General features: G+C 42.4%; 1 long non-coding RNA gene across 2 annotated transcripts; it reads right to left on the bottom strand.

The window, feature by feature from the left end:
* Window positions 1-40,886: 40,886 nt before the first annotated feature.
* Window positions 40,887-65,327, bottom strand: LOC123022280. Of its 2 annotated transcripts, XR_006414505.1 has the most exons (5): window positions 65,188-65,327; window positions 63,861-64,056; window positions 51,882-51,959; window positions 42,026-42,141; window positions 40,887-41,172 (listed from the first exon to the last, which is right to left on the bottom strand). It is a non-coding gene; the product is annotated as an uncharacterized LOC123022280 (long non-coding RNA). The 2 variants fall into 2 exon arrangements; XR_006414506.1 differs by lacking the exons at window positions 40,887-41,172; window positions 42,026-42,141 and adding an exon at window positions 48,893-49,020.
* Between the last annotated feature and the right edge of the window lie 6,762 nt (window positions 65,328-72,089).

Below are 72,089 nucleotides of genomic sequence, written 5' to 3'. Positions count from 1 at the left end.
ATCCAAGCTGAAGTCAGTGGTGAGATTTATAAACTTTCCATAAATAATGCATATGCAGAGTAACATTAAACACCAAATGATACAAAATCTTTATAGAGTCTCCAGATTCCCTTCTTGGTTTACTGCCTAAAAACAAACTTTATAGTGACACTAACTATTTCCCCTTGAAATGTTTACTAGAAAGTGCTATCTCATAATACAGAACAAGAAAAACTTGTCCAGCCAGAATGACTTTGCAACGGAACTTAGGAAAAGGGAAGGACCTGCTCTTAATTTTGCAGCTCAGAACAGGTTTGCTGGTAAGCAGAGAACATTAAAAAGACCCAAGTAACTGAAACGAGGTGCACATATAGAAATGCAGCGTAAACTATACTGCTGGGCACATTAATATAATACATCTGCCTTGCAGGCTATTACAGCTGGTATTAGAGAACACGTGTTGCAAATGAACATGCCAAACTATAAGTTGATTTTAAAATGTTGTTTTTCAACTCCAAGGGGACCTAATGCAAATTTTATCACTATCCTAAGGGATATATGATCTTAAACCCTTTCCGCCGGCTTCTGTTGTGCTCCAGACTGGGGCTCCAATTTATATTGCCAACAAGCAATCAATGTAACATGTTGTTTAAATGGTATTCAATTAGCCCCTTCCACTCATAGAATGATTTCTACAAGTGGAAGGGGCACGGGTCAGATCCTTCTCCACCAGCAGCCTTCCAAGTACCTTCAAAATCTCTTCTGGAGAGTTAGGAGACTCTCTGGGTCCTGAAGGGTAAGTGGAACAACTTACTGTGAAAACAGAGGCCTGCTCATACCACTTTAGATTTCACCCACAAGAGTCCTGCATTAGGTATTTGGATGTTTTCACTCTATCATCTGGATCATGATCTATATTGCTACTTCCAAAGCAAGCAATGTATCATTTTTGGCATCTCCTGTGCTGAGAATCACGTGTCACTTCTCTAGAAACCATGCTTGAAATCCAGATTTATGAGCTCCATATTTTCAGCCCCTGAAGTCACCTATCAGACTTGGCTCCCTAAACGTGTTTTTCAAGACCAACCCTTTCAAAGCCTTTAGCTATTTTGGTTTGGACAGTAAATAAGAATTCAGAATGGCTTTGGCAAAATGTGGCCTTCAATGTACTTGTGCAGATGTAAGGGTGACAGTCGGTGTGGTATCGTGCTTGGAGCGTTGCACTGGCATCCAGAAGATCCAAGTTCTAGTCTCTACTTGGCCATGAAACTCACTGGGTGACTTTGGGACAGTCTCTGACTCTCCACCTGACCTACTTCACAGGTTTGTTGTTGGGAGAATACAATGGAGAAGAGGAAGACCATTCAGTAGAATCACCTCTATCTTCCTATCTGGAACCAGCAGATTATTATTGTACTGGCAACAGTCAGAGATTACAACAAATCATGATTTGTTGTGTTGAGAATATGCCATAACGAGTGTGCAACCCATGTGTGCTCCTCTCTCATTCCATCACTTCACATAGGAGGTTGAGAGACGGGAAGCTTCTCTTCCTGGTCTGAAACAAAGGATGGATTCCCATATAATCAGACTAAAACCACACATTCTGCATTCCAGGTTTTTGAAATCCCAAATTCTTTCTGTTCTGCATATAATATGTGAATTCTAGAAACTTCCATTCATCCCTGGAATAAACTAAAAATAACAAAGGAGGATATTGAACCATGTTTTTATCTGGGTTTGAAATCCTGGTTTGTCAACAGACTATGATTAGTACAAGCCATAGTTCCCTCTGCTCAGGCAGAAGTGAAAACTACAGTTTCTTTCATACTCTGAACAGAAACTTCACATTTCCTTGCCTTACTCTTCAAATAGGGAAGAAGGGGGGGGGGGGAGTTCAAAAGCCCAATACATATGAGGCATGACTGCAGCTATTGTTATCTGGAGCAAATAAATGCAGCTCCCTTGACAATAACTGAAGAGGACTGTGACCAGGTGGAGCTTGAGAAACTGTTCTAGCATTGAAGCACATGCTTCACCTCAGAAGACAGATGAGGGAATCCATATTTTAAAGCTTTCACATCACCTAGCTACTGCACACAGATAGCCGTGCTAGGTTTCTGTACGCAACTCAAACATCTTTGTCCTTCTACCTTGACCTCGCCTTTATAATAGGTACTTACCACTTCCCCTAAATAGGAGGTGGGCATCTTGTTGCCTTCCAGATGTTTGGTCCACAGTTCCCTTTTGCTGTAGCCAGAAGAGCCAGTGCGGTGTAGTGGTTAAGAGCGCGGAACTGGGACTCAGACGATCTGGGTTCAAGTCCCCACTCAGCCATGGAGCCAACTGGGTGACTTTGGGCCAGTCACAGGCTCTCAGCCCAACCTACCTCACAGGGTTGTTGTTGTGGGAATAAGATGGAGGAGGAGAATGATGTAAGCTGCCTTGAGCCCTTTGTAGGAAAAGGCAGGATATAAATTGCAAAATGAATAAATACATCCATTTTTAAATAAATAAATAAATAAATAAATAAAGTCAGTGGTGAGATCTCATGGCTAATTATGGTGAGAGATGGTGGATCATCAGATGAAGGATGATGGGTGTTGTAGGCCAAAGCATCTGGAGGGCTATAAATTGCCTATCCTTGCTCTAAAGGAATAGGCCAGATAGTCATTTGTTTCTTTCATGAAAGGATGGATCATTATAGTTATCACAATACTTCATCATTTTTTTAAAAAAATTACCCATGAAATATTTCTTGTGCACACAGGAACACATCACTAGCTTATTGAGAAATGATAAAGTATTTGAGGGAAAATCCATTCTTTTTTGAAGCCCATGTACATTTCCAGATAAGCACAGGCTAGCAGCAGAAGGACTTGAAACTTTCAAGTTGATTAAGATTTCTTGTAGGGAACCAAAGTTATTCTTAATATTCTATTTAAGGCCTTGTCCGATTTGGGGGTGGGGGGGAGGGGAAATCAGAAAATCTAAAGCACTTCCCATTGATTGTAAGTGGGTTGCAGGGGGAATAGACAGACATTTATTATTCACTTTGTAGCTAAGGGTGCTCCAAGGAAAGCCCCCTTTAAGGGATGATTACAGCTAACGAGTGGAATTTTATCTTATGTTTTCAAAGGATCTTAAATTTATGGCCATGGAAAAAGTCCAGCTGAGTGACTCTTCCTCAGCCATGCATATTCAGCACATCTGGGGAAAACAGCAAGCAGATATATAAATATAGATTTATAGATCACACACACACACCGTGGAAGTACAAAGGAAAGGCCGAAGTGCTTCACAATAGAGCACTTAGCAAATGTGCATCCCAGGCCCCAAAGGCTGGGACCACCACAGGCCCCTGCAGCTCCAGCCCGGGAGGAGAGTGAAGCTGGATCTCCTCCCAGATATGTCTGACGGCACAGCATCCCTAGAACAGGGCCGTGGCCAAGGGCAGGCGTTGCTCAGCCTCTGTTCAGGGCAGCCCGGTGTGGACCCCTCCGGGAAGAACTGGCCTGAGCTGCCCTTCCACTTGTTTGCTTGCCAGCGTCTCGCCCAGCCAGAGTCACCAGCGGTGGTGGGCAGGGGAGCAGGGGCTGCCAAGGCCAACTCCCTCCCCGCTCTCTGCCTGCCCAGCAAGCCTGGGGGAGCGATGCTGAGAAACAGCAGAGCAGCGCAAGTGGCTGGCGGCAGTGGTGGGGAGAGGATGGACGCCGTGTGGGGCGGGACCTGTGGAGGGTGTCTTGCCCAAGGGTTAGGGTCTTGCCCCCCTCCCCAAAACATGGAGCTGGGACTGACTTAAGACTTGGATACTCAAAGCACTCTCCCCAAAAGTGGAGAGGTTCTTTCATTCAAAACAAAACAAAAAACCAAACCCATGCTCTCTTGAGATCTAATATTTGAAAGGCTGCTATTTGACTTTAATCATATTTTCTTGCTGTTGTTATGATCCAACCTTGCAAGGCATGTTTTGCCTTGAAAGGCAGTTTAAAGACCCTGGTTAGAGTGCTGGGCTGGGGGTCTCTGGGTTCAAGTTCTCCATTCAGCTAACAAGCTCACTGAGTGACTTAGGACCAGTCATAACTCTCAGCCTAGCCTACCTCACAGGAGTGTTGTGAGGGGAAAGGGAGAGGCGGAGGATTATGTAAGCCCCCTTGGGTTCCTTTCAGGAAAAACCAGGAAATAGGAATATAATTAGAAGTAATACCATAAAAATATTTTCAAATAAACCAAACTGAATGTTTCAGTATTTATAAAAACAGCAAGAAGGCTACCTAGAAGTTAACAGTCATCTTGAAATAATGATTAATACAAGACATAAATGAAGTCCATTATTTTTCAAATATTTCTTTTTTTAAGGATCCTAAAGTGTAAAGAGAATTTAATTGGAAAGAATGTTTGATCTGACTTATATGTGAAGGCACGACCTTCTAGAATGGACTTATTTCCCCATGCATCCATTCCATATACTAACATTTGCATATCCTTTCACATATTTCCAGCAAACTGGGATCTATTGTATGAATGATTGAGGCTTTGGCATACAAAGAGTAATCAGTAGCTTGCACTTCTTCATTAACTTTTATAGAAGGAACAGTTCTGGGAATATGAAAAGTCTGAGCTGTTTGAGCTGTTAAAGATGTGAAACCCATGAAGGTGAGCTGGAGAGGTAGCAGTCCTAATGAAGCATTAACGTGGCAGAATGCACAAGGATTCAGCTCGAGGCTTTTCAGAGCAAAGCACTCGAGGTGCTGAGCCTGGGTGAATGTTGCTGGTGTCGTGTATATCAAGTCACCCCTGACTTATGGCAAGCCTGCGAATGAAAGCCCACCAAAATGTGCATGACAGCCCTGCTTAGCTGTTCTGATTTCAAGGCTGAGTCTTCCGTCACAGAGTCCATCCATCTCACTTTTGGCCTTCCTTTCCTTCTGCCTGAGACTTTCCCTAGCCTAATTGTCTCCTCTAGGGAGTTTGCCTTTTCATGATGTGCCCAAAGTATGGTGACCTAGGTTTTGTCATTTTTGCTTCCAAGTCAAGCTCTGGCTTGATTTGACCCAGGACCCACTTGATTGTCTTTCTGTCAGTCCAGGATTTTCACGAACCTCTTCTCCACTGCCATGTTTTGACCATCAGATATTTTAACTCACTCTGTGTGCAGATGGTGGGGTGGAGGGGGAGACACACGGCATTGTGCGTGTGTGTTGCACTGGATATATAAAATTTAATGAATTTAGGTAACATTTTGTAAACTGACGTGAAATCTCACCCATCCCTGCTTTTGGGACAACTGTGCCCCAAATTCGGATTCACCTGTTGATGTTGATAAAAGTCTAGAGGAGAGAGAGCACCAGATCATCTCCAGAAGCAGCAATTGCCCGGGATTTGGAGGTGGAAGGGTGAATAGATCTGTGTCTATGAAGTCCTGTTGAATCTCCAACATGTAATAGGAGGCCCACTTGGTTCAGCAGTTTTAATACACAGATCAATTTTGCATTACCTTCTTCTGGCTGTGAGTGCTCATCGAGGGAAGCTATAAAACATTTATGGGCCCAAGGATGCAAATTGAAGAAAGAGTGAATCTTCAGTCTGTGGACAGGCCCATAGTTGAAACGGGTTTGTCAAATGAGGTTGTGGCAAGCATTTGCTATGCCTCAAACTCTATAAAAAATTCATTTTCATTTCCTTTTACAGAGCTTCACCTATCTTATGACTATGTGGGATTCAACGTGTGTGTGCGTACGCATGTGTGTGTGTGTATGTGTGTGTGTGTGTGTGTATATAAAGAGTTGCATTAATTAAATTTTCTATATTTTGAAAGAATGAATGTATGAAGATTTGCCATAAATTAATACAGCAAGACAAGGATAACATTATCTATACCAGATTCAAATATAAGTGTTAACGCTAGTGGAAATTGATTGAATTAAGGCTGTGCTAATAGGGAGGGGAAAAGTCACATTTGGAAATAATATGAGGAAGTTCCATTTTATGGCTGGGAGCATGCCATTTCAGAAAGAATTATGGTGTTCAAATGACCCCCCACTTTTCTTTTTTTAATTGCATATAATTTGAAAACTAGTACTTATGGAGAAGGCCATATTAAATCTCTTTTTGCTGCTGTGCTACTTTTCTAAAAGAAAGGAGGTTTTTCTCCCCTTTCTTTTAGAAAAAGCTTTCTAAAATAAAACTGTATTACATTAACAATCTGCATGCACTGATTCCTCTTGGGATAGGAAGGAGCTAAACACAACATTGCAAAAGTTTCATCTGGCAGATTATATGGATTCCAAGCATTCCTCAAGGCAGGAAATCTCATTTCCAACTAGCCACAAATATTCTCTTAAAAACAGATACACGCATCACACAAACTGGACCACCCCACACCTGAGTGTTTGCAAGGAGCAAAGGGTTCAAAACAAGCATCGCTCCTGTGGTGATAGGCAGCAGGAAACTTGTTCCACATCTCCCACCACATGAGATGAACGTCCTCCCTCCAAACGAAGGAGCCGACATTTATGGTTTAAGCTATGCCATTCTCATTAAGCAATTCCACCATGGAAGCGGGTCCTCATATTGCATCAAGAGGAATGAGCAAAGCAGAACGAGAAGTCTGGAAATAGAGCAACAGCTCAGTGAGAACATCATGAGTTTGCCATCCAGACTCCCAGTAGGTCAGACAATGTACATACATGAAACCGGGGTCCACAGATGGAGTTGCCAGGTTGCTGGTGGCAATCATAAATGTAATCTTGGCAACTAGCAGGGCAGAGGAGGGGTGGGTCGCAATAAAAAAGCCATGCCAGCACCCACATATCTCCACAGCTAATTGCTAATTCCTGAAACGACCTCGTTTTTCTTCATGAAAAGCAGTGATCAGGGTTCTGTGACACGTATTTGCCTAAAACATGTCCACCAGAAAGAGGGGCAAAGGGAGGAAGGATGGTGGACTATCTGGATGCTGTTCTGGACTAAATAATTCTCCTACTTTAGAAGACCACAGGAAAGTTGATCAATTCAGTTTCAATTCGCATATAATTCAGATAGTTCATATATTTATACAATTGTATGAACACATTCAATTTATACTTAAAATATATCTATCCATGAAAGCTGTTTAGGGTTACTAACAACATCCAGTGCTTTTGTTCAGAGGTGACTTTATAAATGTATCCAGTGCAAACAGATAATGAGAAATTATATCATTATAATGGAAAAGAAGTATCCAGAAAAACAGAAAGGTGATGATGGTAGTGGAAGAAGTCTTGGTTTTTTGATCACAAGTCTTCAGTAGGGGTGGAGAAGAATTTTGTTCTATTTGCATTTTGAAAAGTGCCTTGTTTGTTTGTTTGTTTGTTTGCGTTTTCCAAATTGATATATGAACTGGAATACAGTTGTCTTTTGGTATTTCACACATTTCAGTATTTTGTGATGCAGCTCTCCAAACAAAAAGGGCATACATATACACCTGTTTAGCGGGAACGTGCATACACAAATGTAGCAATTAGTGAGGCGGGAAAAACATACAATAAAGCATTATTTAAGGGGAAAGCATGTATTAGGCAAAACTGTGTACAAAAATATATGAGTAGAAATGAAAAGGAAAGAAGCATTTGCATTGTTTGAGAGGACTTTTCAAGCCACCAAGTAATGTGGAAATGGCATTCAGTTCATGTGGAATGAATGGAAGATTGGAAAAAAGAAAGATGGAGAGAAACCAGCAGTGATAGATTCATCCCTCCCTTCACTTCCACAAGTATGGTGCGTACTTACAGATCCCTATGTTGAACTATGGCCTGCTACAGTGCGCCATTTTGTCCCTGCTGCTGTACAACATTTCTATGCAGCTGTCAGGAATGGTCTTTAAAAGATATGTGGCAAGGTATCCTCCACTTGCAGATGACACCCAGCTCTATTTCTCAGAAACAGCAGAGTCAGGAGAGGCTATGGGCTTTCTGAACTGGTGCCTGGAGGCAATTATAGCTTGGACGAGGACTAATAGGCTGGTGCTGAGACAGCAGAGGCCCCGTGAGTGCCTGATTTCCAGGCTTGGGAACTGGGGGTTTACCTACCAGGGATGGGTTTGCTCTCCCTCTAAAAGAGCAGGCCCATCGATTGAAAGTGCTCCTAGAGCCATCATTGCCACTGGAAGACCGCGGTATATCAGTAGCTCAGAGCATCCCTTAAAGGCCTAAATGGCTTGTGGCCAGGGTATCTAAGGGAGTGCCTTTTCCTGTATGGACCTACCCATCCCCTTCTGGACCCTTCTGAAGGAGTCTCCTCCCCAGGAAATAAGGAGGGTGGCAACTAGAGGGGCCTTCTCAGGAGTGGCAGCCCGACTTTGGAATGAGTTCCCCAGAGACATTTGCCTGGTGCCTTCCTTACAGTCTTTTAGGTGCCAGGTGAAAAACTTTTCTTTATTTTGATAGTGTTTTAATTGTTAATTTGCTTTAAGTAGCATTTAAACAATGGGGTATGCCTTTTATGAAATTATTAGTTCTGTTAAGTGGATACATCTTTAATTAATTTATTATTTTATTGTTTTAATGTTTTAGTGTAATTGTGCTTTGTGTTTTTTTATATTTTATTACATGGTTTTATTGTTGTAACCTGCCTAGGGAGCCGTACAGCTAATGGGGCAGGTTAGAAATCTAATTAAAAAATCAATAAATAAAATAATAAAGGAATGACACGCAAAAGGGTATCACTGCTTCAAGTGATACCCTGGAAATAGCAGGACTGGTGTGGGAGAGGGAGAGATGAAGGTGGAAATTAGTCCTTGAAAGGTATAGCATGATTTCTGGAGGTGTTTGCCCAAATTCAGGCTGTAAAATATATTTTCAGCCTCTACATTGGCTTCCTTCCATATGTTTTCTATTGGACTCCTAATGTCACATTTCTGCTGGGGTTTGTAAGTGATATATTAAAGCAGCCAATGCAGCAGGAGAAAAAGAAAGAAAGCAGGAAGGAAGGACGGAAGGAAGAAACACAGATGGACAAACCCCTAGTAATTTCACTTATTATTTCTATTAAATCTATGTACATTGTTTGCTAGTTACTCCAAGATTTATGAACCTTCACACTTCACTTTTAATTAACAGAATCCTGAAGCCATTGAAGCATGGCCCTAGCACTTAATGGTGCAGAAGATGAATATTTGCAAAAGCAGCCTGCTTAAGACGGAAGAAGCCCCAGTACCAAATTCAAATGCTGTCTCCCCAAGAGAGGAACAGAGTATATCTATAAGGTCATATTCAAAACAATCCAGGGCTGAACAAGTGGGCTACTTTTTTTCCGAACACAGACACACGCGCAGTGTAGAAGAGTATTCCTAGAACATGACTCAGCTTTTACTTTAGAGTCTGACTTGCTTCACTTTATCGTTGTTAATCAGATTAGCAAAATAATGTGGCACATTTTCAGCAGTGTTGACAGATGCTGGATTGGGAAGGGACGGAAAAATGAAAACACTTCACACAAAAACATCGCCTAGAGTTAGCTGTCCTTGAGCTGCCTCCTCCCAAGTCAAGGGCATGATCAAGATTTGCTCTTGATTCTGTAAAAAAAACCCCACACTCACACAGCCCTTTTCCTGATATTAGATAACAGGTGCTATAACACCAGAGCTGCTGGCTTGCGACTTGGGGATTGAATCCAATACCAGTGGAACAAATACTGTGGCAGAATGGAAACTCCGAACAGATCCACTTCTTGCAGCCCCAGCTACACCCTCCCAACCTGATCTGAAAAAACCTGGGCTACAGGGAGGAGGAAAGGATGGAAAATCTGGGAGCAAGGGGCAGGATCCGATGACCTCCTCAGCCCCTTCCAACTCTAGTCTTCTATGATTCTTTGAAAGTCCTCTTCAGCCACTGGTGTCCATTCAGCTGGCAAAAATAACAATGTTGGCTCCTGTGCTAGAGGTGGGTCTCTGTGTGACCCATTATTTATTTATTTATTCATTTAAAACATTTTTATGCCGCCCCCATCGCAACAAAGCCTCGGGGCAGCTCACAACAAGAACAAAATATACAAATATAACAAATTATACAATAAAAATATTAAAACCATTAAAGCAGATGAGACTGCAGCAGCTTCTTCTGCCTGATCTCTCTCTCTTCCTATATACCCTTCTCCCTCACCAGCAGAGCCAAGAAGAAATCCAGGTGTGCCATAGAGCAGGTGCAGAAGAAGCAGGTGGAATCTTGAAAAGAATGAACATAAGAACAGCCATGCTGGATCAGACCAGTGGTCCATCCGGTCCATTCACATGGCAGCAGACCAGCTGCTCCAGATTCTCTCCAGCCAGAGGGGTGCAAGAGTTCCACCTGCCCAGGCTCCTCAGCAACTGGTGTGCCCAGTCCTGATGGAGCTAGGCTTGAGTTCTAGAAAAGGCCTTGAAAATAGGAGACCAGCACATGAGTAATAAATTCAAGTGATAGAGATTTCCCCTCCCTATTCTGTATGCACATGAAGTTGCTAATGTGACAGATCTTCCACATACAGCCTTACATGGTACCATCTCAAGGGACGGTATCATGCAATTCTTCTACACAAGCAGATTCTTCCTTACCATTCTCTAACTAATAATAAAAGTAATTATCTATTTATTGCTCCCTTTTTAGTCGAGATCCATACAGGTAAACAGCCTTTTTCCCATTTTTAGAAATTTTATTATTATTTTACTAGCAGTAAAGTTTTTAAAAAGGGAAAGAAATAAGAAAAGGTAAGAATACAAAAAAGGCAGAAAAATACCAAGGCTTCTTAAACAAATCTTACATAGAATACCAAGTACTTTAGAATCGAACAGTTACTATACTTTCTACTCAATCACATTTTTAAAACATAGTTAAGATTCATTGCAAATTCTTCCAATCTCTAACAATTTTCTCAAAAATTCCATTCCCTTTATACCTACATTTTCCCATTGTTATTACCCCATTTAAGAGAGTTATATGTAATATGATTTCCATTTATCGCTAATTTCTTTGGCTGGTTATTTTCCTGCATAGTTAATTAGTCTTACCATTACTGCTTAGTCAACTAGTTTCTTTTTCCAGTCTTCCATGATTAAGTTTTCGGTATAGGTAACATCTTATTGAGCGGATTTGGTATAAGCCAATAATTCATGTTGGCCTGGCTACTTGGGCAGCTGATGGTGGCGGGTGGAGGTACAATGCTGTGGGAAAGAAAGCACAGCCTGGCTTGTTCCCCCTTGGCTGGCCTGCTTCTCTCAGGTGTAGAAGTCGCTGCATGTGAGGTGAGCAGAAAGGAGACATCTTGGTCTCAGGCAGCAAGCCAGGGTGAGTGGGCTGTAGGTTTTGGATATGAGATCATATTCCTTCTGAACTGTGAACCTGAATTGCTTGACCCACTGGGAAGGACAATGGGGTGGAGTGCAAGATTCCCCCTATACTTATAGTAGATGTAGTACACCATTCACCCCATGAGAAGTGTGAGATTCCACCAAAGGAAAAGGGCCCGGCAACATTCAGATAATATCAGATGTGGTCCTTATCACTACATGATTTTGGTGAAAAGTCTAACTGAAAGTACAGCCTACCCCAATGGATTGTTGGATGAATGGACTTTATAGAGATTGTGAAACATTCTGAAGCCCACTATAACAGATTAAAGAATATCACATTTTAAATATGAGGAAATAAAGACAAGTAAACCTGGCATTAGCTTTTCATGCTTCTGCCTGCTGAAGCCAGCTCTTCCAATCATTGCAGATTTTATTTATTAAATCCTAATTATTAATATCATACTGACACAATGTTTGAATTGTGATGATCCCACCAAAAATGGAATAGAAGAAAATGAGTGCCAAGGTACTCATATCGGATGTACTAAAAATATTTAATTATAATACAGTAAGCTCCATTTGATTGGCACACAGCCCAGTGGAAAGAGCAACCTGCCAATTAAGCAATGATCCCCAATTATCACAGGCTCATAGGAGAATATCGTTCTAGAAAAAGTTCCCTTTCATTCCATGAATTACTTTTAAATATCTATTGTGGGAAGCGCTACAATATGTGTAAGTTTTTTTCAAAAAATCTATGAAGGCAAAGATTAACTGACTCTGCTACTATAATGGAAGACAAAAGCTGCTGGAAGTGAACAAAGGACCAGCCAACAGAATTGTATTTTATTATAATGCAACAAATGTTGTATTGTGCAGATCAGACTCTGAGAGGGGGCATGAGGGAGCCATCCAGACTTAGCATGTTCACCGTTCAGGAGACCAAATGTTCAAATGGTTAGATTAGTATGAAAATCTTAGATATAAGATTTTCATTGAGGCCCAGAAGCAAGTGTTGAAAGGCACTGGGTTGTTTTCTTTTAGTCCCAGCAGGGCACCCTGCTTAGTTTCCTGGAATCAGCCGTAGCCAAGTGCATAGAGCACAAATTAATTTCAGGGGAAGCACATGTGTAATTCTCTTCCATTCAAAACAGTGAGATTTAAAAGCACTTATGTTTGCCTAGATTGTACACACACACACTCTCTCTCTCTCTCTCTCTCTCTCTGTCTCATTCACAAAAATCATTATTGTTTCATTGCTTTTATACCCCACCTGCTTTCTCTTGCAAGGAACCCAAGGCAGCTTACATAATTCTCCTCCATTCCATTTTATCCTCACAATAACACCTCTGTGAGGTAGGTTAGATTGAGAGTCAATGAATGGCCCAATGTTCCTCAGTGAGCTTGATGGTTAAGCAAGGTCTAAAACCTGAATCTCCCAGGTCCCCATTCCAACACTCTACCAGACCACATTCTCTCTCTCTCTCTCTCCTTCTGTGTGTATATATATGAGAGACAGAGAGAGAGTGAGCGAGCGAGCGAGCAACCTAAGGTGTCTGCTTGGACACTAATGGCAGATCCTTTTGAACATCACTTTAAAACTCTGAAGGATGAAGGCATGATTTTAATTCTCTACTGCCCTCTTTGAAAATCATATTGCAGCAATGTACAAGATTAAAAACAAAATGCAGAATAATTGAAGCACAGCAGTGACCCTCATCCGCTGCTGAAGTGAATCCTGAAAATCTTCAGCATCCACCTGACTTGCATCAGTTTTATGTTGAGACAGGAAGTGGCTTCCTCTGAAGTGTCACCGAGTGAGCATCTGTGGCAGACCTGGGAGGGCCTCCGCTGCTGAGCAGTACAAGCTCAGGACCATCAGACATCCATCTGAAGGTCAGAATATCGCCAACGTACCTAGAACCATATGCATGTGGTGTGGTCTATTATTTTTCCCTGCTTGGGGTGTCAACAAGTGGGGATAGGAGATGTTGTGTGAATCCTGAAATGAAAACAGGAGGGGTTGCTTGCCTTCCTCTCCATTCTTCTGACATGGTGGTGATGTGCCAGCAAAGGTCTGGGTGCTGCCTCCATCTTCCTCTGAGTGCCTGAGTCAGTATGTCTTCACTTGTAAGTCAGGTTGATTTTAATGGAAGAAGTAAAAGCATATGTGGTTTTGTCCGTTTGAAACCTGGGAGACTAAAAAGGGCCTAGTTGGACTGGCTCATGCTCACAGTGATTCATAGCGTTCCCTACCATTTGCAATTTTCTTGCTCCTCCAAGGCTAATGCGGCATCTCTCTTGGGTCATACCCAAAGGTAAGTTCCAGAGCACTAAGACGAAGCATGCCCTCTTAAAAAACTGCTTTCATTCTGAATTATGCAAGTTTAAGTGCAAACAGAACTAATGAATTTTATTTAATGCTGGCTACCCCCAAATGTCATGTGACAGACAAAAATAATGCAAGGAAATATTGAAGAAACCCATTTAATAAGAAATAGTATATTAAAATGTCACGGTTGCACATCACTAAAGAGCATTTGGAGAAGGGCTGTGTTTTTCCCACCTACAGTAAGCAACTGCTTATTTCATGGTTAAAAGTGGCACATTTCACGGCACACGACCAAACAGGCACATGGCACACGACCAAGGGAGACAGGTGAAAATTAAGCAAACCACTTACTCATGTACCAAAATGAGACTAGAGACACTGACTATGTATAATGAACATCAACAATATAATGTTATTACCAGGACCATGTACAATAAGGCAGATATTATCTCCAAAAATGTGTAAAATCACAAGACTGCTGCAGTGCTGTCCAGTGTGACGTGTAATGCAACTTCCTTAGAAGCCTCTCACGGAAGAAGCACTTGGATCATTCAGACCCCTGTGCTAAATGCAGCAGAATAATTTGCTAAATGCAACCCCTCTTCTCAAATGTGCACACACACAGTGGTGCACTGCTTATTGGCCTAGGTTGCCGCCCTTGGTGCCATGAAAAAATGGCTCAGCGACAGTACGCACCAGAACTAGCATGGTTCCCCTTGTCAGGTCTACGCCAGCACTGGGGCTCTGGAGGCCAACTTTACAATGGGAGAGGCAAAGTAATGAAGGAGAAGGCTGTCGATGGCTATTCACCCAGATGGTATATGTTGCTTTCTGCATCAGACAGAGTACACTTCCTATCCAATTACACCTGAATCTGTGGTTAGCGTTAATGATGGTTTGTCCAAACAAACCATCTTGAAACTGGCTTGTAATCATGGCTTGTTCAAATAAATCATAGTTTTAACTGCCATTCCCATTTCAGATGTAACAGCAAACCATCGTGTTCCCTGGGAAGACATCACTGGGAAGGATATTCCCATGTATAAGACTGAATGAAATTAAATCATATAATATTTATGAGTATATATGGGTTGGTTGGTTGGTTGGTTTTCCCTGTGTCCTTTTGAAAATAGTTCAGTATGTCAGTGTACCATGAAATGAACTATATTGTGTTCTACAAATCAAGGCACGTATATAACTGGCAGATTGCCAGGACTCACTAAGATAGCATATCACCTTCCCTTTGATGAGAAGATTTGGTTGGAGCAATGGCCGGTATCATGTCCCACTTTCAACACCACCATACAGTGCCATGAGCTCATCTCTCAAGCTGATGAGAAAGAACTGTAGCTGTGAAGAAGGGAAAGGCAGAGCACCAGCAGCAGCTGGGGCAAGACAAGCCAGACCTAAAATGTGAGAGGGTGCTAGCAGGAAGATGGGTAGGTAGATGAAGGGAAGAAGGAAAGGGGCAAGACAGGGATGAAGCCAGATTGGTGGAGCAGAGAAGACCCAACAGAGGGAGTGGAAGGGAATGCCTTAGAAAGCAGAAATTATAAGGTAGATGTAAGCACCTTTGCAGAGGGGTCTGAGAAGGCCTCCTTCCTTCCCGAGTAGGGCAGCCACTTATGAATCACCAAAGAAAGGAAATACATCACTCAAAAAGGACAAAAGAGGACAGTGTTCTGTATAACATGTGTGAATTTCTATAGATTTATGGACACAAATGTAGAAATAATCATTTGGATTTCAATACAGTATACCTGACCATACTGTGAAAGACTGACTCCAGCTCCAGACACATGTGCCTCTCTGTTCAGGCTGTTGTCCAGATGCGAACTGCTGATGGGGAACTGTACTTATGGTTCATTGACAGGATAGCCCTTCAAATAGAAGATGCCTTACAAGAGAGGACAGTCCTCCAGTGTCCCTAGGAGGACAGGACGATCTTCTAACAGAGGGCAGTGGAAAGCCTCCTTCTTAGACTTCAGGGGCTCCTAGGACTATGGGAATGGAGACTCAGCCCACCTTCATCTAGCAGAGGCTGGGAGGTTTGATCTTGCAGGGAAATAGCACCTTTGGCTCTTCCATCAACACCATTTCCATTAGACCTGACCTTCCCATCCAAGAAACCATGGAGGCACCTGCATCTAACTTGTCCTAAGAGCTGCCTTCCTTGGGCAAGTTTGCATTGTCCTGAAGGAGATGATACAGAGAAGGAATAGATGAAATGGAGGCCAAGGGCCAGTGGAATTTGGGCATCTGACTTCTCAAAGGGGAAACCTGAGGTAGAAGCTAAAGAAGGCCAAGATAGCTGAGGGAAGGGGCAATAAGGATGAAGGACACTAAACAAACCAGAAATGAGGAAGATGTAATTTCCTTTCAAGATAGACAGCATGAAAGATTACCTGCTGGTTCTCCAGTGACAGAACTTGTGAAAGCAAGCGGAAAAAAATAGACATCCCTTTACCAAAGGTCCCATATGGTGGGAGAGGGCAGGCATCCACCCCTAATAATGCATACTTAATGCACTATTTATTTACCGACATTAAAGGTCCTGGGGCAGGGCTGTGTTAACTTGTTCAAGAATCAGCTTCCATTCCTAACATCAGAATACATAAATAGATTAAATTAATGCAGGGCTGACTGCAGATATTCTTGACCATTGTATAACCTTTCCACAGACCATTGGAATAGACCTCAGAGGCCATCAGTGGTACCTAAGGCACAGTCTGACGACCTCTGCTTTACACTAAACAGGACCAATGAGTCACAGGCAGGAGAGACAAGCTGCAGCCTGGAATCGCCCAAGGCAAAGTTCTTTACATTTTCAACCACCTAGGAACTTCTGTGCTTAAACACAGTCATTGTAAGACAGAGCTTGCCTTCAGCCCATTCTCCTTCAAGCAGAGCTAGTGACAGGATCTGCATTAAAAAATTATGTAGGGCAAGCAGCATTTGTGTAAAGAGGATATGAACATAATGAAAAGACCTCATGCCGGGAGAACAAAATGCCAGGGCTTTTAAATAAAGAGATACTTTCAGGGAATGAGAAGTAATGCTACAGAGGTGGGGCAGGGGAGATAGGAACTGTAGTTAGACTGGAATGGATGCCTTTGGGACTTCTGCTCTCTAGAGCTGACGGACATCGACATTTTGATGATGCTTTTGAGCCGTGCTGGACATCCTTCATTGTGGCTGCGGCAGTCTGACAGCCACATGCAGCCTCTTCTTTCTCCTGTACCTCAGTTACAGCTGGGGAGGGTAGATAAAATTGCACAGCTGGAGAATTTTATCCAGAGCAACAGTCTTCTGTGATGAGAGCCATTTCCTGAAGAATATAGAGTAACAGGCCTCCAAAGTACTATATGGTGATACCCCTTTCCACACAGACAACTTTGCTAAAGAACCACATGCATCTGTATCCATCGAGGGCTGAGCTGTAGGCAATGGTCAGTGATGAAAGATAGTCACCATTACTTTTTTTCATCCATGGATGCAGAAGGTACTTGGAAAAGAAATGCAGGAGGAATGCAAGGGACACTCTAACAGCAATAGACTGTGCAAAGATGCAAGAGGTGTTTTCCCTACTAGGCCAACTGCACCCATTCCTAAGGGTGTCTCCTCTGATCATGGTCTTGCACACCTTCCTTGCCACCTGTTTGGGCTGCTATAATGTGCTTGAAGTGGGGCTGCCTTTGGGCCTTTTATTCACCCAGAAGGCTCCACGACGCATGGCAGCTTCCATTTTGCATCGCAGCAAAGGGTTGCCATGGCTTGCCAGTTTGTGTGTAGTCAACAAGGTGGGTTGTTGACATGGTTAACAAGCCACCCACAACCCTAAAACAAGTCATGCTTCAGGAGCCGTTGTCAGGGTTTGGCATCCCCAGTTGAGGAAAGCTAGGTTGTCTCCCTCTTTGCCCTCCTTCAGCCAGCAAACAAATACCTTTTTATTCAAGCAATTCTTTGGCACATAAACTGGTCTGTTGGGTTCGGTGCTGTTTATAACAATGGCCAAATAGATGCTTCTGGGGAGATTAGCAGCAGGGCATTAAGTACAACTCTTTCCCAATCATTCAGCCTTTGTATCAGAGAAACAGCAGCATTGAACATCAAGGTTGTATTTAGCTACTGCTGTGAATGGCCACTGATAAATCTATTCCTCATTTACAAAACTCTTCTCTTTTCTGCCATCTATGCAACTGGCCATCAGCATCTTTTGTGACAGCGAATCCTGGCACGATCGGGATGATATGTAGCTAATGCCCCTCCACCAATGAGAAGCCTCCAACAGGGGGAAATGGTCTCTCCCCCACCCCCTTGCCTCCAGATATTCTTCAGAGGGCTGGGGACTCCTCTGGAGCTGATTTGAGAGGGCCAGTGAAAGCCTCAGGGGCAGGAGGCACCACACCTTTCGACTTCTGCACACAGAAGCTTTCCATCAGCAGGTCACTAGCTGAATTTCATTTAGTTACCTCAAGCCCAATTCTCTACATGTTTTGTGAGCGTGACAAACACTGTCAAAGACTGCTGAATGTTCATGGGAATAGAGTGACAAGCTAAAAGAGCAGTGAGCTTTTTTTAGAAGCAAAGTCACAAAACGAAACTATTGAAATCCAGGGCTAACATGGAACACATTTCAGTAGTCAATACGAGACATTTAACACTGTATATTCAGCATTCTGAGAAGAAGCACTAATGATGCAACTCCTTTTTAATGTTCCAGTTTCAGAAAGAGTGTTCCCCAAAAAGTCAACATCCAGATATCAGCATGCCTTCTTTCCAGCTATCACAAACAGTGGAACAAAGAAGTCTAGAATATCCACATATGATTTGGGAATTAGCCACAGTCCACTTCCCTTTCTCAGATGGAAAAAAATAGTTTTAGTTGGGTTAGGGTCTACAGCGGACAGTATTTAGCAATATCCAGATTTGGTACAACAGGTTTAACTCTGATGCTACGTAGCAAAACAAGGGATGGATGAAGCAGGTTCCACTGCTTTAGGGTGCAATGCAGGATCCCTCCAAATGGCCTCCATGCTCCCCCAACTTCACAAAGCAGTTCGATGGCCAATTTCAACCATCAAACAGAGGCACTTGCTCCCAGGATACATCATATCTTGGCACAGTGCCACTCTCTTCCTCTCCCTACCCCTGGAATCGGACCTCATAGAAGCAGCTTGCATGGTTCTTTCCGAGAGCAGATCCCCAACTCTGAGATTGCAGCTGTCTTCCAGCTTCAGAGCTGGAAATCAAAAGAACTGTCTAGCCCTGTAGAGATTGTGCCCACATCTCTAGAAATGTTGCATTCCATATCAGAAAGAGCCTGAAGGTGACCAAGAAGAAGGGGCGGGGTGCTGGAACACATTACTGGAATGCTAAGCTTAATGCCAAGATTAGCCAAGTGGCTGGTGAGAATCAGACCGCCTCTGGTTTAGGGAGAGACTGAAGAACAAGAAATGTTAAAGGGGTGTGTGAGAGAGTTCACCAACCCAATAGTTTGTCTTCAAGCCAGATGAGTGGACCGATTCGTTAATATCCAGTTTCCACCATCTGGCTCACACCTTCCTGTAGGTGGAGTCAGCCCCTTTGGAGGGGAAGGGAAGAGGGTGATACAGCTTGGAATCATCTCTTGACCTGGGCAAGAACTAACTTCACCATTTAGAGGGGTCACTACAATGACAGAAGCTACTCATTAGCCACTTTATTATTACTTACTCTTACAACCGAACTGGCTAGCCTAGCTCAGTAAAGGCCTATATTTTATAAAGCTTTTTCCGCAATCCACTGGACAGGAAAAAGCAGGGAGATGTGCTCACGACAAGGCCATATGCGAACCAACCTGAGTACAACTTTGTGTTCAGCTTGGTTTCACTATTCTTATTTAGCTCCTTGCAATGATGATGATGATGATGATGGCCCAGTTATTGTTTTTGACTTACATAATTAGTAAGGCATTTGCTTATTAGGACACATAGCTTTGGAGACCTGAGACATGGCGGTCCTGGACTCTGAAAGTTCTTGATCAATTGTTTTAGCTTGAAGGTTTGTAACAGTATCCAGGCATGCTGGAAACCATGGGAACTATGCTTCCCACGGTTCCACACTCCTGGTTGCTGTTGTGCATGCTCTCAGCCTCACGTAAAACCTAAACTCAGCTACTGGCTGCCAAATTAATCCATTTCAGTGGTGTCATTCCTTTAAGAGGGAGGTCTATCCATCTCTGCTTTTCTTTATCTTGGAAATGCCTCCCCATCACCCTTACCTGTTTTACACTCCACATAAGAATTTATGTGTGGAAGAATAACGGGGCACCTCACTTTTGGGTCCAAGTGTAACACACACTGGCAAGTCATATTTACTAGATAGACGTAGACTGCGGTATTTTAACAATATCTGCATACATGAAAATGTCATTGTTTATGTAACATCTCTAAAACAAGAGTGCGATGATAAGGGAGGATTTGAAATAAGCCATGTGTAAAATGTAAAGAATGGGATCAACTTGGCATTTGAGAAGAAGCCCACAGAACTAAAATATCTACAAGAGAATGTATTTTAAAAAATGAAATCATATGTCTCGGGCAGACAAATGTATACATTTTCTTGATTGCTGATTATCTACTGCATTGACCTTCTTTGTTGGCATCAAATTACCTGATACATGTCATGAAAATCTGAAAAGTACATTTATCTGGCTGCTAGTTAATGGGAGGAAAAGCAGAAAATGAAAACTTACTGTACCAGGATGAAGTGTTGTGCTCTGTGCAAAGCAATGGAGTATTTGCTTAATTTGGAAATTCATATTCCCAAAAAGGGCTGGCATGTCCCTGGTGGTTCTTGGACTTGTGACTCGACCAGAGTCCACCCAGAGGAGGGCATTCAGTGTGGGAGTCCTAGTTCAGTGGGACTTGGAGTCTCCGAGGTCAAGCAGGCACTAAAGTTGTAAATCCTGAAAACATCTGAATTCAAGAATGCCTTCCTTGACTGGCTAGCCATGATTTTTCAGCAGTATCCCATTTTAATATAGTGTTTCATTCTATTTATCTGTTTTATCATTTTATTGTTCACTCTGGAAGCTGCTTAGATGTGGAGGAGCATACAGATGTTGTAAATAAATGAAATAAATATATTTACTCAAAGTAAAAGATTGAAGTAGGATAATGCAGTGTGTTCATTTGCCTGAACCATTTTTATGTGCCCAGTTATCATCTAAAACCATTAATCACATACTGCACAGAGCTTCTTACAATCTCACTGAACTGGGAATGATTGCCCACACTGCTCCAGTCCACTGGTGAACTGGCCCACAAAGGGCAAACCAGTTACATAGTTATAATCTTGCATTTCTCATCTCTAAAACATAGTTCCAGTGCAGGGAATCTGTAAATCAAGGAATTGCTGTGTTGAAGGTATGTAAAAATGTGTATTTTAAATATATCTTCAACTTTATATTTGCATACATGAATTCTATAATTGTAATACAAAACCCCATCCAAGGTACATTTTGCATGTACCTGCAGCCTGATCTTCTTCATGTGGCATTGAAAGCCTTTCTCTGGGTGCTGCCACTTGTAGAATTTCAGTGACAACCCAGGAAAGGGTATTTTATTGTCATCGTGCCTGGTTTCTGCAGACATATTTGCCCGGAGACTCGACTGCTGGCTTTCCAGTGTCAGGTTAAACCAATCCTCTTCTCCCAGACATATGATGGATGAGTTACTTTGCTGCTTTGCTCTGGCCGTTTGAAGGTTCCGAGCTGCTACTGCCAATGCCCGGCGTTGCTGCTGAGTTCTTTCCCCCATGTGTATGGTCCCTTTTGCTGCTGCTGTCCTTGGTCTTGAATGTTGTGCATTTTATTATTCCTATCCCTTTCCTGGAGAAATTTTCAAACAGCTTCTTGTGTGGGGTGGAGGTGGGGGGTATCATGAGGAGCAGCAATGCTGCAGCTCCTTCTCCTTCTCCTTCTCTCCTTCTCCTCACTCTCAATCTCTCTCACGTGTGTGTGATGCTACAAATAACTGTGGCTGCAACTGACCCATATCAGCTGCACAAAGTTGCCAACCTGCCTCTCTGAGAGTGGCTTCCTGCCTGCCCTCCAGTTCCAGGGACTGTCCCAGAGCAGTCCAGGCGGGCAGGCAGCCTCCCTTAAGACACTGCCTGCTTGATTTCTCACCTTGGAAGATCTTCCCAAGGTTCCACTTTGAGGAAAGATCCCTCCAAGTGTAGCATTCAGGCCTGGGAGGCGGCTCTCCTGATCTCTTGCTGGGGCTGCAGAAGGCAGCAGCAAGCACCCTCCAACCTCAGGCAGTGGGACATCTTGCAACACTGCAAAGCTTGGTCCACGTTGCATTTTGGGTGTGTGGCCGCATCCTTGTTCATGCCTCAGCCTTTCCTTGTGCTCTGGCTTTGATGTCTCACTCGCTTCTGCACCCTGCCTTCTGGTTTGGTCTCACGACAAATGATGTAGACACTGGGCTGGTTGTAAGCAGGTTTAGGTCTCATCCATCCCTGGATGGGAGACTGTATGTTTCCGGATGAGAGGCAGATAAGTAGAATAAAATCATAACTACATTGCTCTATAGAGTTGACTGATTCCAAGGCCTGGATGACTGAGAAGCTCCTGGCTCCTAGTCCTCAGCTCCTGACTAAATGGAGAGCATAGTCTGTGGTCACTGTAGCTTTCACAGGCCACTAAGAGTCCTGTAAATCATTAGTGAGATCATTACTATAATGCCCTGAAGCAACAATGGTAATTATCAGAAATGCACACTTGCTCCCCCACAAAGGGATGCACATTCTTGCCTGAGCAAGTTCATAAGGGCTGGGAGGCGCAACCCGCCTGGGCGTGGGAAAAGACCACTGCTGCATAGCCCTGGCATTGCAATGTCTGTGAGTGTGACCAGCACTGCTATCAAGGAGGGCTGAAGCAGAATCTTGATGGCAAAGCAACAAGCCTCATGAGAAGTAGAACAGCCGGACAAGCATGCACAGCCGCTCTGTGTATAAAATCGCCATCCCTGCCTGGCTAAAACGAGAGCCCAGCTCAGATGCACCTCCCATCAGATGTGGGGCAGTCCCTAGAGAAGGGAAAGGGAAACCTCCAGCTCAGCTCAGCCACAAGCTTCTTTTGCTGCTATCTCTGACCATCCATCTCTGATTTATCAGAGATAAAGACATTTTAAAATGCAAGTTAGCTTTAAATGCCCTGCACAGAGCTGAGCTATGCTTTGCAAGCATGAGTACTGTGCTGAGCTGAGCCAGCACAGCTGCCAGCTGTGCTGCCGCGGGTCAAGCGCGGTGGTGGGGGGGCCTGTGACAGAGCAGGGATCCAGAGACTCGAGCTGCTTTTTGCATACTGGCCAGAAAAATGTCCAAATCGGTAAGGATTACATCTCTCCTTGCCTCTGCCCCTTCCCTGTATCCCCACCCACTGCTGGCCTGTGGGACCAGAGACCCTTCCCAACTTGAAATTCAGCCCCTTGGTGAAAAACGGTTTGCCATCCCTGCCTCAGAAGAAAGGAAGCTCCTTCCACAGGTGCCAAAGTGTTATGCTGTGTCTCTTACAAGAGGCCCCAATCATGAGAATGATTTTGGAAAAAGGACCAGGTCTTCAAGATAAGGGCCATATCTTAAAATAAAGACCTTTCCCTTCATGTTCTGAGGAGTCTGTTCTCCATTTTCCAGTACCAGAGATGTAACAGGTTAGGAAGCAGGGATGAGCCATCTCTGTGTCTATGCATGTCTCTGGAAGTTGCTGCTTGGAGTGGCCCTCTTTAATCCCCTCCTTTGGGGTCTCATGCATCCTTTTTCCTTCACCATTTTTGGCAACAGCATTATTGGCATTTTTGTAAGCTCCTATCCATGCTTCTTCTAAATTGTCCAGATTTAGCACATTCTTCTTCTGACAATCAACTGCTTTGAATTTGAAGTGATGAACTGCCTCCAGGGTTTGTTCTTTGTTTTAAAGAAGGGTGGGCTATAAATGTTTGGCATCTCTCGTTCAATAACAGCCCTTGGGATACTGAAGAAAGAGAGTCCTTAATCCCAGCACCCAAAACCACACATGGCCACACCTTTTCTCCCTAAGCTTTCTCTCTTCCATCCAGCTGGATCATCAGTCACTTCCCAGTGTCTGCACACCTGTGTCCTACCTCCCCAAGTCTCAGTGAAAGGGCATAATCCCCTGAAGCAGGTGGAAAGGAGGCCAAGCAACTGCCAGGATGCTGCAAGATGCTGGTGGAGTGTATGTTCTCCCGCCCCCAAGGTCATTCTGCAACATTCTGCATGGTTGGCACAGTCCTTTCCATGCTGACTGCAAGAGCAGTGGGAGGGTGCCGCACACTGGGAATCCCAGCTCCAACCTTGGAGCACAATTCCACGTTTGGAGCTGGGGCTCCAAAAATTCCTATTTATCCCGAAATTCCTGGCTATCTGTCTCGAAGCCATTGGATAGTACTGCCTGACCTTTTTTAATAGGAGGAGCTGTGGAGACTTGCCTCTTTTGCCCACTCTTGAGAGTTTCTTTGAAATTAATTCAGCCCTTGGGCTAAAAGTTGTTAAACATTCTTGCTGTGTAGATTAAACAGCCCTGACCTTGTTTTGAAATTTGAAACAATTTTGAAATTGTTTTCAATGTGTCTCCCAGGGTGAAGTTTCTCCCACCTCCCTTTTCATCCTCTAAACTGTGTAACTAAACTTGATGACAACCTGATGCACTCCATATGTTTTCGTTGAGAGCTTCCATTGGCTCCAACCAGCATGGTCAGTGGATAAGGAAGATAGACATTGTAGTTCAAAGCACTTAGAGAGCTCCAGGTTGGGGAAGACTGCTCTTTGAGATGCTATTTCGGTATTCTGCACACTTGAGTTTCAGATAAAAGATGGCAGGTGTTACATTGTGCAAAATACAAAGAAAATATACTCCAGCTATGTCATTCATGAACTTGAGAAGGAAATAATGCCATGGAAGGCAGCCAGCAAAAGGGCAAATATATCAGGAAAAGGCGTGGGTGGTGGACACCAGACAGCTCATAATTAAGCAAAAAGATGAATAAAACCAGCCTGCATTTTATCAAAGTTATCCACTTATTCCATCAATTTCAATAAGACTCTTTGCTGTAGCAATATGATCTGTCAGCCTGGTATTCCAATCACTGACTGATGGATTGCAGGAGGATTAATGTTGGGGTCATAATGAAGGAAAGACGCTACCAGTCCTTTTGATATCTATTAATCTTGGAAGAAATGATAAATGCCTTGCAGCAAAATAAATTTTAAAAAGAGCAATATATGAAACATTTTCAATTACTTCTAAAAAGTATTTTGTGTTTTCTTTTGTGTATTTGAGGTGTGTGTGGGGAGGTAAAGTTTAGCACTCTGGACAGTTAACAGTCTAATGCTAAAGAGCATCTTACAGAAAACTTGTCTTGGGCTAAGAAGTACATAGGCAGCCAGTGCAATCAGGCCAGAATTGGTGTTATATGATCAGACCTTATGATTGCGGTTATTATTCTGATGCTATGTTTTGCTCAAGCTGCAGCTTCCAAAAAGTTTTCAAGGGCAGCCCTTTGTAGAGTGCATTGCAGTAGTCCAGTTTAGAGATTACTGGAGTGTAGAACACAGATAGCAAGCTATCTCTGTCTAGACAGGGACATAGCTGAGCTATCAGCTGAACCAGGAAGAAAGCACTCCAAGCCACTGAAGCCACCTAGGCCTCAAGTGACACTGACGGCACCAGGTGCTCTTCCAAACTAAGAACCTGCTTCTTTAAGGGGAGTGCGACTGCATCTAGAAGTTGGATTCCTTCCATCCGGTCAGAAGAGCCACCCACCAACAGCAGAATCCACTGATCCAGGAAAAGTTCCTTTTTTGGATTATATGGTTTATCTGAACTGGCCCTTTGCCTTGCTGACCTATAATAAAAGTCCTTAGCTAAGGAACTACAGAAACTCACTATAATCAAGTACATAGTTCTTTCAGTGTCACACATATTACAACATCAGAATCAGTGAGTTTATTTGATGGTTTTCTTTATATCAAAATTCTTTCCCACCCTTTAAGTGCCTCTGTACTACTCACATTACCATAACAATTAGTTCATTACAGCAACTTCAAGGCTTGATTTCATTTTATGAAACACAGAGAACAAGCTCACAACAAAGATTTTAAATGACACATTCACATGATGGTATTGCCATATAAGCCATTCTTCATTTCAGAACCAGTTTACATTTCTGATGTGAATTAAGCGGTAAATCTTGAGCAATTAGTATTGATTCCGAACCTGGATTTAGATGTGGCCATTAGGGATGGACCTAATTAAACCTGTTTGTACAGGAAGAAACTCTGTTATGTGTTGGTTCAAAGAAGCAAGCTTTCCAAACACTGCACTATCTAGTTAAGTTGCACCTCACGATAATCTTTGTTGGTGTCTCTCGATTTCTCATTTGGCTCATCATGAACTGCAGGAATTTTTCCCATGTAAAGACCAGTAGGCATGACTAGGATTGTGGTGTAGGGCAATCAGAAGGACTTGTATGACAATCTGAGCCATTCTGAGATTGCCATTGGCCAGAATATAATCAAACTGTGGACACTGGAAAGTCTCCCATTCCCACTTGCATTTGATACTGACGGGGCATGCGATGGTCTCATGGCTAACTCCCCTCCTACCACGTCTTCTGTTGGAATGCTGCCATTCCAGACTTTCTTCTGCCCCACTTTGACTAGCTGGCCGGTCCCCAGAGCTGTTGGGCTGAGATGGGGGGCCGTACAATGTTGCAAATGACAGGCCACGCTCAGAGCCCACTGCTCATCTATTTGAGTCACCAGCAGGAGATCTGTGGGAAGCTCTTGTGTTAAAAAACAAAATGAAATGAAATAACTCAGGGACTGCTGGTATTCTGTGACATTGTTTTTGATTTTCACCATTCCCCCTGACAGGAAGATAAAGGGTAGCCACAGGAGACCTGTCAAATTTCTAGATCCATCCATTTTCGAACCAGTAGAATTAAGCAGTCCAGTGAAGCTGCTCAGGAAGCTGAGAAACATAACCTTTGGCTATAATGACTAGTGACTCTCCCACACCCGTACTTAAAGTTTTTCTACATGTGTGAGCTGCAAATGATCATTTCAATGTTATTGATGCCGCTATATCTTATTATATCTTTTTATTACAGGTAAGAATAAAAACAAATTTAGAATCATTCAATAAATAATCTAGAATCAATCAAAAAATCAGATCATTCAATACTTTGCAGGAAATCTGCATCTAGAAGCAGATTTCCTGTAAAACATGGCATGTGAACCATGCCTTAAATTATGCACTTTTGAGACTTATGAGAAAGTTAAGCATGTGCTAACATTTCCCCCTTTTAAACCAGCAGGATTATAGTTGGCTTGTGTCTGGCTTGTGCCTGGACTGGGCTTTGTGTTTTCATTTTTTGGTGTTTATTTTGCTTGACACATATGGTGTATTCTCATGAACACATCAGTGGATGCTTCCCATATGAAAAGACTTCCTGGTGCTGTCCTCTACTTGTTTCAGGCAACACTGAGGATACTATGTGCATAAACATACACAATTGATAGACAAGGGGTCATAGCACATAGCTAATTCATGGGATTGACAAAGATGTAGTGATGGGTACATGTCTTAACATCACTGGCTACTAATTCCAGTGGGTACATGCTAACTCCAGTATCAAAGGCAGTACAGGTAGTCCCTGGGTTAAGAACTAGTTCCATTCCTGGGAACATTCTTAAGTAGAATTTGAATTTGTGTGGGATCACATGATTAAGTCAAATGTTTGTCTTCATATACATATATATTTTAACTTTTTATTCATAGAAAGAGTTAAGAAACACTTCCATATTCACTAGAACATATTCAACACAATACAGCATTGGAATAATGATAATAATACAGTAACAATAAAGTAATAATAAAGTAACTAGTGGTACTGAAGAGCAAGAGAGAATCTGTATGCATGCGCATTGATTTTATTGTAAAAATCAATTAAAAGAAACAGTTCTTAAAACAGTTTGGAACATTCTTAAGCTAAGATGGAGATAAACCTGGTGCTAGAGAGTCAGGGTTTGATCGTGCTGCTGGAAGGGGATGGCTACTGGAGTCTAGGGTCCAGCCACTACAGAATGAAAAACCATGAATACTGTATCTCTAGGGAACTACAGGGCCACTGAGAGATGCAGAGCCAAACATGTCATGTAGTTCCCTAGAGATAGCTGTGAATATCACCAGGGAAAAGCCATGACTATCTCTAGGGAACTATGTGGCCATTGATTATGCATTGCCAGACATAACGTGTCATTCCCTAAAGACAATCACAGCTTTTCTCTAGAGGTATTCATGAAGAGTTTATGGCAGTCTGCACAGTCGTAAGTATGGGTTGTTCATAACCTGAATGTTCATAACCTGGGGACTACCTATATCTTGATTGCTGGAAACATGAGTTCTATTGTACTCATAACCTTCATGTGGGCTTCCCACGAGAAACTGATTGGTCACTGTATGAGCAGAATGCCAGCCTAGAGAGACTGTTGGGTCTAATCCAGCATGGGTGTCCTTCGAAATTTGATACATGAGTCAACAGGCACTCCAAAGCATACCTACTGAAAAGCAGAAGAGAAGCAGGAGGCAACAGAAGAAACAAATGGGTTTAGTGCAGAAACACATTGAGAAGCCAGAGCAGGTCATAGTTCAGTCCATGTGTAGCACAGCAAATAAAAAAAAAAGACCTATGAACTAGTATGTCTCTGGTTTAAATACCATGCACTCACTAGTTGAGCTTGGGTGAATGACTCTCACTCTGCCCTCAGGCCCACATCAGCAAGGTGATGGTTTACAATACTGACATCTTATAGAGTTGTTGTGAGGATATGGACAAAATACGTAGAAAACATGGAAATGCTATACAGAACTTAAATATAATTCAATTTATTCCTTGCCCATGCAGCTGCAGCCAAAATCATGCTGCCCACACATAAGAGAGGGATCAACACACTTGGGGTAACCCAAAGTCTGCAGATGCCCAAAAAAGTTTTGCAAAGCAAATTCATACGAGGGAACCCCTCCCTGCTCCAACAGCTTCAAGGGATCTTGATTAACTGAGTTGTGGGGAGACACCTTGGCAAGCAAGTGAGAGAGGGAATGGAATGATTTGAAAAGGAGAAAGAGACTCATAGATTTAAAAAGTATTGACAGCCTCTAATTGTTTGGATAGGCCACTGCCTGCTTCACACTGAGTAACTATTTTTAAAGATGCTCTGGGATAGAGGCGAGAGCAGCTGATAGAAATCAATGGACAATGAAATATTTTAATGTCACTAGCTCAGGCACACATGTATACAATATACGCTCCCAGAACAAACAAAATGTAGGAGGAAAAACAACTGAATTCTCTCTTGCACGCGTACACACACACGGCTCAGCAAAGCCTGATGGCTGAAGTGTTGACTGATTTTTGGAGGAAAAGTAGGAAAGCAGAGATGGGGGGTAGGGAGGAATAGAATAAAGTAGAATGGTTGGGATCATGTACAGGAGCCGACCATGCTGTAATAATTTGTTGCAGGGCTCCACCTGTCAGTACTATTAAAAGAGCATGAGAGTGAATCACGGAAAACAATATTGCATCAGTGAAAACGTCAAAACACTATTGCTTCTAAAAATGACACCTGTTGAGCTAATAACTTGAAACTGGGCAACCATGATTTGGAAGCATCACCACAGGTACAGAAAGTTTAAAAATTGTAGAAGACCGACACATTTTTACATCAATGGCGTATCACGTTAAAAAAAAAACAAAACACTGATGAAAATTCCTAATGTAATTTATTCAGGCTTGTCAAGGTGTGCCTTTCATTCATTTAGTGAAATTTGGATTGGATTTAGGTTGTTTGGCCTCATGAAAGCCTATGGCAGCAACTGTTGGCAAACCTGTATCAGGCGTGCTCAATTTCATTCTGAAGCCACAACCCTGGCATCGCTCTGCTATTTTCAAAGTGTTTCTCTATTACACAAAAAAACCTGCTATATTATCTGTGCAGACCCTATTCTTTTCCCTATGGAAGGTGACCTCACAAGATTGGCCTACATGTTACTAGGGAATCTAGCATTATGATTTCCATCCTTTCCGCCTGCCATGGCCCCAATCTGAATCAGCCCCACTCAATCACTTTTCTTGTTGCCCTCTATATGTCTGCAAAGAAGATCATCCTCTGCTATGGAAATTCTGCTTGGGGTTTCAGAATCTTGATGCTTAACATAAGTCAAGAAACCATCTTGAGACTTCGGTAGTAAGCAGCATATAAATGGAAGTATACATAATAATAAAATAAACAGTGCGGTTCTCCAATAAGCATTGGAGATGTAATAAGGAGATGAAGACTGTGTGGATACTACCGACTGAGACAGGCATGAGGTCCCTTTCAGGACTGAGGGAGCCACCCTGCCTGACAGAGTGATCACTGATGGAGAGAAACTGAAAGACTATGCTGGCATCCTGTACATGCTCACTCAGAGGTAAGCTTTGTAAACATACTGAGACAGAGCTATTGCTTTCTATATATCTGCCCAGTTTGTGTTTTGCTTCGCTTTGTTTCAGAATCCTAATGATTATTAAAAAAAAGAAAAGAAACAGGGAAACTCAATGATTTTAAAAAAACCACTGCCAGTTTTAGACCAGAATCAAGGCTAACTCATATTGGCTCCAACTCCACAAGGAAATTGCCAGCAAAAGCAACAAACAGGCATGGATTAACACAAGACAATTCCTTGACCAATTTAGCAATTCCTTGGGTGCTTTGCAAGGCCATTCTGGACCAGGACAATGGGCAAGCATCTTTGCAGAAACGGCTAATGGCTACAGGTTGGAAGAGGCCCTGAGCATGCATTTCATCTTCAGAATGGCAATTCATGTTTGATTGGCAGAACTTCTGAATAAATATCTTAATTTTCATATTTACAATCCCCCCCATGTGGATCTCCAACTTTATGAAGACTTTCAGGTCATCATTCTCTGTATAGAATTTTATGCATTTCATTTTAAAATGCAAGAACAATTCAGAAGGAAACCATCTGAAAAACTGTCACATTGACTGCATGCAAACATTTGTGTAGCATGATCTCAGGTACCAGAACTCTGAAAGCTCATCCCCAGAAGATTACATGCCCTTATCCTCAGAAGAGACTCCTTGGTTATCTGCTCAAATAGAGGATTCAATTATATAAGGCTATAAGGCTTCCATCTCTGCAAGACCTGGTTCTCCAGGAAGACCTCCAGAGCTCGCCTACTGTGTCCTAAGGAAGTTGCCTTGCTGTCCTTGGATTCTGAGAACTAGCCACAAAGACACCAGGACATCACAGCCAAAGCCATATTGCTGCAACCCGAAGCTGCTACAGATTGGAGGGCCTTTAAGGGGAAAGACCTTAGTCAATGCGGAAATGAGGCTAACCTGCCTAGACAAAGTCAAACCCTTATTTAAGGCCCAATCCCCTTTCTGCTTCAAGCTAATCTGGTTTCCAGTCACAACACTTCTCAGAGCTTTCTGCAATGCTGTTGCATTCCTGCCTCCCTGGGGAATATTATTTGTCCAAGACTTGGTAAAGACTGGATCCTGACTGCAATCCATAAGAAAGATGGAGAACATATAGGTTGTACCTTTTGCCAGTGGAATGCATTATTCCTTCCTGCCAGTGTTCTTCCGCTAGAAGAATGACGTTCCCAAGGGCACCTGGTTAGTTATTGTGGGAAACAGGATACTGGACTTTGGTCTGATCCAGCAGTGTGTTTCTTCTGTTCCTGCCTCATAGTTAATATTCCTTGGTGTCTACTCTATGCCTTCACTGGGAAGGACATTATTGTGGAGCTGATAATACCTTGAACGCCTCATGCAGAGACACAGTTTAACACTTTTATCAATGGTGCCGACCCCCTCTGTTGTAACTTAGGCTACTACAGAGTTACATTAACATGACTGAAAATGTGCTAAACCATGCCCACTATAAGTGCTAAAGAATGTACTGAATCATGCAACTTAAATGGGTTTTTTACAGCTCTTACAGTCTATTTTTAGTCCAGGAAGACCTTTTAGTCAGATGGTGTGAAGTAGAGGCAGCAGCACATGTAGACAACACAACGAAACAATCCCTGTTTGTTCTTTACCACACAACCATGCAGTTGGCTAGTAAAACACTGATCATCCAACAACAACAAATCACGAGGAAGTCACCAAAATTCCAGCTCTGTACAGGTTTCAAATTACCCTTGGCCATGCTTCATTTCTTAGATTATGTTATGGACTCATTTGCATGTCATTCTATTCTTCTGCAAGAAGGGCATTTTTCCATAGCAACCCCCTCAGAGCTGAAGGAGTTGTCATGGACTAGATTCACGATTCTGCCTGTTTGTAGTTCAGAGTCTTAAGCCAGAAAAGAGCTAGATCTGACTAGGCTTGGTTGTAATAAAGTCATTGTTCCTTCATCTAGGATTGCCCTGGGATCTTTTAAAGAAATTGGGTGGGCATTTGTGGCCCGCCGACTCCCATCAGCACAGCCTATGGTGTACACTGATGGGAGCTGCGAGAACGGGACCTGCAGACAAAACACTGAGCTATGGTTCCTTCCCTGCGGGTGTAGCATATGCTTCCCATCAGTGAAACCAGTTGCCTTCATGAGACTAGAGATCCTTCCACAAGTACGAGAATGGGTTCAATGCAAAATGGAAAGAAGATCTGTAGCAGGTGTGAAAAAGGACAATGGAATAACAGATGTTGAAAAGGAAATCCATGAGCCATTTACTAGGTATTTTTTTTCAAACTTATATTAAAAAACAATAACTTCAGAAGATGGAATGGAGCAGTATATAAAAGAAACATGTCCTGAGAAATTCATCCCTGAGAAGAGGAAAATACTGAATGATGCCATAGCTATTCAAGAACTATCACAAGCTATTGGATTTTTTTTTTTTTGAAGATAAAGCACCTGGTCCTGATGAATTTACTGCTATGTATTACAAGTGCTTAGAGGAAAAGTTAACATTACCACTCCAACAAATAATGAATGAAACTAAAGAAGAGAAACTATTACTGCCAACATGGCAGGAAGTTCATATAACATGAATACATAAAGAAGGTAATGATCCCATGTTACCCACATTCTATTTCATTATTAAATGTGGATTACAAACTTTTTACTTCAGTAAATGGTCCAGATACTTCAGCTGATACAGAACAGAGATGCCAGGGTGCTGACGGGGACCGGTAGTTATTCTCACATAACGCCGGTCCTCTACCAGCTACACTGGCTTCTGGTTGGAAATCCGGGCCCAATTCAAGGTGATGGTTTTAACCTATAAATCCCTGAACAGCTTGGGACCAAGATACCTAAAGGAACGGCACTTCCCTTATAAGCCTTCACGCCCCTTAAGATCTGCTGGTGGAGCTCTGCTCCAGAGAGGTGCACCTGGCACTGAGTTTATATTCTTTTTGGCGCCAGGTCAAAACCTTTTCATTTAATTGCTATTTTAAAAACTAAAATTTTATTGTTTTGAACAATTGCTTTGATTTTGTCTTTATGTAAACTTTTATTGAATTATGTCATTTATAAATGTGATTTTATTGTATTTCAATTTTATGTATTGTGAGCTGTCCTGAGATGCTGAGGCATAAGGGATGGCATACAAAAGTTTTAAATAAAGGAATAAAGGCAGAGAGACTAAGAAAATGTATAGAAAAAAGAGATTCACACAGACCAGACTGGATTTGTTCCAAAAAGATTTATGAAACATTTGTTTTACGATTGATGCAATTGAATTGGTCAGGAAGAATGCTAAATTTATCTTTTTAAATGTGGAGAAAGCTTTTGATAACATGTCTTGGCCCTTCTTAATGAAAACAATACTTAGACTGTGGTTCAAGCTTTATGAATTGGATTCAAGAAATTTATACCAAACAACATGCTAAGATTTTAATTAATGGTGTATTAACTGACAGATTTCAAATGGATAAGGGAAAACACTAAGGGTGTCCTTTATCACCTATTTTATTTATTCTTGTACTGGAAATTTTAGCAAAATAAAAAATAGATACAAAAATTAAAGCCTTAAAAGCAGATATGGAAGAATATAAAATGAAATGTTGTGCTGATGATAGAGCCTTGGCCATTCTAAATCCACATCAGTCTAATCAGTATGTAATATAGCAAACTGAAAAAATGGCCTTTATTCAGGCTATTAGAGTAATAAGAAAAAATATACTAAAATTTGCAACAAAACAGGAAGAAAAAATATAAAAAAGATTTCAGGATGTGAAATAACTTTAAACCCAGTTAAATATTTAGGGAAAAATATAATGGGACATCATGATACCCTGTTTCAAGACAATTCTCAAATAACATGAATGAAGATCCAAAAAGATCTACTAAAGTGGACTAAACTAAAAGTATCATGGTTGGGAAGAATTTCCATTGTAAAAATGAATGCACTACCTAAATTGAATTTTATATTCCAGATGATGCCAATTCCTATACCAGGAAAAAACTTTCCAAGAGTGGCAAAGACAATTAAATACCTTTATTTGGAATGGCAAAAAGCCGAGCATTAGATTGAAATTGCTTCAGGACAAAAGGAGAGAGGAGGCCTTGCAGTACCCAATTTAAACCTATATGACTATGCAGGTGGCCTGGTTTGTATTGCAGGCTGGATTATAAATGCTAATGATTGGCTACTGAAGTTAGAAATAGCAGATCTTGAAGATAGCATACGCAACCTCTTATGGGTTAAAGAGCCAGTTAAAAAGACCTTGATATCAAATAATAATAATGCAGTAAGAGATGGTCTTATAAAAATGTGGTATTCCATGAGAAAAAAAATCCTCCAATCTCTCTGTTGTCCCCAGTTGAAGCATACATAGAAACATAGAAACAGAGCAAGTCAGAAGGGGTATCCCAGGCTATCTAGTCTGACCCCCGGCTCCAGCCGGCTCCGCTCATGACATACCTACCATGTGCATGTCCAACCTGTCCTTGAACACCCTCACCAATGGGGCTTCAACCATATGGAAAATACTTAAGGAAAAATAATGGTTTTATAATCTATGGGGATATGATTGACCAACAAGGACGAGTCAGATCTTGGCAACGACTAAAAGCTGAAGGAAAAAATATACAATAATTTATCACCAACTGGTTTCAAGATTGAAAGGGGAAATACAATCAGGGAAAGGTACTGTGAGAGATTTGACAGATTTTGAAAAGTTGATTACACAACAAAATGATCATTTATTAGGAAGACTTTACAAGGAATTACTACAACATGACACTGAAAACCCACAAGACAAGAAATGTATGACAATTTGGAAGCAAAATCCTGGAGAAGAAATATCACCTTGTCAATGGGAAGCTTTATGGAAGAAAGACATTAAATTCACAGCTAGCCAAGCATTAAGAGAAAATTGGTATAAGATGTTTTATCGGTGGTATATTACTGCAAAAGAGATAGAAAAAATAGATAAGAACTATAATGGAAAATGTTGGAAATATAACAGGGTGGATAGGACTTTCTACCATAGGTGGTGGACTTGTGAAACAATTAAAAGATTCTGGAAATTGGTACATGTGGAAATACAAAAAACCTTTAAAACTAAGTTTCCTATGAGTTCTAAGAATATGCTTTTGAATATAATACCAGAGACTTTTTTCAAAGAATGCTTGGAGTTGTAGGCCTCTTTGCTGCCCAAACTTGCCTTTACTTACTGTGTGCATTCAGACTGTAATGTTTGGCTGACCTTGTATCATAAATGCACATGTGACATCCATTTTCACAGTCCATGTAGAAAAATGAATGACACTTATGGGTCACTGAGAGATGGCAAGCTCAAAGAGACATAAAAATGAGATGTATTGTTTTAAATTATGTCTTGAAAAATGGAACAAAAACAGGACAGATGAGAAAACACTGCGACCAACTGAGACAAAGGTCACTCAGTGTGTGCGTGTGCATGTGTGACAAATAAAACCTAGCACCTCCATGGAGAGCATCTAGTGCTGCATCTCATTTCCTTGTACATCCTGGGACTGAATTGTCTCCTTCACTAATTTATGTCGCTTCACCACACCAAGTTCAAAAATGACACCAAACTATAAATCAGCAGACACAAGAACGAGGATGAGTAAAAATGCTTGCTTGTAACCTATAGAGAAAACTGTGGTTAATAAAAAGCCAAGGCTAATGCTCATAGCTGAGAAAGAGGGAGAAAAAAACCAACGGTGAATGTCTCAGAAGCAGATTCCCAGGCTCAGATTCGCCCTGGTGAGAAAGGTACTACCAAAATAGCAGGTAGGAACTAGGTGTCATGGGAATTTCAGCATTTTCTGCTGAGGATAGTGGGGGATTGGGATCCTCAGCAGAAGATGATGCTTCCAGCATCTCCATGCTGGCAGTGGCTTGACTTAATAAAGAGTCAGAGGGAAGGGTCAGGGCTGGTGGACGTCTTCCACCTTCGCAGGAGCTAACTCCATGACCTGCCACCTTGTTCTTGACCCCCACGGTGACCTTTCCCACTCAAAGGACTGGGTTCAGACAGTAGGCAAGAGAGAGAACAGGGCCTTGAGAAAGTTGTTGCTAATGTTGAAAGAGGGTTCAAAAGAGGGTTCAAGATGAACGAGGCTCTCAGTCATCTCCAGCACAAGGATTTTGTGCAAAACTAGCCTGATGGCTGGAAGGACAGAATTATTAGCATAGCTATTGTCCAGCTCCAGTGTGGCCTTGACAGGACACCTACAGGAGGTGTGTGGGGGGATTAGGGCTGTTTTTGGGCAGGGGAGAACTAAGCCACCACCTGGAGGGGCAACTGCTGGGCCACTGGGGGCACCCTGAGGGTGGCGCTGCTGGTGCTGCTTTTCCTCACCTTGCTGCAAAGCCCAGCTGGCTGTCTCCCTGCAGCACAGCTCCCCAGAGAGCTCACCCAGGCCAAATGCCTCATGCTTGTTGGCAATAAGACGGTCATACGGGACAGTGGCAAGCCATGTTCAGGAGCTTGTAGGAACATTTGGCAATTTTGAGCCACAGGTAGTTAAGGTAAGTGCAGCTGGAGGCCCTCACTTCACTTTGAAACAACCCTACCTGCCAGCAAGAAAATCTGTCTTTTTAGAGAAATATCTAAGTATTGGAGGAAAGAATAAAGGGAAAAGGGTACAGAACAAATGAAGAGGAGGACACCTCACAGCTGCCAAGAAAAATGTCCAGGAGCCATTGGTAGCTATGTGAATTGCATGGAACAGCTGGCTTATAAGTCTTCTGGCCACCCCTAGGGCTGTTTGTGGTGTGGAAAAATTCTTAGCGTTCCATCACCAACAGCACCCCCAGGGGTCCAACGCACAAGCTGACTAGACACGCACACTGGCTTTTCATTCTTTAAGTGAGGGCCGCAACATTAATGGTATTGCCACACACTCCAGGTGGAAGAATACGTAACTGAATGCTCCTCCATACAAGAGTGTCTTCATATTAAAAAACGAAACGATGGGGCCTGGCCCGGCCCGGCCTGGCCTAGCCTAGCCTGCTATAAAACAACTAGAAGGAGATTTAAATGGGTCCATTGGAATTTCAATGCTGGGGCAAAAAGGAAGAGAGTGACAACAGCAGAAAACTCTGAATCAGAGTAAATCTAGCCAAGAGGCTAAGATGACTGAGAGAGGTAAGACAACAAGTGTGACAGGTGTGTCAGAAAGGCAGATGAGCACACACTGAGCCCAAAGACAATGACAAATTATAAATGGAGAGGAGGGAGCATTTAGAAAAAGGTCAGAAGTGGGATCAGAAGAGAAAGGAAGAACAGGTATAATTCCAGAGCCAAGTTGGAGGAGGAGTGTGTCAGAGGCAACGGTAACCTGCTCAAATGCCAACACAGCACCCAGAATATTTGGGGATAATGGGAACACCCACTTCAGCAATCTTGTTCCATGCTATGAATGTGAGAAATCATGCAAGGGAGAGGGGTAAACTAAGCTTTCCCCACCCCACATTATTGCTGAGTTATGCTTGCTGATGTGAGTACCATTGAGTACCACTCACCATTTTTCTTTCCTTTTGATATTGACAAATGAGTGCATTTTTTCTGCATCCCTGGGGAGTCCTTGGAGGATCTATGAAACCCTTTACCTCATCTGCATGTGGCCCAGTTTCACGGCCCTGTTGTTAGGTATGGAGCAGCTCAGTGGTCTTAGCAGACAGGCAATGATTTAAAAAACCTTCTGGTTTAGAAGGCTGCAGTTCAGACTTTCTCTTTTGGTTCAAGCTTGAAACAGTCAGGAAGATGGGAGAGGCCTTGATCGACATGCTCATGGATCAGTAATATTGCGCTGTCACATGCGCTGTCACAAATTGTGCTTGCTGTCAACTCACCGTCTACGTGCCCCAGGTTTCCATGCTCTTTCAGGCCCAGATCCAGTTTGAAAGGATGGAGCTGTTGGACCGGCAAAGATTATCCAGGTTGATGTGGTTCTGTCTTGCTTTAAAAAGTGTCCTGGCCTTACAGGGTCTCTTACTTTGGGAGGGGGCTTCAAACAAGAGATTTGGTAGGCAAGGCTCCAGAGGGAGCACTGTGTCACAGCCTGAACTCATGTCCCAGACTCTCCCAGCATGAGAGACAAGGAGGGTTGCCCCCTCTCCTTAGAGTCTGCCCCTGATCTTTCACTCCGGGGAGCAGCAAACAGCCTCTCTGGAAAGGTGTGCTTGCCCAGACGCCATGCTCTGATGAGCCTTTTCTCACCGAGAGGCATTCTGACATGGCCTTTGAGATGGTTGGCAAGGCAGCAGAACACCTTGTACCACCACTGGCCATGTGCATCAGCCCCACCTGGAGGTCACCAGGCTGGGAAAGGCAGGTATTCATGATGATTATGGTAGGGGCAAAAAATAGAGAGGGACCGTGAGCAAGAGATGTAACCCTCAGTTTTCCCTCCATTGTAACACTGAGGCCCAATCCACAGGGAGTTCTCCTACACCCACTTAACTGAAATGAACTGAAATGTGCTCCATTCCCATGTGGCAGCTTCTTAGGTGGCTTGTGCTTCGAAGGAACAGTTCACATTCCTTGCTTACCTTATGTAATGAATGGCCTGGTGTCCATAGTCTCTAGGATCATTCAGAGGAACAAGTTGTCACTTCCCTTTGTACCTCTGAATAGTCCCAAACTGCTCCAGTATTCCAAAGCAGTAGAATTACTTGAGAAGTTCTACTTTCTGAGCTAATATGAAGATCAGAACTAAATCCACCACACTTTTGGATCCCAATAGCTATTTTCTAATTTAAACTAATTTTACAAATAAATATGCATAAATATGTATTAATATTTATGCAAATGCTTTATTTTCTTGGTAAAATGTATCAAAATACATTTCAGGAATTGAATTTTGAAAGAACATATGCATAGAAATGAATATTTTCAAAGAGAACATATGTTTAAAGTACGTATTTTAATCCAAGTTTCCAGGAAGACCTTTTAAAGGAATGACTGCAGATTATGAGCAAGCAGACACGGGGAGGTGACTTGAATCATCTATTTCTAATAAGCAGTGTATCCAAGCAAAAGGAAAGAAGAGGAGCAATGCTCATCGGTTACACAGGAATTCCATCACTCTGCCCAGCTTTGGGTACCTCTCCATTGCTCTGCACTTTCCCAGGTTGGCTGCACTGCCTGATCGGAAAAAGCCCTCTGGGAGCAATTGCCTCATGATGACTTCCCCTGAGCTTTAAATGAAACCAAGGAAGCTACAGCCTGCCAGAAAGATGATAGTATGCTAGAAAAGGAATGCCTGTACACCCTCTGCAGCCATCTCCTAAGCAAGCAACCCCAACCCATTAGAATTCCTCCAAAAGGTCCTTCAGCATTGAATCTCTTCAGAAGCCCCTCCTTCCTTCCTCCTTCCTCCCTTTTTCATTTATTTTAAATGATGATGGTTGAAAAAATGTGGAAGAAATTTAAGGTGCATCACTACTTCCATGTAACAGAGAAGAGAAATGGCTTGGCCATCAGGTAGTCTCCATTGCGGTGGCTCCTTTCCTATGGAACTCCTTACCTCTGGATGTCAGATGGGCACCAAGGTTGTTTGGCTTCCAGCATGTGCCGAAAGACATTTTTTTCTTGCAATAAGCCTTCCCCAGTTGAACAACTACAGCTTTATGGGTACTCTGCTTTTAAAATAGCAGTGAATGCTGTGTTTACTCCTTTGATCTTTTATTTTGCACTTGCTCTGGAAATCTGTCTAGATGTGGATATGGTATAGCAATGTTATAAGTAACATAAATGCATATATCTTCACAGTGCTTTTATCTCAAGGGGCTTTTGACAGCCCAGACTGAGAAAAGAGGAAGGCTTAGGCTTAGGTGTCTGCAATGTTAAGTCCTAGAACCTCCGTGTCTGTTTCTTTCCCTTAAGGAAAGGGGCAGCATTGTTGGGCCACAACAACAACCTGTGAGGGAGGAAATGCTGAAGAAATGTGTGAGATCCACACTCGCTTCATAGCCAAACAGGAAGGTGGGTATGGCTTGCCATATCCAAAACCTAACAGTTGAACTACTAGAACATCTCAGTAACTGCACAGAACTCTGGAGAACGTGATGTAACAATAGACAAATGACAATGCGGAATTCTCATGGTATCTGAACAGAACGGATCTTATACAGTTCTGGACACAGGTGGCATGATGTGAGAAGCTCCATGACATGGGAGGCATCTTATATGTGGTGGCTGTCTCATAATGCAGGGTTTGAGAAGGAACCATGTCACAGGCCAGACCTCTCGTTTATTCTGGTGGCATGGGAAGGAAAAGTCCTTGTGTGGTTGCTAGTATAACATAAAAAAGGAAGGGGCCCAGGAGAAGGCTTGTGGATAACCACAACCAGTTCCCACAAGGGGCAGCCCCTGGTGTGGTAAGTAGAGGGCTAGACTGGGGACCTGGGCAATCTGGGTTCTAGTCCCCACTTAGCCATGAAGCTCCCTTCGTGACTTTGGGCCAGTCACAGGTTCCTGGCCTAAGCTACCTTGCAGGGTTGTGGTTGTTGTGAGGATAAAGGAAGAGGACTATGTAAGTTGCATTGGATTCCTTACAAGAGGAAAAAAGGTAGAATATAAATGCAATGTAATAATAAGAAGTTCACGACAGTGCAGTCTTGATAAGGATTTACTGAAATCCACAAACATCTTTCTATTAAGTGGGGGAGGAGCTTGGTATCATCATCATCATCATCATCATCATCATCATCATCATCATCATGCTGAATGTGGGAAAAACTGACAGATCCTGGTCCAGGCTTTTGTGTTTTGCTCTGAAAAGTCTGGATTTGAAGGCCTGTATATTCAGCCATGTCTATATGGCACACTCAATTCCTTCAGCAGTTGTATTGATAGCGTCCACATTATCAGAACCTCCATGGTTGGAAACAGTTGTACCTACTGAATTGTGTGATGCAGACAGAGATGGTTTTTTTCAGTCCTTTTTTCAATAAGATTTTATCAAAATTGCAAAGTTCTTCAAATTCTAGAGAGAAAGAAGTTGAGATCTTAAACCACCACCACCTAAATGTGGGAGAGAGTGACACTGGCAAATTTGTTCAAATCTAATTGCCCCATAACTGGAATAGACATACAAGGCTTCTAAGAAAAGGCATGATCTCCCAGAATGAATAGACTCCTGACATATCTCATGTTGCAACTTAAATCTTAGAGCTGGCCTTGAAGAAAAGCATTGCTCAAACTTCACAGGCCTCTAACAGACAAACCTTAATACACTTCAAGACCCACTGGCTTCAAAACCCCCTCACTCTCAATTACTGGTGCATAAAGAACATCTAGATCAAAATAGACTCTAACAAGGGGAGTACGTGAAAGGAAACAATCTGTTCTTCATGTGGACATTTTTCTGTCTAGGCTTACAATGATATAAGTGTTTCCTGACTGCTCTACAAAAATATAGTAACCCAGGTGGAAATAAAGAATATGTTTCTTGCTTGGAAACATCTATCTAATGCCTCTCCTGAAAGAATCATATGGTTTGCAACTCCACACTGGTGATAAAGCTTCACTTAACCCTAATCTAGTGACATGGGCTCAAGGCCCAAATCTCACTTTCTTGAGTTCCTTAAACAGCTACACATCCTTTCCCTGATTTCCCAGTTTTTGTGTGGTTTCTTTCTCATTCTAAGAGATTTAAATGGTGAGCTGGGGAGAGTGTTTTGGGGTCCCAGTGTATGTGCCCCAGTGTATGTGACCCTCAAGCCCTTGGGAGAAACATTTAAATCTCTTAGAATGAGAATGAGAAAGAAACCGCACAAAAACTGGGAAATCACTAAGCAATACTTTGGCCACAAAAAAATGAGTTTGGTCCCACTCACCTCTGGAATGTAGTCCTCAAGATCTTCTCTATACTGGAATTTGGCCCTCAGGCAGAAAATGGCACATCTTTGTTCTAAGCAAAGAAAGTGCACTTCAGGAAGTTCATAGGGGCAAACTGTGAGGGAGTAAATGGTTAATCCCAGTGTAAACTTTTCCACCAACAGCCAAATCTCATTCCGTCAGCTGCTCCCTCTTTCCAAACAGATTGTCAATGTTTTCAGCAAAGTGATGGCTTATGGTTCCTCTTCCACACATTTGTCAGTGGCAGAGGTTTAAAAGAGTTGATGGGCATCATTGCGTCTTGGTTGACAAAACACATATTTTACAACCTACACAGTTTTCTAGTTCCACACCGAGAGGCGGGGGGAATTAGCTTTGCCAGTTAGACGCGGTGCTATGTCAGCAACTTAAGTATAACAGGACAGAAGACATCCCAAACAGGCCTCGGCGTTTCTGGAACAAGGACAAAAGGCTGGGCTTTCTGTTGTGTTAAATAAGCCTTCGTGTCACAAAACATTTTTATTTAAACAATGCGAATTTATTTCTCCTTTAAACAGTACAACCACTAAATAAAGGATGCCTGGGCAACTATTACCAATTGCATGTCTTGAGAGTCTTTCCCTTAAAATGAATGACTGAGGAAATAGTTTAACACCCAGAGAACTGCTTACCCCTGAAGCCCTCAGAAGGCATTCACATGGTATGGCAAATAACTCTGCACTGTTTCCATGGCACATGGATTTTTGCCCAAACCGGATGATCTTGTGCTTACCTGGGCAGCTGAGTTTCCACATTCCCAACTCCATCTCCCAGCCTTGTCATGCATTCTAGAAGCCCGCACAAGCAAATCCCTATCCATTCCCTATTCTTGCCTCTAGACCACGGCAATGCCCAACCCCGACTGATTCACTCCACTCCTGAGGCGCCGTCCCCCATTTCCCTTCCAAGTGTACCTGCATATGTCTGTGGCACTTCCCAGCCACTCCAACCCACACAGAATTTTTTAATGCAAATATTCAGTTTCACTGTGATTTTCCCCATTTGTGTATTTTCAGGTATCTCACTATTTCCAAAAATAAACAGGGAGACAGACACATTACTCAGCCAATAGGAATAAAGCAAGAGACAAAACATCTGCCACTGGGGTGTTCAGGACAGTAGAGATTGGAGACTCAAAGTGGCCACTCCCATTGCCACTCTTGCAAGGGGATTCTATGGTGTTTCCATAGTGACATGGTAAAATGGCAGTCCTAGGTCCAGTTGACTGGACAAGCCACAGTGAAGCATGGAAATCTTAGTACAGATGGTTAATTCTCTCTGGGGTTCAGAAAACTAATCCTCCCATGCAGGAACTCTGGAACTGAATTGAGATGTCTCAAGAAAGCCACGAGGGTGAGATTTAGCCATAGCTTCTTGTGTCATGAGAACTTGTCCCTTGTCTCTGTGCCTACCAGAGAACAGACTTCTATTGGTTTGATACAGCTGGCTTCAAAAACTAGTACCTTATTGAAACTCATAGGTGCTAGCATGGATCACTTGGAAGCCTTGGCCTAAATCTTACATACAGAACCTTAGGCCTGTGGGCCAAATATGGCCAACTTGGGTCCCAGTCTCACAATCTTGGATCCCGCAGAGGTTCATGCTCTTACCATGGTCCTTCCCCTTCCCCAGCTGCTAAGCAGTTTCTGGGATTTCCTCCATCTTTATGCACTTGTAAAAGGCTGAAATGGCTCTCCTGCAGCTTAATCTTAAGCTAAAATATTCTGGCATTTTGGTCCACCCACTTTTTTTGCCTTTGACCCCACTCACTAGTGGCATGAGGCCCCAATATTTTCTTGGTAATTGAAATCCCTTGTTTGGTTCAATGAGGTTTTCCAGCTGTGGTCTAGATATTGGAGCATCATCACAAAGTTTCTGGGAAGGAAGGACAGAAGGAAGGACGGAAGGAAGGACAGAACCCAAGACTTCAGGAGTTAAACAGAAAAGGGACTATCAAGAGAAAGGCCAAGAAAGAGCTATTTATTAACTTTGTGCGCTTTAAGCTAACTTGTACTGCACTGGATGCACATCTTCTATGGACCACTGACAAGAGAAAAATATTCTAAAATTCTTCCATTTTGAACATGCATTTAAACAAGAGAGATCAAGAAAGGCTTTTTAAAGCACACAGACACCTGACAGCTTCCTAGTGAAGACACTGTAACAGAGCTTTACTTTTTCAATAATTTGGGCTCTTCTGCCACACAGGGGGAAATAATCATATTCTCAGTTTGTGCAGTCGATCCCTTTCCTATATACACAAAAATGAACAGAATCTGCAATTTCTTTTTGCCAACCAAAATATAGTTATGCTGCTGCCTTTTTCTTGACAGAATGATCTGTGCAAAATTACATTCTGTTGACAAAAATATAATGAAATGTATTTGGTCAACAAAATAAAATGAAAGGTTTGACAAAATGCATCTTGTTCACTCAAAGAGCTCTATGGAGCCCTTAATTCTATGTTTCTGCCTATAATCTCCAGAAATTGGAACCAGAGCACTTAAATTTAAGTGGAATCACATTATACTTTCAAAACCTAGCTCTTGCTTGGAGTGTTTCCACAATGGTCTTCACCCACCTTACGCCTGAGTAGTTCCATCAGTACCAATGGCAGCCAATATGTTTTTCTCACTAAAAAGTGACAATTTGCAAAGTTTGGTTCGTTAGGGTATTGTTCAGTCTCTCCATCTTAGGATCTCTTGGCAGCTTTCAGCTCCTGAGCAGCCAGCCAATGGGGATGAGAGTAAGCAGGTATTTTCACAAGTGCTGCATTCACATATAACATTAAACAAAGACGTGGGGTAACCATGTGGCATGGTATCTCACCTTCTGCCCTAGGTTCACACATTTGAATGGTCTCCATGCTTCACCTTCCCTCCAAATGTCAGCTGGTATCCCATCGATCCCTGTGGCTAAAAATCAATCCCAGGATGCACCAGCCTTGCCTGGTCATGTGCCTCTCCCTCACTGGACAGAGGGAGTATGGAAAGACTTGTGGGCATCTTTCCGGAAAGTCTTCTGCTTGTCTGCAAGGATTATGTTTGTCACACAGTTGTAGCAAGGATGGGACTAGAGGGCAGTGGCGCTCTCAGGAATGCCAGGGACAAGAGACAATACGCTGATGACATCCAACTCTATTTCTCTTTGTTACTTAGCACCAAAGAAGCAGTTGACACTGTTGAATGTTGTCCAAGTTTGATCATGGGTTGGATGAAGATGAATAAGCTGAGGTTAAGCCCAAACAGAAGGAAGACCTTGTTGGATAACAGATAGCCTGACTGAGGAATTGGGATTCAACATGTTCTAGGAGGGGTTGTGCTCTACTTGAAGGATCAGGTTCACAGCTTGGGGATAATTCTTGATCCCACACTTGCCTTGGACCTTCAGCTGTTCGCGGTGGCAGGAAATGCCTTTGCACTTATTTATTTATTACCTTTATATACCTGCAGGCTCTCGGGGTGATTATTCTTGGTGAGCCAGCTGTGAAGTAAGTTCGTACAGCTAACTATCTATTGGACTCACATTAAGTCATTTGAGAGCAAAACAGAGAATGAAATGAAAGCCAGTGAAACACTTGAAAGTACTTAAGTCTAGTTGTCTCGTACCTTTAGTTTTGGAAACAAAGGACCACTTACGCTTGAACTAAATGACAGTTAAGAATTGGTTACCTTAAGTATGAGGCTGTCTCTGTATGTGTAGCAAGGTGGGGGGTTATGCCTGTGTGTGTGTGCTTTACAGATTGGGTTAGGGTGGTCTGTATGTGTGTGTGTTTTGCAGGTGAAGGGAATTCTGCCTTTGCATGTGTGTTTGTGTGTGTGCTTGTGGGGAAGCAGATTGTCTTGCTGTTGCAATTGCTTTTGAGGGTGGGTTACCTTTGACTCTCTGTGTGTATGTTTTGAAGATGGAGGCTACTTTTGCCTATGTGTATTTGTATGTGGTATAGGATTCGTTTATGCTGCGTGTAGGATTTTTGAAGGAGGTCTCTTAGCATCGCTGGTCTGTCTTCTGTGAAATGTTAATTACGTTAAGCTCTATCTGGCTTCAGGAGTCTCAGACTCTGTCTTTGCCTTTGACTCCAGTTTTGGATAACCTTCTTCTGTCTGTGCTTCATCAGTTAGCTTACTCATGTTTCGTTCCGTGAAATTGGGACTTGTGTGTGTGCGTGTTTTGTCAGATCAAGTAGGTAGTTTAGTATTTCGGGCTTAAAAAGAGGCCCTTCCTTATACTGTTTTCTGAGGAAATCACTTGTCCGTTATGACTAGACAAGCCCTGGCCCCATGACAGCCCTTGGATTTCCAAATGTGTTCACAAGACACAAAAGATTCCTGGCTCAAACTTTTCTTAGTGAGAGCAAGCCAGGGTCAGGTCATTCCTTCAGATCCTGGCCTGTTTTCAAGACAAACTATGATTCCCTACATTGGCCATCCCAGGAAACTGAGATTGGCTTGAAACTGAGAACAGAAGCTTCCATTCTTCTCCCTATGGGCCTAACAAAGGACAAGAAGGGAAGTTGACTATGTGGCCTCAAGGGTTGCCATGGTTTATTCTCACAACAGGAAGAAAAGAAAGTTTCCCATTAGTTCTGAATAGTGCAAGTCTGCGGTTTTAACATTTGCTTTCTTTTCCCTTAAGCGATAGATTGTTTGCAGAGTACTGAGACATTTTGTTACCATGTGGAAAGATATGCCCATTATTCACAGGGTTCAGGAAATGGGGAGTTAGAAGAAGCCTTTGTAATGGGCCCATTAGAGAATGCGACATGTTGTGCTAAGACTGACACGCTCCTATAGGGTCTGTCTCAGATAAGTAGGGGTGTTGTGAGACAAACTTCCTGTAATTAAGGTCTCAACGAACAGGAATGTTATTCCAACAAGACACATGTATTCATTTCAGGATGGTGCTACTGTATTGAGGATGTTTCAGTTTTAGTGAAGATTAGCTCTACCTTTCTATTTAAAAAAAAATCCAGGTGAACCTATTCATTATAATTATATTTAGACTTATCTGCGTCACTGTGAGTTCAGGTTTCACGGCTGGAGATACACCCCCCCACCACCACCACAAATCTGTTCTCAGTTAAGGGTTTCATCACAGCAATTGCAACAGCTTTCATATAGGTGCAAGAATAGGCAATCCTTACTGAACTCATCTGCACATTTCCTATGAAGTCCATTTGGCCTGATCCAGGTGAAGGTCATTGTGTTTTAGCCCTGCTGAAAGCAAAGGGGCTTAATTTCCCTGCGGCTTGCTTGTTCCATTCATTTCAATAGGGTCCAATCTTCTGAATGTTTACTCTCACTGTATTCAGTGGACCTTAATCACAAAAAAGTAGGCCTTTGGCTCAACAAATGTTCTCCGGATTAGAGTCATTGTGTCTTCTTTGGTGACCAAGCAGGAACAAGAATAATTTCCTGGATAATTTCAGTCCATGTGGTCTGGCACCACATTCGTCTTGATATTTACGTTGTGTACTAGAAGAGGCAAGGCCTCCTGGAAAGAAAGCGCTGCCTTCTTTTACCCTTTTCATAGCATGTATGGAACACACTCCGTTATCCATTAAGAGCCTTTAACTACCCCATTGTAATTCACTGACAGGGCCCTCTCAAGAGTTGTAAAAAGGTGGATTTTCCTCATGCTTCCAACAGTTTACATGAGGATTAAAAATCCCCGCAGTGACAATTATTGCAAAGTATGGCTCGTATCCATTGTTAATCTGACCTGAGTCCCATTCATTTCAGTGAGTTTACTCCAAGTAAGACACTGGTATGAACTTTTATAACAAGATACATGCTATGGGAATCACTGCCACAATCCAGGGGAACTTCATTGAAATCCGTAAGGTATGAGCCTGGGTATTGAACATCTTTCAGCCCAACAGCCAAATTCTGAAAGACAGAAGGGGCACAAGCCTGTTTTAACTTCAATTGCTTACTTCCTGAGGAGAGACATGCCTACAGTTTAGGATGGAGAGAGGGGACACTACATGAAAGCTGGAAAATCAACAAATAATTGGTCTTCAGCAGACAGGGTGAGCCAAGGGAAGGAAACATGGGCATCTGGGGACCAGGTGGCCAGACCAGGAACCCCATCAGGAGGGGTCTCACTCCAGTACTGGGTGGACTCTAGCCCCACTATAAGCAAATGGAACAGATTCCTTGAATACTGAACTTGGCATTGACCAGTTGCTATAGTATTGGATGGGTGGCCCCAATACTATGCATGCTTAACTGGAAATAGAATATCCATAGGTCTTCAGCGTATCTCCATAGGACCCTCAGTGTGTAAGTGCACTCTGGATTATTACAACCATTGGATTTCTGTGAGATTATTATTAATTTTTTTTAGGCAAGGCCCCAGCAATCATCTTATCAAGATGTCAGATGCATTTCTTTCAGCCTGCACCAGTTGGATGCCTGTCCCCAGAGGGCTTGCTGACGTCCTGTGGGAAGGAAGAAGGCTTGAGGGAGACAGGAGCAGGCCAAGAGAACATCAAGGTCTGCTCCACATGGACTATGCTGCCGCCCAGGGCTAACTGACATCAAATGCCCTGTGGGAAGAAGCACTGGATGGTGTCCCCTGCTTAAGGACAGCTGGTTCTTCTGTTCCTCTGTGTGTGTGTGCATGGGCATATGCACAGAAAGATCTTGTAATTGGTTTGTTTCTTTGTTTATTGGTAAATATTTGACACCACTGAGAGTACTCTAGTGGGAAAGTAGCACATAAACCTACCATATAATCGATAAATATTGGGTATATCTGATCACTGTGACAACTTGAGTTCTTTCACCCAGAGTCCATTGCTGATTTCTGTTTCCTTCTTACCACCACCAACAACTTTATCATTGCAAGGTAGATTGGGAATGTCTCCCCAGAGAAATTTATCAGATGACTGCTGGTGGCTGCGGCATGCCTTCACTGTCTATTCAGTCCTTCCGATGTGGCAGGAATTTGCCTATGAAAGATTATGATGCAGTAAATCTGTTAGTCCCTCACTGCCTCGAGACATGGATATGTTCTTGCTGCAATGGACTAAATGCGATATTCTCCATTCATGCACGCCACTCGTCTTTGCACAGATCCTTTGCACAGCTCTGGGGCAAGATGCTCTCCATGGAGACTCCCTTGTGTGATAAAGACTCCTCATCCACTTCCTTGCTGCCACCCATTTATTCACCCAGAAACGTGATGGACAGAAGGGCCCACAGTGTTAGCCAGGAGTAATGGCAGCAGCAGATCCCTTCCCTGGAGCAGAGGAAGGTTAGACGACTTGCATTGGTGGCGCCAGCTCCTCAGTGGTGAGTGGGCAAGTGCCAACCAGAACCAGGAAGAGCTACAGGGGATTCCAGGCAACTGTGAGGCACTCTGGGGCTCTGGAGAATCTCAGCATATGCCCCAGAAGTCTGATCAACTGTACATTTCTCTTTGAATGTGCATGCACTAAAGAAGTTTGGTTGCAACTGGGATTATTAATCCAGATGTGACTTTGACAGTAGAATGGCACCACTGTCCCCCTCCCTACTGAAAATGCTCCATCAGTGAACATTGAAGGATTGCCCTCTTCCGAGAACTGTATCCTATCAACTCACAGCACCTTATGATCAGCCACTATCTCAAGATGCCTTCCTTCCATTGATTCCCAAATGCATGACCTTATACACTTCTCTTCTTTATAAAGCAAGGAATCAATGCAAACTTATCTTCATGAAATATTAACAAACGTGCAGTCAAGTTTGGTCTATGATTTCATCCTCCTTTAGGATATATATGGAAGAATGCTTTGGAGATTTCACAAGTACAAAAAATATTCTAAAGAAAGTGGGAAGAAACTCAACAAACCACATCCACCGAGTCCTGATTTGGAACAAACCTGTGTGTAATCCTCTCTGGGCAGTAATTAGTTCATCATAGTTAACAGTCTACATCAGTGAAAGCTACTTTGAATGGTACTTGTTTTGTAGTGAAGAAAAGTGTGGGGTCAAGGTTATGCACTGCAGTTTGTGACTCTTTCTACTTTCAGCAAGGGGGGAAAATTGGCAGACAAAGGCATGTTATAGCAAAACCCTTGAAGAGATAGAATGCACATTAAGTTTTCATTATTTCCTCCTGCAGAGCCACAGATAAATGCTATAAATACAAAAAGGAAATAAAAGACAAGGTTCTGTTCAAGGAGCACTGCAGTAAAGGGAAGACTGTTTTTATTCTGAACATCCACAGGATTGACACTCGAGGGCAGAATTCAGCATCTGGAGCAGGCTCAGCACTCTAAACAGCCCAGCATTTTATTTTTAAACAAGCTTCTAGCACCCACGACTGTGCAGAAATGATAGAGAATGAACATAGGTGTAGTAGCTCGCAAAATCTAAGACACTAATTGTGGGGCTGAGTTGAACTCTCAGGGGAGACAAGAATTGTTTGAATGCAGACAATGGGAAAGACAGAGCTTCAAAGAGGATGAATGGTTAAGGGATATAAAAAAGTAGTAGAAACATAAAGAAAAAGATCCATATCTAAATATACAGTAACAAAGAATACATTTTCCATGCATCCTGCGTAAAAGCCGAACAATGGTTGGATCGTATATAGAATCCAGTTTTAAATAATCAGAGCTCTGTCTATTTTGTACTACAGTTTTTATAGTGTTCCAAGTTTCCTCCCAGCCTCATCTTGTCGCTTTCTGAAAATGCACTACAGATGTGTCATGGTCCACATCTTTCTCTCCACCTTTGTGATGTTGAGTTTGAAGGTGCTGTTGCCTAACTGAGTCTAACTAGAGAAAAAGTACTCTTAAATTTGACTCTTCCCAGTGTAGTGTAGTGAGTAAGAGTGTGGGGCTGAGACTCAGGAGATTGGGGTTCTCATCCCTCCCACTCCCCTCAGCCCCGAACCTCACTGGGTAACGTTGGGCAAGTCGGAGACTCTCAGCTCAACCTTCCTCACAGGATTGTCATGAGGACAAAATGCAAGGAGGACTAAATAGATTGCTTTGGGTTCTTTTCACAAGGGGAAAAGGTGAAATATAGATGTAACAGCAACACTGTGGAAGGACCCAACCACAGACAGAAGGAAGAAGCAGCCATATCTATAGCTGCTTTTACAATCAGTGTTGAGAAATTAGCAGAATTGCTGCCACCCCTAAGCTCTTTGTGGCTGGCAATGACTTGTGTAATTAATACTACACATCGTTAACAAGGGCCTGTGCTAGGCTTGGTGTAAGTTCATGAGCTGCTGTAGGGCAGAATGATGGGTCTATTTTCATTGCAGGGTCATGCATACCACTGCTGGGTGAACCTTGGTGAATGTTTGGGAAGGAAGCTCCAAAGAGGAGTTTATACAAACAAGCATTAAGCTGTAGGAATACTTTTGGTTTATCCTTAGAACACAGATACACCTCGTGTCTTTATTCATGACCAGATTCCATACTCTGCAACCTCATTTAAGTCTACTCCACGTGGCCACTTCTGCTACGCCATCATTTGCAGGTGAGGCCCAACAAGATGTACGTATGCAGAACTTGAATTTCTGCAGTGAATGAGCCCTCATTTGTTTTCAAACCCAGTTTTTGAGATATGATGATCCTTATCACAGAGGAAGCCAAGCCTCTTCACATGATTAGACTCAAAGAATATAAAACTGTTCCTGCTATCTTTTCAACAAATTAGCCCCTGCCTTTGAGTAGCTCACTCCTTTATTATACATTGCTGTTAACATTTTCCACTGTACTGTGTAATAAAGAAAGCAATTTGACGAGCTGATGGTTCTGGCCAGTAGCAAACTCTTCCCACAGGAAAACTTTGACAGTGCCGATTCACATACCTGTTTGTGAAGAGCAGCCGCTGCATGTGACATCTCCCAGCTGCCAGTTTTATACATGTGAATATGGGGTGCAGGAGGCTGCAAAACAGGGGGGAACAATAATATTCCCAAGCTCCAAGAAAATGAGAAAAGGATTTCCCTGTGAATGTTGCATTATTTCAGCAGACTTGTTGCTTCAATAAATACTGAAATTAATACTGAAGAGTGCAGCCCTGTTGCCACTAGATGCTGTCTGGGCAGCCATAGGAAAGTCAGCTTTCCAACTCCGACCTTGAAAGTATATTCCAAGGTCACAGCTGGGAATCTGCCCTTGCAGTGCCCTCCATCCATCCTCGCAGTACTTTTTTCAACTGGATGTACTTTCAAGGACGGAACACCAACTTTAGATTTGGCACTGGAGAGGAGGACGAAGAAAGACTCCACTGGGATACTATATATCCCAACGGGGGCTCAGCCTCTCCTGGTGTGCACAGGCAAAACACTTAGATGGCGGCAAAATTGGTCTTCTAAGGGTCTGGTGTGGTGGGAGAAATGTGGGTGCAATCCCCCTCTCCCATCCTCCTGCCCTGGATAGGATGCCTGCAATCCTCTGTGTTCGGGGGGCAGGGAGGGTTACGGTAGTCAAGCTAGTCAAAGATCCATTGAGATTAACAGCTCCATCTTAAAACATAGAAGGACGCCTAGCATTGTCATCGCAAGGATCACGTTCTATGGTTTCCATTTTGACTCCATAGTTTGAGTGCATCTCAGTGTGCACTTGCATACGGATAAGGGCGTAACCCTATGGCTGGTAGACGCCACCTAGAGACCCAACTCTGACTTCTAAAATGCATTCCAAGGCCGACTTTGGAGCTGACATGGAGCGGGGCATTCCAGAGATCAGGGAGGGGAAAAATGAGTTTCTGTTGGGATCTGAGGAATCCCGGTGGGTGGTGACTTAGTGCTGCCTCCTCGTGAGCAGAAGCAAATGGCAGGAGATATGCAGAGAACCTCCTTGCCTCCAGTCTCCTCCCACCATTGATGGATGCCTGTAGAGCTCTGAGTTTGGAGGGTTATGTTGGAGGGGCAGCTAAATCCCTCTGAAATCTGCAGAACTGCGATGTGCAGTTAGGCCAGAATGTGCCAATTACTGCACATCCTGCTTTTGTTTTGCTTTATGAGCCCTGCATTTAGCAAAGCTGCTCTAAGGAGTATGGTACCTTACTGCAGCCAGAGACAATTACTAAAGACAATTTCATGCATGGGCGGCACTGATCTTACCCTCCCAGATTCTTCCATGCTATTTAAACCAGAACCAATGCTTTTCTGAGCGGCCCCTAACTGAGATTAATAAACAAAGCCAGAGGTTTAGCTTTACATTATAGGCGCTCCGGTTATTCTTATATCGTTTTTGTTTCAGCAAGGTCACAGAAATAGAAGGTTCTATGAAATATTATTGCTTGCCAAAGAAATTTAAAAATGCATTCCCTCAGAAATAAGGGGAGCAAGGGGTTGAACGAGGTGTGTTTGGGGAGAAACCAACATACTTTATTAATAAATATAAACAAAAGCTCACCTAAGAAATATAAAGGAAAAAATGTTGCACTGCCATGGAAGGGAATGGGCATTATTTTATATTCTTTTGGTTTATCCAGAAAACAATTTTCTGTGCACACACAACTGACTTGGATACAGATGCATGCTCACACCTCTGTATTTGTTATATCACTATGTTCATCTTGGACTGGATGAAATGATAGTCTGCCTTTTTATTTGAATGAAATTCTTCATTGCTATACAGAACCTCAAGTTTCCCGCCCTGTTCTTGGTCACCACGAGGGTCTGTGGGGATCTAGCCTTGTCATGGATATTGCTGTGTTCTTCCCTGCATTTCTAGGAAAGTGTGACACAGGCTGCACCAGTCTTAAACTGGCATCTTACATGTTAAAAAGTTAGTTTCTTGAGAAGGTAAATGAAAAAAAGCATGCAGGCAGCATTCTGTCCAATTGCTCAGTAGGTAGAAAACTTACTTCTGCCTTTCTCCTCACAAATGACTCATTGAGCTTACAGAAAACTGTGGTAGAACTTTTGAAAAAAAGCTACTTTACATTGCACATATATTTTATATTAAACACAATTGAAGGTGCAATCTTGTGCAAGCTTTGAGAGAAAGAGGCCTAGAACTCCCAACATGCCCCAGCCATCCTTCCCAGGCATGCAGGGAATTGTAGGCCTTTTTTCTATTATTGACACCAGAGTAGAGCCCCCCTCCCCGCAATTTGTGGAATTCCCTCCCATGAGAACTCTGCCTGGTTCCAACCTCCCATGGCTTTTAGTAGTCCCTAAAGAAAATGTGGAAGTGCATTACCTTTACTGGAGGAAGCCTCCCCTGAAGAAGAGCTTGGCTCACCGAGCTGCAGGGATGGCCTGGCTCTTGAGGGTGAGGCCAAAAGAGGAACATGGGAGGGAGACATCCTGGCAGGGCATGAAGATACAAGCCCCGCATGGAGACCTGGAATCTAAGTCAGTGATGGGAAGACCTTCCAGCCCCCTGGAATGCTGCTGCTTAGAAAGAACGTGGGCCTTCCCCTTCCGGTGGAGAACAAGATTACATTCCTGGCCTGAGCAATTCTCCACAGCTTGGAGTGTGGCTGTCTCCATCCTAAAACAGTTACTAGCATGCTAACAAAATGCTGAAGACAAAGTCTGACTAGGTCTTTGCCTCTCAGACTTTGCTCACGGATGCTTCCCTTCTTTCCTTGACGGAACTTCTGTGTGTGACTCTGGGCCAAAACCGAGTGGCAAACCTCTGCTGATGAATGGACTGTCTTACTGGTTTAGCTCAAACCTTAGACAGGGCTCTGATTCTCTCTTTCTGCTTGCTCCTCGGAAAAGTCACCCTGGTGACTGCACATGGACTTGGTGGACTGTTTTATCCCCAAGCTTATCGATGCTGTGAACTTAGTTGGCAGGGTTCCCAGCTTTATTGCTTTGGAGTTAGCCTTAAAACAGAACAATAAGATTCTGCCCTAAATGACTTAAGTGGCATTAATCATCGAAGTCTGATTCACTCACTGTGGGCCTAGTCCTGTCATGCATGGATTGGTTATGTCCTGACTAGACTACTGCAATGCTTTCTGTGTAGGGCTCCCTTTAAAGGCCACCTAGATACAGTATATATAAAATCTGGGTGATAAAAGGCTTATGGGGACCAAGCAGATTGACCATATCACACTGGTCTGATGTCAGCTGCAATGGACAGAAGAGGATCTACTGATTTGCTTCATTTGTGCATACGCTAATGTATATATTTAGCATCAAGCTAGAGATTATTCTTGTATGTTAAACAGAAATACAGTTCATCTTGGCATAATATGTAAGACTGCCCAGGTGACGTGCATTTTGCTCAGTCTGCAGTCGAGGTGCTGTTTGGTTGAGCAGCTTCCAAACCCAGCTCTACCTTCTGAAGATTTTTAAAATTGGATTTGGACCAAACATCTCCTAAAGTTAGAGGACAGTCCTCCAGCATCCCTTCAATTAAAGGATGGTCTTCTGTAACAGGGTACTTATCACTCTACCTGTTGCTAAGGTCGACCTTGTTGGCAAGTCTGAGGCTTTCAGTGGTAGAATTAAAATATTTTGGGTTGAAGGCAGTGTTTAAGCCCTACCAGATTCTACCTTCCCCCCCCGCCCCCAAAAAACCCATCCCTGTATAATCCACAGTTTTTGTCAAAAACATAGAGTTTATTTTACAGTCAACAGGATCAGAATATCTTAGGTGAAAACCGAGTATGAAGACAACTGAGTGGAAGAGCAGTGGCATAAATTAATCATAGGCTAAAAGAAAAATCAATTCTGTTGCTCCCGATTTACCAGAACCTCTCATCAATTTCCTCCCCTTCCCTCAAATGGCCAGCTTAAGAGACAGAACTCCACATCTGCCCTGCATTGCCTGCCAACTTTGGTCCCATTCCCTTTCTAAGTGGCCGTTCCCACATACAGGGAATGAGACCGGGATGGCCCCACACTTGTGGAATTCTTGCTCTTGTGAACTCTGCAGGATTCCACCCTCTTGTGGCATTTAACAGTCCCTAAAGACTGTCTCTGTTTTGGGTTTTATTAATTCTGCCAAGCATTTCCTCAATTGCACTGCTGGCTCCCTAAATATTGATATTTTTACAAAGTTAATGCCAAAGTAGAGTACAAAAACTGTAAAACACAGTAAAGTCATTCCAATTCACAGGGAGAAAACTGAACAAGGGAGAACTGGAACACAGATGAGTAGCTGGAACAAACACAGATTAAATCAAAGTCTGGGAGAATGAATAGAGTAAGTTTAGTACACTATTTTGTCTTGTAAGCCTTCTTGAGAGGGTTTGCCCTGAAAGTTTGGGTAGGTAGAGAGGAAATAAAATAAAATAAAAATACATATACTTAGGCTATCTATATTTATTCAATGTTTCCCTGTCTACAACTGTTGTACCGGCACAGAGGAATGTAAATTAGTTCTTACATTCAAACAAATGTTTGGTTGACCAGAGTCAAACTGGAAGTGGACTCAGTCTGTGGCATTCAGCTATGTACTCTGCTTTCCCTTGATTAATTATAGGCAACAAAATAAATGTTACTTGAAAGGTTGCACTTGGGAATCTCTTCCCCTTCTAGTGCAAGTAGGACCCTTATGCACAAGGCCTTCAACAGGAAATTTCAGGTTTGGTGCTCACTGCATTCCATAACAGGGGTGTCCAATTAGTTTGATAGCATTTTATTTTATGGTTTATTTTAAAACACTGGCAGTTATCAGGACTGTTATAACAAGAGGAACTCTTACTCAAACTCTGAAGCCCCATTTGTTTTTGTGGGCTTTCATAATCTATGAGCTGCAGGTTTTATTGATGCAATTTATTTTTATAGTTTTGTAGTAATTTATTGTATATTAATTGCCTAATTGTATATTTTGTCTGCTTTTTTAATCCTGTGTTTCCCCTTGAGAGGATGTTTCTCTTAAAGGTGGGCTATAATTTTAAATAAATGCACTTTAACCTATCTCAATCTCAATACTTTGTAGGAAGTGCTGTATTATTTGAATGTAAAACCAAATTTTATCTGACTTAAGTAAAAAAAAAAAAAGAAATAGGATGGGTGGTTAACCTGCAAGGTGCGAACATATAATTTAATTAGAACAATAATATTTATATACAACTTTAGCAGTCTAGAACTATTTAGAACAAATAGTTCTAAAGTCTGTCTAAAGCTATTTAGAACAAATTGCATGCTGATGTGTAGAGCATAAATACATAGCACATTATGATGATTAATATATTGTTAACGATTAGCATATTATTACACTGCCTTATTAGTTAAAATGCCATTAAGGTGGCTTCCAATAATTTAAAACAAATAACATGCAAAGCTGCCCCACAAAGTCAGTAGAAACTCTCCTTGACCCTCTGTGGGTGGTTACTGCCATCTGCCAGGCATGCCATGTTCAGCTGTGGTCAGTCTATTCTGTTAGTCCTGTACAAGCATTTGCAAGATCATTCTTCTCTGGCTTCTATTTTCTGGGGGTTTACGGAAGGACACACTCAAGGATGCTTACAAGGAGAGTGTGGGAAGACTTGTCTTGGAGTAGATTGCCTGAATGCAACACTGTAGACTCAGGAAGTTGGAACTGGCTCTGAAGGGAGGGAAAGTACTGCTGATTTCTCAATGGGGCTGGCACTGTGCATATGACTCAGTATGTGCAGGCCATGCTCAATTGCACCCAAAGATAGCATGTAAATGTTCCACAAATATTTAAAAATTTTACTCATTTGCTACAAGGTTTGATTTGCCTGAATATGCAAAGTTGTGATAGCCTCTTAATTCAATGTTGGACTGATGTGCTACTTTTTCCTTGATATTAGAAAGGAAGCCAAGTATAGCATCTGACTGGACGTATGACTTTGTTCAGTGAAGTCAAACTTCTCATTCATTTAGTTGATTGAACTGCATAATCGACTAAGGAAACATGAACTAGAAGTAATCAAACTAATGAAGTTAGAGTCCATCCAGATATTCTGTAGCTGTCCATTCCATTTGAAGACTTGCTGATGTGAATACATCTTAGAATTTGATGGATAAATTAGATCAGCCTATCATATGCAGCATCAGAAGTTGTGTCATTGATGTCCAAACTAAGAAGTGTTGTCTGAGAATTGTTCATCTTTTCCTCCAGAATGAATAGAAACAAGACCAAACTTAAACACTGGAGCTGACAGAATTAAGCTGGGATGTGAGAGGTTCATGATCAAAAAACAGATCTCCCATGGATTCCTCTGGATCCTTTCACACATTACCCTGGGCAAAGTGGTCTCACCACCAGTTACGCACTCAGTTGGAAAATATAGCTAGTTACAGGTCCCTAACAAAATTGGGGCTCATGTGTTGAAGAAATGAGTTTGTGTTTTTATTTTCAAACATACACTTAAATATCTTAAAAATTATTTATTTGTTTATTTACGGTGTTTGCATAGCACTCCACATCTAGACAGATTTCACAGCAGTGAACAGTACAAAGCTAAAACAAATAATAGAAGCAAGACATTAAAAGCAAGGGAACATTAAAACCGTGGTCGGTCATTTAAAGTGTATGTATAAGAACATAATGTATAAATCAACCGTGGGGCACTCAGCACTTCCTCTCAACTAAATATAGTTTATAGTATCATCATGAGGATAAATGGAGTAAGAATTGTGCAGCAAGGCACTACTGGAATTATTTGCAGAAGTACAGCAGAACCAGTGCAAACCTTGGCATGCAGGTTTAAATCTCTACTCATCTGGCAAGTGTGTTGACTCTTGAGTAAGTTACTATAATGGTATGGGTCACAGATCAACGGTAGAATACATGGTTTGCATGCAAAAAATCCTAGGTACCCATTCCTGGTAACTCCAGTTACGAGGCTCTTGGGCAGCAATGCTGGGAAAGATTACAGCCTGTGAGTGAAGGATTATTCAGACATTAGCTCTCCATGCAAACCCTGTACATGTGGAAGGAAGACAGACTGTGTTGCTGATCTCACCCCACGACTATATAGGCTCTGCCTTCACCAACATTCAATGCAACCTTCAACATTAGAGCATGTACAATTGGTGAGCCAGCGTGATCCGAGTTCCTTAAGGGGTGGAAAGTTGGCAGGCGTATAGGTGTACATGAGTAGGCTGTTTTCCAGCACACCACAAAATGCACAGGTGTCCGAAGCAAAATCAGAGTGCATTTGCATGTTCATGTGCAGATGCTGGTCCAGCCCTACTCCATGCATAAAGAACATGTTGTTGGAATTAAGTAGTTTCTTTTTTCTTCTGCTATATGAAGTCCCAAGCTTGAGAAAAAAAACAATGACAATATTAGCAAATTGCCAAATGTAGGTTTGTTTTTGTTTTGTTTCCAATTTCCAATTGAATTTGCACAAATGTCTTAATCAGAATAAATTTCCTCAGTAGATTCCATTGGCCCTGCTTCAGTCTACATAGATTCTTGTCTCCCAAATTTATTTTTGGAGATTTGTGCACATCTCCCCTTCACTGCTGGATTTGCACAAGTTTCCTGTTCACAGAAAGCAAGCAGTGATCATGAATTGGGCCTAGATAAGTGATGAGACAATGCTTGGAAAATCTTAATGATCTTGACTATTACTAGTTTGCCCATCCCTAGATTGAGTAATTCAACAATACTTGTGTTAAGTCACCTGAACCAGTGGGAGGCAACAGACAAAGGAGAGCTGTTTTCCTTCTCCGCTAGTTTCTTCTTATATTTACTATTTTATGTAGATTTCAAATTTCTAGCATTACGCCTTCTTTTTTCTCCTTTAGTAGCAAGTGTTCCTTTGTCTGAAAAGTAAACACATCGTGTCTCTACTCAACCTTTATTTGAAGAACTATTTGTTTTCCTGGGACTTCTGGTAAAATGTTGTTTGTAGGGATGTGCTTAGATTCAAACAATGGAGTGACAATCCAATGGATTTTCTCAGCTCAGAATCCCAGATTCCATTCTGTCATACCTGCGCTGGTACCAAGTCGATCTGATGTGATTCAAACCAGCATGGAGACTTCTGTTTTCAAAATATACTGCATTTTGTGCATTTCTTTAAAAAAGATAGAGAAATTTGTACAAATTCTGGAATGGAGTTGAAATTTGTTCAAATCTGAAATTAACAATGTGAAAACATTCTAAGTGGTCATGTATTTCTGGGAGTACTTTATATATATCTGGGAGTACTGGAATGCACTCCCCGGGGAGGTTCACCTGGCACCGAGCGTATATTCTTTTTGGCGCCAGGTCAAAAACTTTTTATTTAAGGGTTATTTTAAACATTAGTATTTTTAATAGTTTTAATCAGTCGCTTTTGAATTAATTTATTTTTTGGCAGTATATTGCTTTATATTTGTATTAATTATTTATTCATTGTTTATTTTAATGTTTGTAAGCCATCCTGAGATGGGATAGAGCATGGGATATAAAAAAATTAAATAAATAGATAATATCTTGCAATCATGTTGTAATGGACTCTGATATTAGCGCATATCTTAAATTAGAAATATTGAGTGTAAACAAATTTGTTTATGTAATATTAAATGCAGCTCAAACCCATTTGGCTCGGCCCTGATTTGCACAAATCACAATTTATGCAAATAGCTTTAGATATATGCAGTTCTTGGCATCCAGTTTGGCAAAATATTTTTAGTACTTTCACAGAAGCCAGGAAAAGAACCCCTGAATCAGCCTGCTTTTGCTTGTCAGGTCAGAAAGGTATTGGAAAACTGTCTTGCTGAGATGGAACACATTTTCCAGCATCGTACATCCCTAGCTGCTTGCTTTTGAAGGAAGCAGTATGTGAATATTTCTTTCTTAGCAGTTGCCATGGACATTTTGCATGCAAAAAGTATGCATCTATAAAGTACTAAACAAATTGCATGTGTGATGAGGGCTAATGAGTGAACATCTCATCTGAAGAGCTTCCTGACACTCAGAGTACATAGCAGTGGATTGGATGGACCAAGGCTTTGACATAATAGATTTGTTTATTTGCTTGCCTAATTCACTTCATAGGACTTTATGAGGCTTGTTCTGTCCATTGGGCATGGCTAACATGGGGAGTGAACTTAACCCTCTCAACTTGCATTTTTCCCGTTGGTCCTGCTTCCCAGGGGCTACACAGCAGACCCAAAAACCTCCTCACAGCCACCTTCCTTGTTATGCACATGAAAGAAACCTAGCTCCTGAAGTGCCATACAGCAAACTACCTTCCCTAAGCCCTATGTCAGGGGTGGGCAACAGGCAGCCTGTGCCTGCTATTCACCCTGCAGTCTTCCCTCCTGAAATTTGAGGAGGGAGATTTTTAGAACAAAAAAAATCCATAAAAGCTCCACATTACCAAAACCATCATATATAGTTTGTTTGCAAGCTACATTTGACCCTTTCAGCATTCTGTAGCCACTTCAGACCCAGTATGTATTTTTAAAAAAAACCCTTTTACCTCTTCTTCCTCTTCTTGTTTCGATGAGAAAAGTGAAGGGAATGAGAGGTAAAAATGGCCCCAGTCTTCCAGCAGTTGATCACCTCTGGCCTACCCTTATTGGGAAAATGGGAGACTACCCCCAGACCTCCAGAAAAAAAGAGAAATTAAAATGGGCAAACCTCCTAAACATATATACAGAATTGCAAATTGTACATTTTAATTAATATCATTTACTATATTCTTCTCCAGCTTTCTAGATTGTTCTTGTCTCCTGAACTGGCTCATATAAAACGAAAGAGCCCTGTCTTTGGCTTACAAAAACACAAGCCACACAAGGGGTGTTGGGGGAAAGGGCAGAGTGAGGGGATCGTTTTTGAGGCTGGAACAAGTTGGAGATCTATAAGCCTGCATTTAAGTGCATTTTGGGCCAGGTGGATCTTCTCGCGCTGGCCACAAGGACGGAGAGGGATAGAAAGTATACCAATCTAAGCCCCTTGAGAAAAGGGTGGAATAACAAGCTGGGAAATAAACCAAGGCAGAACTTCAGAGCAAAGACGGCTAGACACATTCGTGTTGGTATCCAAGTCACACACTGGAAGCTGGTGGGACCTCCTCCCCTTGCGATCCACCCCAAATGGTGATCTCAGAGGGGGAGAAATGAGGTAAGCCCAGTCTTCTGCTTCCTTCTCCTGAGGCTGAACTCTTGGTGCGACATAAAGAAGCGCTCTCAGCTCTACACAGAGTGAAGGTGATACGACGAAGCGAGCAGGAGCGGGTGGCAACAAACGGTGAGATCTTCCTCATCCCTCCCTCAGTGGGAGGGGAAGGTATGCGAGAAGCATCTTTAAGAGCTTCCCTCTGAAAAGGGCATGCTTGAAGTGATTGCTTCCATTTGAGATGAGGGCTAAACAACTTAATCGATAAAAGTGAAATGTGTTTGTTGCACTGCTGTTCATTTACTGTGTAAATCAGTGCACTTAGATATCTTAGACAGATCTTATTGTCACTGTGCTTCAAAAACAAAAAGACAGAAAGTCACCAAACAGTGAGGTTCGGCTTCTGTACCGTCTGGAAAATGCTCGCCAGCTACAGAAAGTAATTGTCCCAGTAAGGCTCTTACATTTTGACTTTGCTCCTCAAAAGCTGTGTGCTGGCACTCGGCCTGCACAGGGGAAGGCGAAAAGGGTACAGTGACGGAGGCTGAAAATGTCAGCTCAGTATGCCCAAGCAATGCAGACCTTTAACAGTCTTATCTTAAAGGGCTTCGTGCTAAGGACTACCAGGGTTCCTGCCTGGAAGGTTGCTTCTAGGCGCATCCATCCACCGAACATGCTAACCCCCTGCTGCTTCATGGATGGTGCATGACGATCAACAAAGGAGCAGAGTCAACCGGGGGGAGGTTTGTATGTGCCCCCTTGGCCCAGTTAGCCTTTGCCTGCGCAGGCTAAACCAGCAGCTACTATTTAGGACAGGGTGCAGCCCCTGAGGCCGGTGAGTCAAATCGGGGGGGGTTCTAAGCCAGTTTTCTGGGGTTCTGCAGATGGTCTCCCCTTTCCCCCCAACCTTCAATCCTATCCCTTCTGTGCAGCTTTTTTCTACTCTGAAAAGTTGAAAGCACTCTCTGAATGCTTAGTTTCTGGCAGGAAAAGGCTTAAGCCAAAAAACATTGGTATGTATTACCTTACCCCCCCATCCCTGCCCACACACAAACATACTTCTTTTGCCTCTAGTTGTACCCACTATGGGATAATGCTCGAAATGCTATCAATTTGGACCCTGCACAACCAGCCTCATAAGAGAAAATTCTGGAGGAAGGAAAGACGAAATGATGCAAGACCTCACAGTTTAAGAAGCAAAACTTTTTAGTGGCCTGAGACACAAGACCTAGGCCCCGTGAGTCATATCCACTTGTTTTACCTGGGTTCTGTGTTCCTTTATAAGCTGCAGCAGTTTTTGCCATTTTTGCCTCACCTACTGGGAGGAAAAATATGTTTTTCTTCATCTCTCTGTCAACGCAGGAAATGTAAAGCTCTGCACTCAGGTGACCACTTCATGCATTGATCAAAGCAGGCTTTGGCCTGCAAAAGGCTGTGGCACAATGAGTAAGTTTTTTTAAGAGGGCCCCAAATGCATCACTTTTCACATTCCTAGCACTGGGTTGCCTTGGAAAAAGGATCTGAGTCAACAATGAGCGCATTTCTGCTGTCAAGCACTTTGTTTCAAAGTCCTATGACTGGCAAACCAAACTATTGGTCTTCTGCTGGTCAAGCCTCAGTTGGCCCTCAGCCCTTTTACTTCTTGGGGGTGTAAAGTCTGGTGATGTGACTCAGGTGGTCCAGGTGAGTGGCAGAGAACTGTCCTTTGGGTTTGTCAGAAACTCACACCAAAACCTCAAATACAGATTGAAAGATAAGATGTGTCTGTTATGGAACATAATAATGGAACCAGAAAATGCAGGCAGGTACTTTCAAGTAAAATGAATTGTGCCAAATTCACTAACCTGTGCTAATCAGTTTGAGGAAGATACTTGACATGTAAAGTGCATAGCAAGCCTAAATGATGCAGGGCCAGGTCAGAGGATGAGTCATGAGAAGTGGGGCCAAGGGATCACAAGCAGTGGAAGCCGATAGCCAGTATGACCAATGATGCTGAGCTCAGTGCAGAGGAGGTAGAACAGTCCTTGAATTCCCAGCAAACTATACAAGAGAAAAAAAAAGGTGAGGTACAAGAACATGCAAAAAGGAAACAAGGAAATCAGTCATGGGATAGTTCTTATTTGGGAGCACATTTTCCTGGTCCAGAAACAACTCCTGTTCCACAGAGAATCAATACAGAAGCTCAAATCTGAATCAGGTTCCTCTTCTTTTCTGGCTGCATCATTTTATTATTTATTCAAAGTATTTATATACCATTCAAATTAGCATAGCGCTCTCAGAATGGTTTACAGCATGCCTGCAGTCTTTCACATCTGAAAGATCATGAGAAGTTGCCTGGGACTTCACAAGGCACAACTGCTATATCATAAGATTTCAGGGCAAGCTCTCACAATATCTCAGGCACTTTCTCATAGGAGTTTGGATGCATGGCTTGGCAAGATGCAGCCAGGCAGAGAAGAGAACATGGTGGATGACAGAGTGGTGGGGCAGACGGCCTCCCAGAAACCCAGGGCCCCAAAGCAAAGATCTGGGGCTCTAGAACTATCACCCACTAGCTCCAGAACTGGTGCACAGCACCCTTGGATGATCAGAAGAGGTAATGTAACAAAAGACTAAAAGGTGCCCAGTTATTTTGCCTAAGAGCTCAGAGATTGGACCTGGATGGCAACTTCTAGGTTTCTTGCTGAATACAATTGCAGCATTCCAGAAGGAAGGGGGGCTATGATGCTTCATACCAGAGATCCCCGACCTTTTTGAGTGGGTGGACACATTTGGATGTTTGAGAGAGACACAAGCATTCTCCTGAAATGGCTGGCTTGGGGCACCTTGCCTGTTAATAAAATGGCTGCCACTGCAGGCATGACCAGGCACAGAACACTTATTTCCCAAAAGCCAACTGCTAAAGGAAAAGAAATTTCAAAGCAGAGGTGGAGCCTAAGATCTGTAGATCTAAGATTTGTGTGCAAGATCAGTACAAAAATACTGTCTTGCACACAAGTAAAGAAGGTACTGGGAGGGCAGAAGGACAGCCTCCAGTTTAAAAAAATGGAAGGAAAATTATAAAAACAAAACCAAAACCTAGAAACAAACAGTTAAGGAAGGGATCAAAAAGCAAGGAGCCAAAAGAGGTGGCTGTGGACAGATTGGCACCCACAGCTCCCCAATTCTTACTGTCGATGAGTCCAAGCTGCAGAGCATGCGATATAAATGATGTGGTAGAGATAAGCAGGGTGGCAAAAAGCATGAAGTGCTATTTGTGAAGCTAGACAAGCAAGCAAGCATGCGTTGTTTCTCACATGACCGCTGGATAGAACAGGATTGAGCGGTGGATCGAGCAAGCAGGGCAAGTGTTATAATGGCAGATCCAGCCTCTGGGATCAGCTAAGTCTCCCTAGTCTAAAGCCAAGCCTGGGAAGTATCTGACTCTCTCCAAGAATGCAGAGAAGCTAAATTAGCTCCTAGAGGTATTATTGGCAGGGGAGTTTATCACATGATGATTTGTCCGGGGTGATTGCCTGTCCTGTCTCACCAATCGCACAAGCTGCACATGGACAGGAAGGCCCATTTATGACCTTATGGGCTAGGCATTGCTAATTAAAAGACATGTGCTAATTGAAAAGGAAAGGGCTAATTAACCAGGAGATGGCTCTGGTTTCCTGTTTGTGAGCAGAAAAGATGTGCAAGTCTTTCCAGAGCCACAGCTGCTCTCTCCTCGATTCCTTAAAGTGATGGTCACGAGAGCGGCCGGGCCGTGCAGGACACTTCACAAAGGATGCGAAGAGGGGCAAGGCAGCTCCGGCAGTGGAAGCGATTGCCAGTGGAGAAGGGCTGTGCTCCTTCACTGCATATCTTCGAGAGGAGGCTGGACAGCCATCTGTTCAGGAAACTTTAGCTCAGGATGGCTGGCTCTGTGAGTGTGGGAACAAAAATGCTGAGAGGGAGGCATTATCTCAGCTCTGCCCACAACAAACTCCAGTGTAGAATGAAAGGGAGTGACAGCGATTTCCCTTGTCCCCGGGCTGTGTCTGAGGCCACTGCAGAGTCGCACATCCTGATCTGTGAGACCTTGGTCATGTCCCTTTCCCTCCTCCAAGTTCTCTCTTATCAAGCTGGCTGTACAAGGTCCAAACTGATAGCTGTGGCTTCCAGGTGACAGAAAACAGAGGCTGTGTCTTGTACTGCTAGCTACAAATATCACACAATTAGTTCAGAGGGTGTGCCCAAGAAGAGAAGCTTGCCTGCCACTGTTTTCTCTTTTCCTTCTGCTGCCGGTATAAACAGGATATTTATCTAACAGAAGTCACAACTGACTGTGCTTCTGCTGAAGCCTGTTCCTCTGTGACAATGAGCAAAAAGAAATCTTAGCTATTCATGATCTGTCAATAAACCGAACCTGAAAATGCCCCCACCAATATGATTCCCTGACATTCTATAATACATTTTAAAGGGATGTGAAATGCATAAGATGGACAGCTCTTGTCATTTGTTGTGAAGGGAGTTCTATATATAAGTTCCTGTTCACCCTGTGAAAAATACTTCCCCTTTGCTTCTCGAATCACATTCCTCTTCTTCAATACAGCAAACAAGGCTGACTACTCATTTATTCCTCTGAGTTTTTCCTATCAGTAAATCATGATATTTCTGCCCAACTATGCTCAGCCACTTATTCGCTCTATCCTTGTGATATTTGGATTATTTCCTCTATGAAAACAGGCAGAGCTGTTTTACTGACAGAAAAAAGATAATATTTTACTTTAATACAATGGCTTCCCAAAATGGCACCCTTCCCATTTTATACTATGCTATTATATTTAACAAGGTTGCTTTCATTTCATGCTTAGAAATGAGAGGTGCTATATACAAAATGGAAAGTGTTATTAAGACAGGAATAAAGAGGAATGCATTTCTGTAACGTGTGCAGGCTGCCTAGGACGCTTCTGTTTTAGTGCAGGTCTGAGGGGAAAATGATGATGACGATAAGAAGAATAAGAAAACCCAGATTACATAATGCAAACAAGTGCAATTAACTTCATTGCTAGGGGCCATCAACATATTCTTGGTTCAGCTGATGGAAATTCTATTTGCATAAGACATGGAAAGGACAAGGAAAATGTATTCTATTTATCAATTTATTTTTAATTTTACATCTCACCTTTTAGTCACAACAAGAACCTCAAAAAGCAGCTCAAACCATATTGCATTAAAATCACATAATGGAATAAAGCCAGCTGCTGTAAAGATCATTAAACCTCCCTATAACATTCTTCAGACCATGTATAAAAACAGCAGAAATGAAAAGCTCAGCTAAAATATACCACAAAGAGTTCTAAAATACCCATTTTAAAAAGACCTGACCATCTTCCTCTAAACCCAAAGAGAACTTTAGTGTCAACAGGAAGTCTTTCTCTGAAATGTCAAGCCCCTCCAGGAAGTAGGCTATTCCCCAATGTGGATGGCACAGTTGAGAAGCGCCTGCTTCTTCTGGCCACTGTTCACATGCAGAAAATAGGAATGCCCAGAGTAGAGCTCCCCTGAAGATCTAATGGGAATTTCTGTGGGAGAAGAAGCATTTAAGTTGTCCCAACCACAAAATGAATGAGGCTTTCGAGACCAACGCTAGGTCTTTGAATCAGTGATTGAAATACTGGGGAAAGGCAGGCTAAACGGCCCTGGTTCCCCTTCTGTGACCATCCAATTCCCTACTATTTTGAGAAAGCTGGGGGAGTCGGGGACAAGATCTGGGTAAAAGTGGGGGAGAGTTGTGGTGGGAGCTCATGGATTTCATGAAGGGTTATTGTTATAAATTTCATTTTCTTCTGTTAGTTCTCTTCCTTACTCCCTATATTGCTAAATTTAGAAGGGGTCAAACAAAGCATGTGTCAATACATGAACATGGGTCTGCACGGGCCAGATCACACAAGCACACATGATCCAACAAGCACAAGAACATGACAAACTTCCTCTTTGCACTGTGTTTTATCAACAGAAGGATGCAAGAGTTAGGATGTCTGCATGCAGGTGTATGTCAGAGAGGGTGTGGGGAAATGAGAAGGCATTGGTGGAAATGAAAATTACATGACTCGGTACTCATGGGCATGACCTCTACCCAGTTTCCGGGGTTCCCTCTGAACTTCAGTTCATCCCGTTCAGCAAGATCTCTAGGCCCTATGAGTAACACCCAATATTAGTCCTATTTAGAGTAGACCAAATTGAGAAGAAAGGGACTTACTGACCATTCATTTCAGTTGACCTACTGTAAGATTAACATTGAATACTAAAATGCGCCCTAAATATGCTGCAAAGATGATCAAGGATGAGCAGGGTAGAGAGGCAGATCCCCAAGAACTCGCTAGAAGGACATGGTACAAGTGAGGTCCTTCCTCTTGCAGAAGACAGATTTTGCTTCCAACCCATGGAATTTGTTTCTTTGTTTGTTTTATTTGTACTTAGCCTTCTCCCACAATCATAAGTAAAGCTTGATTAAAACAACAATAAAACAAATACATCAGAAGCGCAATTAAGACGTGGCAACAGCGTCGTACAAAGAGCCCCTGACTCAATAGATTGGTTTATACACCAAAGGTCTGTTTGTGTAAGTTTCTCTCTTTGACAGTAGAGGAATTCCTACATGACTACTTCCATGCTCCCTCCTCCAGAAGAAGGGGCAGAATGGGGGCATCAGAACCAGAAGTGCCTGATCCTGCCTAATCTTGGAAGCTAAATAGGGTCAGGCCTGGACAGAAGTGGGATGGGTGACTTGAGTGTATGATTCTATGATTGTTGCTGTCAACTGCATAGAGAGCTTTGGCTATGGGCAGTATAAAAATGTAATAATAATAATAATAATAATAATAATAAGCAGAAGCAGCCACTTTGAAGGCTCGACATACAGTTTCCCGATGAACCAGGTGGTCACAAATCCACAATTCTGAACCCTGATGGGACATTTGTTAAGGGGCCTTTTCCTGTCGAAACACCCTCCTCACCAGGATATCCATTTAGCTCCCAGCCATCATGCAACATTACATTATAGCAGCAAAAATGATTTCATAAAGATGATCTGGATTACATAGGTGGCTAATTAGAGTACCGTTTGTTGGGCTTTTCAACCAAATCACTAATCCCTCTTCCCATTTTTGGTGAGAGCAATATGGTAATTATTGTTACAGCAATGAGCTCATTTTCCAAGCCTGAGCTCACATATGCTCTTTAATTCTTAGCATGTGACAGATGACAGCCAATCCATGAGAGACTCATCATCTCTCCCCATGTAGCTCCTACTATCTGAGGAGATAAAAAATGATGACATAGGATGATTCACCAACTAGACGGCAGTTGATGATGCCATGTGATAGAATTTCACGTGTTCAGCTTATAAAGTAATAAGGTAAATTGTCACAGGAACAATGTAATGTCTCAGATTAAAGTATCAGTACTGCTGCCTCATAGCTTAAGATGCCCGAGTTTTACGTATGCATCCCTGATACTTGCACAAGGGAAGTGAGAACATTTTCTGGCTCTCGGGGGCCATATTGCCTTGGAGATCGTTTGTCAAGATCACTGCCACTTTCTGACATTTCCCTTTTCTGTCATGCTTTCTCTTCCTGCTTCTCCCCCATCCCCACCAAAGAGGACTGCCATAGGAAGGACAGGCAGCGCTTCTCAAATATCTGAACTCAACACCTGCAGAATTATCACTTTTAGAATTAGTCTGAGGATCTCAGATTACCAACTTCAGCTCCAGCATCCAGATCTTTGAAATATTGCAAAAGAAGTAGGACAGAAGATATATTTTTCATTGGGGTGGGGATGCTGCCACAATCACATTTAAATTCCTTTAAAGCTGGCCTTTATGATCACCTTTGCTTTGTTTTTGATAAAAGCAAACCTTGCCATCATCCAGTCATCTCTGTCAATTCCATTCTGATAATGTGAGAGTTGCAGAGTTGTTAAGATCTTTCGTTTCCAGTTTGCAGATATGCAGATGGTAGGATGACATGATTGACAGGTGAAATAGCCGTCACAGTTCAAACACCATGAGGAATATGTCATATTATCTCAGGTGGGTCCGTGTGCATGCCTACACATAGGTGTATGTGTGTAAAAGTGCTAGAAGCATTATAGTACAAATTATTTTGATCCTCAATAATGCATTAAGCTTAGCCATCGCAATAAATTTAAAAGTTGTTTTGTGAAATTAAAAGCAACAACAACAAGGCATTCCCACTTGGCATTCATCTTTCTTGCTTATGGACAAGCTCTGCACATTCTTGAATCCAAAACCATTAAACAGTTTATGATAGACTACGTCTGGAATGCCAACTGCTTAGAATAAAAAGCACATAAACATTTCTGTACATGAATAAGCTGATTATATTTCTGCTATGTTTTATCTGTTTGCTTAGATTTACAGTCTGCCTAACACTCTGGGGGGATAACAACATTTCCTAGTCACATTAATCCTCACAACAACTGTGTGAAGTAGTGCATTGTGGTTTTATGCAAGAGGTACTGAGGATGGGGACTGCCTGGGGGCTACCCCATGAAAGCATGACTCAGCTGGGGTCTTCCTGATTCTTGTTTAATGCCTTTTTTGCTTATCAATATAGCTTGCAAAGATGCATTGGATTGATTAATTAACAGTGTGTTAGACAAGAATAGAGAAGACTCTGGTGGAGACTGGCCAACATCCAAAAATGCATGTTTTAACATCATATTTATATAAGAAAGCTTTAGTAACAACATCAAGCACCCCAAATTTTTAGGGTACTTATATTTAGGTTTTTCAGTTTGTGGTTATTCAATCATGATTCATTTTCCATCCTGTTTGGTGATGAAATTCTCCCCCCAACCCTCCACTTGGCTGTTTAATGCATCCTTTCCTTCAAACAGGTTCCTGGCATCTGATCAAATAACCTACAAGTCAGTAGCAAGTCCAGTCATAGACAAATTCTTGTCAAACAGCTTTTTCCAATTAATGAAAACCAAGTCTACTGTACTGTCAATGGATGAGGAGAGGTGGAAAGAAAGCTCATTTGGACTACAGTCACCATAGTCATTTGAGAGAGAACCATTTGCCAAAAGGGAAGCTTTTAAAATAATTCATCATTTTTAAAATGTACAACTAAAACACTTTCGACTCTTAGTTCAAAACATCTCTTAACTGGGACTATTGATGTGCTGATGTGATGCTTGTCTGGTGGTGAACACAGTGTTGGACTGGAAGTCAGGAGATCTGAGTATTGGTCCCCACTTGGTCATGAAGCTCACAGTGGGATTTGGGGCTCTCAGCCTAACTTACCTCAAAGAATTGTTCTTAGGATGAAATGGAGTGGAGTAGGACTGTGTACATCATCTTGGGTCCGTTGCTAGAGGAAAAATGGAGAGATAAAAATGTAATAAAGAAAGCAAGTCCAGTGCTTCATCAGCTTTACAGCCTTCCAGTCAATGTTTGTGCCTAACTGCTGAGCACTGTGTTTGTGCTAACTTTTGAAGCTATAAATGGCTTGAAGGCAGAGTTCCTAAGGAAAATCTCTTCCCATATTACCCCTCCGGTCATCTTTAGAGGTCTTTCCTTGGCTGCCTCCGTTGAAGAAAGTTTTGTATGTGGCTAAAAGAGACAGGGCCTTCTTAGCTGTGGCATGCCATTTATGGAAAGTCCTCCTCGAGTAGGTTGCCGGTCCTTACTCCATTATCATTGTGATGCCAGGCATTTTAGAAATTCAGTTATTAGATGTTATAAAACGATTCCCATGCTGAATTGTTTAGTATTTTAATTTTAATCATGTAGCTGTTTGTAAACCACCCCAATAACATCTGTTATAGAGTTGATCTACAATATAACAAATAAATAAATGAAATTAAAAGAAACCACATACTCTGCAAGTATGATATTTTTTAAAAAGTCAAAAGAAAGACTAAAATATTGACTCATTTTAGGTGCAATGAGATTAATGTTTGCAGTGTATAATAACAATCACTTAATGTACCGGGAAAAGAGCCATTATCGACGAATTATGAACCATGACTGGAAACGGATGAGCAAGCTTCAACTGCATTTCTGCTCTGCAATG

The sequence above is a fragment of the Varanus komodoensis genome, unplaced genomic scaffold, assembly GCF_004798865.1.
Source record: "Varanus komodoensis strain SLA01 unplaced genomic scaffold, ASM479886v1 scaffold19, whole genome shotgun sequence".
NCBI classification, from domain to species: domain Eukaryota; kingdom Metazoa; phylum Chordata; class Lepidosauria; order Squamata; family Varanidae; genus Varanus; species Varanus komodoensis.
Note: the sequence above shows the minus strand (reverse complement) of the source record. Positions and strands in the feature narration are given on the sequence as shown.